General features: G+C 41.5%; 1 protein-coding gene across 1 annotated transcript; it reads left to right on the forward strand.

Annotated features, from left to right (window-relative positions):
- Positions 1-20976: 20976 nt before the first annotated feature.
- Positions 20977-51349, forward strand: LOC148022682 (uncharacterized). Its single transcript, XM_087695626.1, has 9 exons — positions 20977-21281; positions 33803-33872; positions 34066-34203; positions 47762-47937; positions 48244-48328; positions 48410-48466; positions 50111-50239; positions 50387-50457; positions 50533-51349. The coding sequence occupies exons 1-9, from the start codon at positions 21145-21147 to the stop codon at positions 50885-50887; spliced, it is 1218 nt and encodes a 405-aa protein (XP_087551752.1). The 5' UTR covers positions 20977-21144; the 3' UTR covers positions 50888-51349.
- Positions 51350-72089: the final 20740 nt, after the last annotated feature.

Raw genomic sequence — 72089 nt, forward strand, 5'->3', positions numbered from 1 at the left:
CATCACAGATCCATGACCGGGCTAAAATTTAGAGCACATAGTTCAAAATTTGGCTATAAACGGTCCTCCAAATTGCATATGGCATTTACCGTAACGGCCCTGCGGGCCGGGGGGGACTGCCTCCCCCCCCTCCCGGACCCCCGCAGAGGGGGCTTCCCCCTCCGCACCTCCCCCAAGTAGGTTGGGGAGAAAACGCGCGCCATGAGAGGTCCTCCAAAACATACCCTAGTGTAGTAGTGGCTCTACACGAGCATGGATTCTCATTTGCAAAAGAGCAACCAAAATCCCGTACCCGAATAGAGACAAACAGAGACCCTAGAACCTCAATTGGCAATCTAGCCATCCAGGGCAAAAAGGCCACACCACAAGAACACATGTACATTGTGTTCAAACTGCGTCTAGTCGAAGTAGAATGCATCATCATCAAGCTATCAATGCAAGGATGACTAGACATGACACTCTTGACGAGAGATGTACCTTGAGCAACACTGCATAGACGACCCAAGACATTGATGGAGAATCCACATCTGGTCATGCATGTGGAGACTCAAGGGCATCTGTCAGAAGGCTTAAATTTACAAGCCAAGACCCGAAAGATGAAGACATAGTACCACCTGCTTATCTTAGGGTCAAACTCACCGCGAAAAGAGAGCATACTATTGATGCTCTGATTGATGAAGGAGCAAATTTTAACATCTTGACCTATGAATCATGGACCCTACTAGGCCAATCAGAACTCACACTGACTAGTGCAACTCTTAGCCCTTATGGGGGACACCCACAAGCACTCATAGTGAAGTGCAAAATCCTTGCAACAATTGAAACGGAAAGCTTGCCTATCCTATTTCATGTTCCTCCAAATAGTGCTAGCTGCGGGAAAGAAACCCTTCTAGGAAGACCCTTCAAAAGGGCGACCAAGTCTGAGGCCGACTATGTAGCACAGAGGATACACCTGACACTACCGGGTGTGAGGATAGTCACAATCTTTAGCAAGGGTGACCTCATCAAACCTCGAGGGAAAGGTAAGGAAGGTGCTGACGTAACAGTCAAGCCTATTAACGAGGGCAAGGACTTGTGGGAAGAGTTGATACAAGCACAGGTCGAGCAACGAGAACCAGTGAGTGAGGCCATGCTTGAAACAAAAAGGTTAGGAGACAAGGCCAAGGATGGGGTTTGGACTTACAAATATTGTAGAATACCCCAAAAGAAGCCCAAGCCTTATAGATGCAGGCATCGATGGAGGGTCAGCACAACGCCGCGATGGATATCCAAAGCGTTGCTACGTACTCAAGGGTACTACGCAGGTAACCAATGGATTTGGGTACCAAAATTCCCTACTAAACCACCTCTATCAGCTGAAGGCCAGAGTGCATCAAAAGCAACGAAACACAGGAGGAGACCTAAGAGAAACTCTAGGTCTCAAGGCAAGAAACCAAACATGAGTGTTTGAAAGAGAGAGCCTCAACCTAGCATGCTAAATAGATAGATGTCATATGTAGCCATTGAGCATGCACATAAATCGTTAGTGCCCAAAGAGCTTGTGATTTCCCAAGGGGAGAACAAGCATCATAGGCACAACATTGCTCAAGGAAGGGCTGATCGCTCAACAAAGCAAATGGCACAATCATCTAATAGCCTCTAGCAAATCATTCAACCAGTGCCAAGTCCACCTAAGAGTCCTAGATCTCCTACATCCTCTTTTTCCAAATGGATACAGGAAGCACGACAGCGGTTGTAAAGGGAAACTGCTCAATTCCAATCTCTATCTCCATCTAAGCTTCCAAATGTCCAAGAGGTGGGACGTGACGCCATCTGTAGCTCTCGACCCAAGGATATGCATGAGAAACCTAATGTGACTAGATCAACTCATGCTCGATCTACACAGATGAGTGCTCAAAGGGCAACAAAAAACACGGCCACTTCCAATCGCCCTAGGGACTTGGCACTGCAATCCACGAAGGGTAGCCAGCCCACTAAACTAGCTGCTACTACTTCCAATCAAGAATCACAGCAGTCGCAGCCCTTAGCTGTGACAATGCCCCTTGTGGAACGTGTCCTTAGTAGTTTACCTGTGGAGGAGGTGTCACAACCAAATCCCTTGACAACTCTAGCACTTTCAAAGTGCCTAAAGCCTAGGCTGGAGGAGTTAAACACAAGGGAGTTGGCTAAAGAGCTAGACTCTCCGAAAAGGGAGGTAGTTGTGCTCTCACAACCTAGAGAGGCTATTCAGCAGGCCACGGCCATGTCCCATAAGGACACATTAGAGAAGGGAAATGCTAAGGCCCGACCAAGCACATCAACGGTTAATATAGCCCAGGGTCCTAAGGTGTTAGATGCACCTGCGCTAACCAAGAAAAAGAGGAGGAAACAGCTAAGAAAACAACAGTTGCAGGTGGTTGCGGATCCCAAGGACATTGGGACGAAGAGTGCTAGAGAGCTAAGGAATAAAGCATCAAGTCCATCCACCAGTGAGTCCATTGATGTCTCTCCTAATAGCGGTGAAACCTCAGACACATCTGTGTGCTCTGAAAAATCAAAGCAGCTGTTGCCATCAACAGTTGAACACTCAATCCACCGATAATAGAACTCACATCGACCAATCAAGAGTGGATACAACACTGTCACGATGGGATGACGAATTCACACCAGTCACACCCAAGGAGAACCATGATGCAATAACGAAGCCTCAAGAGAAACATGGAAACCCCAAGAGCATGAGCAATCCTAGCATTGACCAATCTTGCTCAATTAGGCCTGAACCCCCAGCTATGCTAAAGCCTAGACAAACTCCTAGAACCTTGCATGAGATGGCAACCGAGCAAGCCCTCGTTGAACATAGAAGTATCGCAAAATGCTTAGCTGAGTTGGATGCTAAGCTCAAGGTGTTCGCACGAGTCTACGTCCTTGCGGACGTGGGCACAATCCCCAAGGAGCAGCTTGGAGATTACTTGCCCTTTCCTCTATCTTGGGAAGAGCAAGAACATCTTAACGAGCACTACGACAGGCTCCTGCATGAACGCATGCGACTCATCTCTGACGAGGAAGCCGACGAACTGCGCTTAACTGTCACGTTCAATGATGTGCTCTGCCAACCAAATCTCTTAGAGATAGAGCCACTAAAGCGACTAACAAAGGGCTGAAGTCAATTTGAACAGCGTTGGTGTGAGAACCACGTTGCAATGGCCGAACTAGGGGCTTAGATCATGACAGTCTCTGAGGAGGATTGGCCAAATGGCGGTCTCAAAGAGACCCAACCTATGTGGCACCAACTTCCCTTCGAGTGCTAACTAACATTCGGGGTACGGACTTAGCTGGAACTAGCCTAGAGAGCCCTTTGATTGATAAGGTCCTCTCACTGAGGAGGAGTTACACGTTGCCAGTAGACTCGGACAAGGTTCCATGCTGCTCAATGTGGCAAAATATCTATTGGTACTGAGTAAGCTGCCACGAGTGCTAGATGTGTGTGCCACACTCCAGTACAATCCTGAGTTCTACAATTGGTTTTTATCTTCGTAAAGCGACATGGACTCATGGATATGTATATAAATAAACAATGACTTTTATGACCCTGTATAAACATCATCAACACACACAAGCAATAAAAACCCAAGTGCAGACAGAAGAATCGGGGCCAACAGGCTACGCTAAGCCGGTCCCCCTTTCACCAGATCATGTTTGCCTCCTAGCAAAGGGCATGCACCTACATTGCCACCATGGAAAACCCTGGCCAACGTCCCTCATGATGTAAGCAGGGCGCAGTCCCTCTCTACACACTTTCCCTTCCCGACCTATCCTTCTAAGGATGAGCCCTCCAAATGTAGGACCTCCAACCGACGTAACTTGGCATGAGTCAAGATCTGCTCATAGTTAGAGGCCAGAGGGACACCATTACAACGAGTACAACATGTTCCGTGCCTTCTCTTCTAGTCATATGTGTTTGACAACCCACACGAAAATCCCTTCTATGCGAACAATCTTATTCCATATCAAGGCCTAACCCTTGGATTGCATCTTGCAGGCTGCTTCCAAACGGAACACATGGAGAACCACAGACATCTGGCATGCAAAGACACTCTTCACAGCGACGGGAGCATGCGGCACGTGCCCCTCCACCGGTACGCTATGTACCCACTCTCAAGAAATATGAAAAGAAGCAAGGGCCTAAGCGACACCGCCCTGGACGAAGGCCGAAGAATCCGCAGGCCAGGGGAGCGGACACTCAGGGAGGCACACAAAATGTGGCAACGCCAGTTGCACAGACCCCCAACGCACGCTCGGGCACCAAGTGCTCACGAAGTGACAAGGCAGCCAGGGATAGGGTAGAATTTAATGAATTGTTTAAAGACATTCTGGAAACGGTAGCGGCCCGGGACTACACTATTCATGTCCCGACCGACATGTTCCCTGCCCAGCCTCACAGGAGCCCCGCACTAGCACCACCCCGGTCGCCTAGCCAACCAGACTTACCCCGCCTCATACCTATCAACTAAATCCCTATGATGTACAAGCAACTTGACAAGTCATCATGCCATAACTTTTTGCATTTTGATGATTAAAGGGGTAGACTTCCCACTTGTACACACTTCCTTTACCTATCATTAATATATGTTGTGTCTCTAACAAGCACTGGAATAGGCATTGCAATTAGCATCATAGCATTCTAAAAAGTTATATCTTGACATGATTGCATTTGTTTGTTGTACTTGACGCATGTGACTTGCATATACTCTCATGAAGTGACAAGTGGATGCAGGATGACACAGGTCTTCGTGCAAACGTGTTCAATGCCCGATCACTGCAAGACCATTGACCCCACAAAGAGCCACGACAAAGCCATGCTGCCAAAAGCAAAAATCACCCTTGCCGACCACCCACATCGCATGGGCCACGCTCTCGTTCTGGGTCAAGCTCTATAGTTGGCTCACGATAGTTGTTACCTCAATTGTACCAACATCGCATCTCGCAAAGAGGTTTGCAATATCTCAAGTGTATCTCCCCATCTCAACAACTGCTTCTCTAACAATGAGGCTAGGGCACAATCATCATTTTAATATCCATTTCTTGAGCCTTTGAAGCTTGACATTTTCCAACCCACTGAAAGGCTGATAGCCTCAACATATTGCAATGGTTGTACTTAGGCAAGTCAAAAAAAAAAAGGAAAGAAAAACAAAAATAAAAAGAAAATAAAAGAACAAAAACAAAGAAAAGAAATGAACGAAAAGAAGCACCCACAATCACAGCACAGCACCTAGGGGTCCTCAAATTAGGTACGTCCAGTGACCTTGATCGACTGGCTCCGTCCCTAGTCCCCTAGCCCTTTAGCATCACCCACAATTGTTCAGGGCACATCAAGGGCAGGACATACCTAGGGAGCTTGTCTCGCCTATGGTTAGACCTGTCACCCTGACCCACTTGCACAATTCCCTCTTGCACTCTGCCTTAATACCATTGCAATCAATTGTGGTACGCACCGCACGATTGGCCATGAAATGTACACCGTCCTCATCAAGCAAGTCCAATAGCTTCTAGCTATCGAAAGTGCGGTGTCCCTGTATTCAATTATGCTACATCGTGCAATCACAATTCAAAGGATGTCTCATATACCTTCACGTGTACTTCTCAACATGGACAACTTTGCTACATCAACACATTGTTACGAGAAACTAGCCCGCGGTCTTCTAACTATGTAATATCTAAGTATGCACGAGCACTCACATAATATCTGCACCGAAGTATATACACAATTTGGGTCCTCAAGTGCAGGATAATACTCTCAGCTTGCTTAGAGTTCGACCTGTCTCCCAAACTAATCAAAATATGTCTTGTGCATGATAAAAAGACTAGCACTACCCCTTAGGGAGAGACCACATGAGAGGTTTTCAATTGTAGGTACTGAAGACTCCAACGAAGGTGTCGTTCGCTCTTCATCAACACTCAACTCTGAATTCCTATCCTTATCACCCTGTAAGCCTACCAAGAATCAACAAACTGCCACTTGTACTCCATTAGTACAACCCCCCAAAGAACAGCCCTACCACCAACTCCCATTGCCCTACCACCTACCACTTAACCCACCAATGTGCCCCCAATGACCTCCCTTCTCACCACTACCAACACTCCGCCATAGCAACCACAGATGTCCTTGCCACCCACGTCTTCGGTGCATGCTAAACGCTTGCTACCTACGACGGTGAGTGCCATGGGACTGGCACTCGTCTAGGAGGGGGGTAATGTTAACCCTCAAACGAACAAAGATGCAGTGTAACACTGTCATAAACTACCTGTGGACTGTTATGAGAGTCCCAAAATAGTGTTAAATCGGTCCAAATGCTATGCCAACATATCAACCATCAAAACCAAGCATCAGAGCATGTTCATATGCCCGAAATGGAGCCTTTCCAAGTGCCAATGGAGGGGGAAAGCTGTTGTTGTGACTGTCAATGCTGAAAACACATATGGGAGGGCTGCGTGATTCCACCAACTGTAAATGCTGGTTTTGGGGTTGCAAAAAATAGTGGCCAAGCTTCAGAGGGGTCCGATTAAAGCCAAGGAAGGCCTCAAACAAGCTCCAGTAGGTCTTGTTCAAAGGCAAGTGAGATATGAAGCAAGGGAGCTTCAATGGTGGCTGCCCCAATCTTGTTTATAGCCTATTGAGACCTGAGAACTGAAGTAAACCCTGAAGAAAATGATCAAATACCTCTGATGTAATGCCCTGAAGGTGTCCAACAATGTCGGGAAGGCGCTCGGGAAGCCGGGGAGTGACAGAAGCTCGAAGGAGTCGAATATGGTTGTCGGGAAGGAGACCCAATGCAAGTAGGGAGTCGATGGGATGCTTAGAATGCCACGAACCAAGGTCAAGAGTCGGAAAGCAAAGATTTGATACCAGTTGAAAGGGAGCGACAGATCGAAGGTTGGACTCAAGAGCTATGGCGGGAGAGTAAGAGCAAGAAAGGGAGAGACTAGAAATGGGAACTCCAACAGTCACAATGTGTGATCGGGCCTTCCTTTATTCAAACTGTCACTAAAAGAATAAAGAATAAAGTGACGGTGACGGGCGCCCGCCACTTGCAGTGTGCAGTGGCGGTGACTGTCAGTGTAGTAATACACGGGCAACTAGACAGAGGCGCCTTTACCCCCAACAAAAAAAGGTTATTTACGTCTATTTTGAGAGGATTTTCATAATTCTACCTACATTGACCAAGTTTTTTCACTTCAATTTAAGTAGCTAAATGACCATATTCAGAGTTCACATGGGAAAGTTATGGCAAAAATAAGTTGCAACCAAGCTTCAAGACAAGACTATTGTCTTAAAGAATATGTGAGATAATTACATGCTCTTCTAGGATGTATCCTATCAAAAAAATCAAGGCAAGGTTTTGTGATATTTTAGAGGGCTAACATTGCTGGTTCTTTGATGTATGTGGGTTATTTTGAAATTGGATTGTTCTATGCTTGTTTGAGGCCTAATTTAAGCTACATGTACATTTTTGTGTGCATATACTCTTGTATAGAAAACAATAAATCTTATGGGTTGATTCAAATTGGATTTCTTCTAAGCCATTGTCTCAAAAATTGGAATTTCATTGAGCCATAATCTCGATAATTGGGTTTTCTCTGAGCCACAGTCTCAAAAATATCATCTGAAAGTGGATGTATATGTTGTACAAAAATTTAGCAAAAGCTTCTTTTAAAAAAACATAAGATGGGTTTCCTCTAATTCTTGGGAATCTAATGGATTTCACCTTCATCTTCTCTTGTTTCTCTGCTGTAAACTCTCCTTGCCCAACCCTAGTGGTTTTAGGCCAGACACAATAAATTTATCGACAGCTTTGACAAATCCAACATGAAAGGCCTACAAAAAAGAGTTTTGCAATACGAGAGATGCTATAAGTCCTTGAATGGTGCTGACTTGTGAGTCTCCTTTCAACATAGTAGAGATGGTATCTAGGTCGACCAAAGTGATCTTCAAAGTGTCCATATCGACTCTTACAGCCTCCGATCTCTTGCCTGAGAATATGAGATTGTTGCCTCAATCATCTATCACTTGTGCATTTCATATCCAAGGTCGACCTAGTAGGACATCATAGTCCACTCCCTTCATGACTATGAAGTTCACTAAGAATTAGACTACTGCTATCTTCAAGGGCCAGTCTTTTAGCACTCCAAATGATCTGACCTTCATTCTGTTAGCCAACATGACATGGAACCTTGTGGTCTCCATAGGTGGGTCACCCCAAGCCTACAAGATTGCATGGCTAAGTACACTGACTACTCATGTGTCTACAATTTTCTTTCTTGTAGCATCTCCTAATGCATTGACAAGCAAGATTGTGTGCATCTCTATGCCTTCCCAAAAAGCATTCATGTGCAAGCTCCAAGCTCACCATGTCATTCTACTCATTGCTTCAACCCTTGCCATATTGTCGAGTTCTACCTAAGCAATTCTCCCAAAGATAGGGTCACAAGGCTGATATCAATGTCATGAGCAAGTTGCGAATTGCGTGCTTTATGTTAGGCTCTACACTCTTTTGCTAATGATCTTGGGTAGTCTACCCACCTCTAGCATGTAGGCTCTGTCTATGCAGTGTTACGTGGTGTGCAAATGCGTCTCTTGATCTGAACTGAGTAGGTGAGACCAACGTACTCATGCTAGAGAGCTCATTGATCTCATCTTCCATTATGGATTCTACATCTTTTAGGTGCACTTGGGCTTCTCTCACCGACTCCTTGACTTTATTAACCACTTCTAATTGGTGCCTCAAATCAGGATATTCTCCAACCTTGGTACTTCCCTTTTCTGTTGTCTTAGGAGCAGTTTTCTTTCCTTCTACATATGTGACTTGCTTCCCATTTGGTAACCTTGTGGCACTATCTGTCTTAAGCGTAATCCTTGTCTCAGCCTGCTTTTTCCTTCTTCTATAGTTTCTCTTCCCTATTGAGGCTACCTTGAGGTTGCTAGGTCCTAGTAATGAAATACCAAGTCGCTTTGCCTGTGCTCAGGTCATGAAGTTCAACAAAATTAGTGTGGCTTTGCCATCAAGTGTTTCAACTCTGAACAGTCCCAATGTTATAGATGGCACGATAGCCACGAACTAGTGGAAGGTTTCTGCCTAGGGCACTCGACGAAGTGTGTGATCCCACACTCAAGGCATCTCAGGTCAGCATTGTCTCAATTCACTTGCTCCCTTTTGGGGCATCAAGATGAGCTGTGTCCTGGGGACCACAAGTCTAGCATATGTGATGGGTTCTTGATTCTAACCCCCTAGACATCTACCTCTTCCCCTACCCAACACCATCACCAGCATTGGTCTAGAATCCATCAAGATGGGATTGCCCTCTTCGTCATATGAGATGCAAGGGTTTACGTATGCTTTGTCCTTGTTCGACTCCTCTACATAATGTATTGGAGCATCACTCGGTGGATGGGTCACGATGGGTCCAGGTGGTCTAGGTATCCCTGTGGGGTTGATATCCATTCTAAGGACAACTGGCTTTGAATCATTGAGTGCTGGGAGAGCCAGTGGAGCTCCCCTTCCGTAATGTAGCAGTCTATTCTCTAGATAGTAAGGCTGATTGTCCGGCTGTGGATATAGCAATTGCATCGGTAATCGGCAATGTATTGCATCATGGCCAAACCTACCACAATTGGCACATGGTCTCAATCTAGGATCCATGCATGCGATCGGAATGTGGTTTCCTCCACAATGCACGCATTGTACGTAGGTTGTGTGGGCCTTCTCATAATCTCTTGAAGCCTAGCCAACTCAAGCTTCACATCCGCCAACTCCTCGACACTCTTTTCCCTTGTCTTGGGTGCTCTGTTGGGATCTTTCACTTATGGTTATAGCTCTTTCTAAGATTCTAGAGGCAATGTTGTCTCGGGTTGTGGGTCTTGAGCTCCTCTCCTTAAGTAGGTCATCCACTCATATGGCTTCTTCGAAGATGCTAGCTAGTACATCCCTTTGTAGGGTTGAGTTGCTCACCAAGGCCTTGTAAAGCTCTTCACTTTGGATCCTACTTATGAACATAGTGGAGACTGCTCGTTTGCTAGGTGACTCTACAACGGTTGGGATTCTCTTAAAGAGACTTTGCACGTGGGTGACATAGTCTCAAATATCCTCCTTGTCCTTTTGACTAACGTTCATCAATCTAATGATGAGGCTATCAGAGTATCCCACCTCGAAGAATCTCTTAATGAGGAGACTCTTATGTTTATGAAAGTCATTGCATTTAGCATTGTCTATACTAGTGTACCATGTCGATCCTTTGTCTCCTAGGCAAAGTCTGAAAGCTTGTGTGTGTTGAGCAAGGTCTGTGAGACCGTTCGCCTCACATACTTGCTCAAATTGCTCCACAAAGCTGTATGGGTCATTGTCAGGCTGATACTTATCAAGTTGCTTAGCAACCACATATATCTTGGTCTAGTTCCTAGAATTCGGGGTGATTCCCAATCCTGCTAGCAATGTAGTCACTAGAGTTGCTCCGCAGCTGTGTTGTCTAAGAGTCGCTTCGTGAGAAGCTCGGTTAGCATAAGATCAGTCTCTAAGGCTCTCTCCCTCTCAGCATTTGGTCCTGTTCCTGGATCTATTGGCAAGAGCTAAGACACATTGGACCTCACGTATTTCTATGTCTTGTCTCATCTTTTGAGCTTATTGCTCTCAGTTGTAGGCAGTCATGCTTTGCAATGCTTTCCTTGCCAACCTTCTCTCCTCCTCTAGATTGGCTAAGATGTCCTCAACTAGTTTCGGCAGGTCAAGCCGTTTAGGGAGCAACAATGACAAGCACTATTAGGGATGTAGTTCTACCCCCAACGACTTGATTAATATAATCGATGCCCTAGTTTCTCAAGAAGTCAGTCATATATCAGGAACCAATGCCAATATGGAAAAGGATATATATATATATATATATATATATATATATATATATATATATATATATATATATATATATATATATATATATATATATATATATATATATATATATATCTCTCTCTCTCACAGAGCATTTGGTCCTATTCTTGGCTCTATTGGCGAGAGCTAAGACACGTTGGACCTCACGTATTTCTATGTCTTGTCTCAGCTTTTGAGCTTATTGCTCTCGGTTGTAGGCGATCATGCTTTGCAACGCTTTCCTTGCCAACCTTCTCTCCTCCTCTAGATCGGCTAAGATGTCCTCAACTAGTTTCGGGTTAAGCTAGCACATCCTTTTCCGGGTTGGTGTTGGTTCCTCTTATATTATTGACTTCTTGAGCAACTAAGGCATCGATTAGATTAATCAAGCTGTTAGGTAGAGCTACATCCCTAATCGTGCTTGTCATTGTTGCTCCCTAAATGGCTTGATAATTCAAGTCTCTCAGTATTCAGTGATTGGGGTCCTTGGCCATTGTTCAATGTCTGGGGGTCTCCTCCTACTAGTGGGTTCATTCAGCTTATCTTATCTTAGATGATTTGAGGATGAATTCCTTGTTATTAAAAACAATTCTCAATGTTACAAGCACTTAGATACTAGTAGTGTGCTTCTCAAAGGGCGCTGTGCAAAATCAAGCTTCTAGCTTTTCTGTGCACATCAAATGTTTAATTGATGCAAGCAAATCCAATGAAAACAATACAGTGCAACATACACTTTTTCTGATTCTTTCGTGTGTTTAATAGCCACTCTAGTTGGTTTGTTCTAGTCTCTACAGCATCCTAGACGTGTGATCTGAGGGGTAGCAGGTTTGATAGATTAGTCCGGGTCTCTATCAAGACATGGGACTGAGGGTTAGTGTCATGATCATTTTCTAGATTTTTGGATCTTGGCTCTCAAGTCAATTGGCTCTATTGCCTCATTCACTCACCAAGGGATCCACTGGGGTGTCCCACATCTAGGGCTTAACCTTTACAAGGTCCAATGAGGTCAGAGTTTGTCAAAATTTGATGTTCGTTTTTCATTTCTAATTTGTAGGTTTTTTTGTTTGATTCCCACAATTAAACATCCCATTCTAGCATGTACAATTCGGGCCTGTCTGATTCGGGTCGTCCAAATTTTGGGGTCGTTTGAGTCTGGATAGTCTGAGTCTGAGTGGCCACCCGGTTTTTGGGGTGTCTGAGTTTGGGATGGTTAGAGTTTGTTCAATCTATGATCCGTTTGCATCCGATTTTGAAAATCAGACGACTTTGAGGCAGTCAAGAGGTCCAATTTTGAGAATAATCAGACTATCCAAACGTGGGGTTGAAAGTTTTCGAATGATGAAAATCTTATCAAAGCTCACATATGCCTAGATCAATCTTCCAACTATGATATTGGAAGTAATTAACCAACAGAAAGACACACTCAAAGCTTACCTATGTGGCTCAAAGGTGTGGTGGTGAAGATTGCCAAGCACGAAATGGTTTCTAGCCCTATAACTCTCTCTCTTTGTCAAGCTCTCTCCCTCAACTCAGAAATGACAAATGAGCTCTCTCTTTGCCCTCTTGGCTTCTTAAACCCTTTCTCTCTTGCCATGTTGCTTCTCCCTTCTTTCTCTTTGCTATCTTAATGCCTTGAAGCTCTCTTTTCCCTGTTTTTTTCCTATTTTAGGCCTACTATTATAACAGACACTCTACTATGTATTTCTTTGTTTTTCTTGATTTTTCCTTTCCTAAATGCATTCAAATCACAAGGAACCATTATATTAATCCAACCTACTTACCTAAATCCAAAAAACTAGAAAAACTTACTTGCAAAGGAGATCATATACCTCTTCAATTCCCTCGCTTCCTACCTATCTCAAGCATCGGTTCAAGGCAAACCCTACTTCAATGCATGATTCAGAGTGTGCGAGCACTCAAAGCTTGAATCCGTTGGTCCCAGCAAATGAAACCAAAATGTGGGAGCTTCTCACTCGACCGCCAAGACCCACAATCCACTTATTGTTTCAAGCCAAGTGCAATTGCTACCTCTCACATAACCATACATGCTCTCACACCTACGAGTGTAGTGAACTTACCTTCATGCTCAATTGATTTGCCTCCTCCCTCAAGCACTTTGGTAGCTCCACAATCCAAGGTGCAAGCTCAAGCAAGCTTGATCCTCAAGCTCCAAGCTCCATGTTCCATTGTCACATGCAAGACAAGAGAAAAGAAGAGAAGAAGAAGAAGAGATGAGAATATGGAAAGCTTCTCCACCATGGTCTCTTACCCTCACACACTCACTCCCTCTCTCAAGAACAAGCTCAAGCAAGCAAAAACAAGAAGAAGAAGAAGAAGAGAATAGGAGAGCTAGTTTTGGCCACACATGCCTATAATACAAAACCCTAACCTTAATCCCCTTTGGGCACCCATCCCTTTTTTACATGCCCGCCGGCCATTTTAGCCTAGGTCCTCTTTTCCTATTCCCTTCCTATTTTCCTATAATACAAAACCCTAACCTTAATCCCCTTTGGGCACCCATCCCTTTTTTACATGCACACGGCCATTTTAGCCTAGGTCCTCTTTTCCTATTCCCTTCCTATTTGCATTGTGCCTTCACCCATGCTTATTTACGAATTGCACAGGAGGGAGCCTGGCGCTCTTTTACAAGGATTTAGAGTGTGCTTTTATATTTAAAATGTGTCTTTCCTCTTTTGCACTTGCCTTGAACTTTTAAGGTTATCCTTACACTTTTGGCCTTTTTTCCTCATATTTCTTTAGCCGGGCTGCCTTTTTCCACTTTGCTCTACATCTTTTAAATTTTCTTTTTGGTTTCTTTGCACTGGGATTAACATTTACCCCAATGATCATCTTAAGATCACCTTTGCTACCAAATGGGGAGTATTCACCTACATTGTCATGTGCTTTGGTTCAACTAATGCACCAAACCACTTTTCAATATCTCATGTGTATTGTTTTCAAAGATATGCTAAGACAATGGTTGGAGGTGTTTATTAACAATCTTTCTGTCCACTCTACTTGGAGTTCATCAACCATCTACAAGCTATTGGTTATTTGGGAATGGATGGGGATGAATGCCAAGCTTCATATGAAACGCTGAAGAAGGCTTTAATGACCGCACTGATTTTACAAACCTCGGATTGGACAATAACCTTTCATGTGCATATTGATGCTTCTAAAATTGCAATTGGAGATGTGTTGTGCCAACCCAACAAGCATAATATGGGCTTCCCTATGAGTTTTACTAGCAGATAACTCACTAAAGTAGAGATGAACTATTCAATGATAGAACAAAAAGGATTAGCAATGGTGTGCACTGAGAAGTTTTGCCACTACTTGTTGGCCGCCGCATTCACATATTTTGTAGACCATCAAGCTCTCCTTTATTTGGTAAATAATCCCAATGCTACAAGAAGCTACATTGCTAGATGGTTTCTACTTCTACCAGAGTTTGACTTTGTTGTGGTCGTATGCAAAGGAAAGCAATACTTTATTGCCAACCATATATCTCATATCACCAATAGTGAGGAAGAAATTGGGGTTGACAATAATATTTCGAATGCCCATTGGTTCCATATTCAACAAGAAGCCCAACTCTTTGCAACAGATCTTGTAGGCCACTATATCATGCACATCTTGGAAAATGACCTACCATAGAGGCCTATTGAAAGGACATGACTCATTCATCTCCTAATCAAGACCCAACCCTATAAGATTATTGCCGGTCAATTATATCAACTAGGGCCAATATGGTTTTCTTCAAAGAAGCATATGTAAGAACAAAATTAAGGGTGTACTAAAAGAAGTAAAAGGAGGATTTGCAAATGGATGCTTCAATACAAACACCATAGTGAGAAAGATCCTACACTCCCAATTGTGATGACCTACTCCTTTCAAAAATGCGGCTTGTTTCATCCAACAATATGATGAGTACAAATGGATCAAACTTCCAATCAAAAATGATAAAAATGGAACTCTCCTCTAAACCATTAACCCTTCCAAAAGTGGGGAATAAACTTCATGGCACCCTTTAGCCCTATTGCGCAATACTCCCAAGCACGTTACATTATCATGGCTACAACCTACATGACTAAGAGGGCCACACAAAAGAATGACACTAGAACCACATCGAATTTTTTATGGGAGAAAGTCATCTCACAATTTGGCTACACCATTGAGATTGTTAGCATGAAGGAATCCATTTCTCAAATGAAATCATCAAATAACTCTTGTCCATGTTCCTAATCTTGCATTGCAATTCTAGTCCTTACTATCCTCAACAAAATGGCTAAGTAGAGACCACAAACAAGATTCTCTTTAATGTTGTCACCAAGACTTGCTTAGCTTCTCGATTGGAATAGGATTATAAGCTTGTGGCTGCATTTTGGGCTTATCGTACAACATATAAGATGGCCATGGACCAAACACCCTTTAGGGTGATTTATGGGACCAATACGATTATGTGAGTCGAGTTTCTTATCCCTAGTCTTTGCATTGTAGTGCAAGGACACTAGGAAGACACTAAAGCTTGGATAGAATATCTTACAAAACTCAAATGCCTTATTAAAACATGAGTACGTGCACTTCATGCCCTAGTACTAAAAAAGCATAACCAAAGGATTGGTTTTGATAAACACATTAAGTAGAGATCCTTCAAGAAAGGTGACTTAGTGCTACTATACTCAATCAAAGGGGCCATAAACAAAAACTTAAACTTTAGGACCTCGAAACCCTATTGCACCTATGTCATTAGCAAGATAGGCAATGTAAAGTTAGAGACCTTGGATGGGCAAAGTATTGGTCACTTTAATCGTAGTCATATCAAGTGCTACTACCCTCTAGGGCATTACTTACATGAGCCACCCCGACATTCTTATTTGAACCATCATGGAATCAAACACACCTCATATGAAAAATGGATTAATGCATCCAATGCGACAATCAACCCTCAACTAGCCGTTTTCACATTAACATTAACATTAGAGTAGTGATTGCTAGTAGCCTCAAATCAAAGGATGGCCTCATAATTCCACCTTCTTACCTCCACATCTATTTGACTACAACTGAGGATGTAATTGTTGATTCACTCATTGATGAAGGTGCTAACTTCAAAACCCTTCCCTAGTATTTTTAGAGAGAATTGGGTCAACCACTACTGCAACCTTTTGACACCAAATTGCATCCCTACAAAGACCAACCATATTCATTGTTGGGAAAATGCACATCACAATTAACAGTGGAGATTGAAACCATTCCAATCTTCTTTTAGGTTTTGCAAAATAGAGAAGGGGTTGGAACTAAAATCCTTTTGGGCTTCCCATTCAAATTCCTCCCAGCTTGCAACATCAACTACATTCACAAATGCATCCACTTGAAATTCACAAGAGTATGGGCTATCTCAACATTCATATCTAGCTTCAAGACCCATGTTGATCACCCCAATAAACCATTCCGACGATCAACATGGCTCTCCTCTCACAACTTCTAGCTACTCAAGCTCAAAACTAACAACCTATGAGTACCAACACCCAACCACCTCAAATCTAGTGGATGCCTAATTCCCAATCCCAAATGGGATACAAATCTACTCGGACTACCCATCCTTGATAGACAATCCATATATGCTAACCTTAATCATCGCATGCCATGTATGATACCTTGATGAGTGCCCAAGGCTCTCCTACACACCCAAAGATACTATCAAGGCTATAAATACATTTGGCTCCCTAAGCAAACCATTCCCTTATAATTGTATCATCAGGAGCCATCGCCTTGTCTTACACATAAACACTCAAAACCAAGAAACACAACATCAATAGCCCTGTGCCACTACTTTATCTAAAGGAAAGTCATAGAAAGACCAACTTGCCTTCCAGCTACAAAGCATATCGCATTAGATGCCACATAAGGCACCCACCACTATTGTTGACCCTCATAAGGACCCTAAACCCATCATGGTCTATCAACCCAAGCACCCCATTGTGAACCCCTTGATTCCTCATGAGGTGCCTACTCCCCTAGAATCTGTGCCCCTACAAGACCACCCAACACTTCAAGTGCACCCTCACACTACACCTTCGACCTCAATTGCTCTACCTCATGAGCAAGATCTTAGTGTGTCTCCCTTCATGGTCAACAACCACAAACCAGGTGATCCCCCATAGAATATTTATATAACTAGATGCATAACACCTATGGTCATCAAATGCTAACACTAACATGTTTTTTTATTGCAACATTCTTGAAAAACATGTCAAAGATTATTGAGAGGAGGGACCAAATTCTTTCAAAATGTTTAGATTCTTTTTACATGCAACAAGGATCTACCATGTGAGCATTTCAAGACTAATCAATATTGGTTTTGATGACCTTGGCTCAATAAGGGATGTGTTGTGCCTATGTGACAATACACAACCAAAAAACTTGGAATGATTTTTGTATTGCATGTTAATTTTAAGACTAAACTAGAGCTTTGCCAAGTAATTAAGTGTTCAGAATGGCATGTAATGTGGCATGGAGGGGCTTACCTAGAGTAGGACATGCATTTACAACTAGCATGTGCACTCACTCCCACTAATTGTTACACTTATCACTATTGCATGTGCGTATGCATGCCTATTGCTCTTAGGGTGGGAAGAAGCAAAGAGTCAAGGACAATGCAGAGGTGACTAAGAAGGGTGAAGGGTTCTTTGTGTAGGCATGCATGGATTACCTACATAGTATAGAACCTCCAAAGCTATACATGTTTGTGATTGAGAAGCAACTCCATGCTCATCATATGTAGTACAATGCTTTGGGAAGGACAATAATTGTTGAGAGTGGAAAAAGAGTTTACAAGGTGTCTAGTACCATCTCATTGGCTTAAGTTAAGCAGTGCTATGTTGACCTTATAAATGTGGGTATGATATTTTATTTCATTGGACCCTAATGGAGGACTTGATCTAATGGTTTGATGCAACTTTTCAAAGCAAGGCAACATTAGTGTAGTTCAAATAACTTGGAAAAGGTTTCTATGTGGTCTTGGTTGGCTTGAGAGCATAGCATTACTATATTATTGTGTCAATAGTGAGACATAGAGATAATCTTGTATATACCCTACTATGGCACTTGTCTTTCTCCCATGGTCATGTAGCATATGCCCTATCTGGATTTTTGTTACAAATTTTCCCATATGGCTAGATGGGGAAGTGGACAAACATACTAAGGCTCTTGGTCAGGTGGTGCATGTGCCTACGATCTTTACTTCACTCCACAACCTCAAGCGAGAATGCAAAGCATGCATGTTATGGGACACTTGAAACAAGCCACCAATGTTCATGGAGATTAAGGACTTGAATGATTTTGACTTTAGGTTCCCTTCTCACCATTTCATATTGTCTTACATCATTACAAGGAAAATGGTCACTTTGCAAGCCCAATCTAAAACCTTAAAAAGGGTTGAGGTAGATAACAAGAAGCAAGAGGAGGTGGATACAAAGGAGATGTAGGAGAATATCAAAGAAGCTAAGGACACCCCATCAAAGAAGGGAAAGTAACAAGAGAATAGTGGCAAGAAAGGAGAGACAAGAGAGGTACATAAAAGGAAACGCTAGTAGAATGCTAAAGCAGCTCTCATCAAAAGTTAGGAAATTCCTACCTTGAAGAGTGGTATGTAGAAAGAAAACGTGGATCCAAAGAGTGGCATGTAGAAGGGGGTGTTGAAGCACCAAGTAAGATGCCTCTCAAAAAATTGTCTAAAACTCCTATTGTGGATTAGAAGATGTGGATGAGTTGTATTGATAGGCATAAAGAATCCCTTAGGATCAACATAGTCTCCCAGAATGTTAAGGGATTTGGCATTAGGATGAGAAAATAAGTATGTTAGGATGATTAGGAGACACAAGCCTGGAATTCTAGCACTAGAAGAGATTGAGTTAGATGATGATTTTGTGCAAGAAATCTCTTTTTATTCATATGTTGTGTTTTTAGATACATGTCATAGGGGGGAGGCAGGCTACTTATTGGTTATCAAGGATGATTATAAGGGGGAGGTAGGCTACTTATTGGTAATCAAGGATGATTATAAGCCTACCTATGCTTGGAAGATGAAGAACGAAATACATGTTGTATCTAATGTAGAATGGAAGGTGAAGACCTCGCTATCATCTCTATCTATCCATCCAACACATTAGTAGAGCTAGAGCTGATCAATGGATCAAGATTATGGGGAGGACCCAAGTGTAAGCTACTATTTTAGCTCCTGATTGGATGTGACATGTGTGGATGGTAGCTACTTGCATGGTGATTGCATGATGGCCAAGAAAAGAACAACGTGTAGTGGTGATTTGCTTTGCACACACGAGCTTTGCAAATTTTCCTTGATGAGACAAGAACATGTTGGAGTTTTCTATGCTTGGGACAACAAGCACACTAGTAATACATGGAAGGCAAGTTGGATTGACATAATATATGTCCATTAGAATGCTTGGTGGTTGAGTGGTGGAGCCAGGATGAGAGGTAGGACCACATCCTATACCTTTGGTCTATACCTTCAAAATGGTTGTCTTAGGTAAGACCATGAATGGCCCATTGGCATTCAAATTAAATGTTTCATTTATAGGATCAGAGGTTGTTTGTGATCTTAAAAAGTCATGGGTCTTGGTAAAAGATCCTGCTAGGAATCTTGACTTTAGGTGGCTTATTTGCACGTTTGCTATTACCAAAGTAGCTATGAGGCATGGAAGGATAAAGTTGTTGCTTGAAGGAGGGACAACAACATGGGCACATGATACAAAGAGGCATTACTTTGAGCCACTACGCCATGTCATAATGACCCTTTTTTGCATAGGCCATTGAAGGAGATTGAATTGCTCTTTAATCATTGAGAAAAGCTTTATATTCAAGCCACCAAAATCCAATTGAGGGGATTGGGAGATGTTCACAGATGGCCCCACAAACTTATCCTTTAGTGCCTTTGAGATCAAGCACAAAAAGAGGCAGTGACCTTGGTTGAAGACAAGAGAGAGAGAATGCCATTAAGGATGATGAAAGGATGGCAGATGTCTTTAAAGAGCCCTCATCCTATGCGCAAAGTCTCTAGCTATTCTTGACTATGATAAGAAGCTCCATAACTTACTTGATGATGATTTTGTACCTACCCCCACCTAAGGAGAGCTTACTACTAGAGAAGCCCTTCTTAGTAGAGGAGATCAAGATGGTGGTTGACTTTAGGAAGCATGGCAAGTCCCCAAGGTTGATGGCATGCCTCTTGAAGTTTTTTAGCAAATTTGGGATGTCTATGCAAAGGACCCGATTGACATTCTTAATTGCATGAAGACATGTAGCTCAGGTTAATTTAACTAATGCCCAAAACAATCAACAAAAGTAAGTCAGCCAATTGGAGGCTATTGACCATGTTGGGATTTTTCTACTAATTGTTGGCCAAGGCAACAGCTCTGAGAATAGAGCATATCATTCAGATATCCTTCCGAGGGTTGTTAATGCTCAACAATGTGGCTTTATTTTTAGCCACAAAATCCACAATGCTATTCTTAACCCAATCTATTTTCTGGATCATGATGTGAGGTTGCAAGTTGACTTTGCCTTGGTCAACACATAGACCCTCTAAGCAATTAGATTTGGACCAAAGGCAATCCCCTTGCGACCCAATACTTTGTAGATGGATGATAGCTGAGCTTTGTGGTGGTAGAAAAAGACTATATTGATGCTAATCTCCAATTGTATGAGGATTTTGTCACTATATTAGATTCCAAAGTTAGTATGACAAAGATAATTCTTTTCGGCTAGGAAGACGCAAACCGATGGGTGTTTGATTATGGGTTTAGGGTGGTTAAGGCCAAGGAGGTCTTTAGGTGCCTCGGCTACCCCTTGGGGGTTGGTATCTCAATGAGGCAGTGAGTGTGAAAGAAAAAAAGTTGAGAGAGAGAGAGAGAGAGAGAGATGGTGTAGCTTAGTCGGTTAAGTTGAACAGGGTGGTGGTCAGAAGGTCTCTAGTTCAACTCTTACATTTTGCATAGGCATTGTTTCTTTGAAGAAGCAACTTCGCACGGTGCACAAGGAATGCTAGCAATCTTAAATTGAAGGTTTAAAAAACCCTTCTCTGCCTGCAATGGATTTAAAATTTAACCTCGGGTTGACAAGGAAGGAAAGAGACGAGTCTTTTTTGAAGTGGACTGTAAGAAGCGGTGCAAACCAAGGTCCTGTTAGAAGAACAGCTCTACTCCAGCAACGAAGCTAGGCACGGACATGGATGCCTGAAACAGGAAAGCGGCGTTTAAATGAGGTCCAGCGCAAGATGACAGAAGAAGCCATGGACCAAACGCAGCTGCTCCTCCTGGCCTCTTTCTTGGCCATGGAGCCTCCACATGTCATCGTGAAGCTCGCCAGGTACTTTTACCAGTTTTTACCCTTGAATTGCGATTGTAATGAATGAATGTGACGAACATATTAAAGCCAAGGAGTTAGTGCGCAGTTAAGGGCCCAATCAAATTTCTAAATTGCAAAAACGTCTTAATTAAGAGGTCATTGTAAAATTCAGGCAAAGACCTAGGGTTCCCTGTTTTACATGAGATGTTAAAGGCAGTCTTGCTGTGGACCTTGGTCTGAAATATACAATGATGCTGTGCTCAAAGTGAACCACCGAAAAGAAGATCGTCCAACTCCATCCAGTTAGCATCAGTGGGTTTAATATATTCATTCATCCCTGATGAGATGGTGTACATATAGCATCTGGACTGCTCTCTCACTGCTACCAGGTGCTGCTCGTGCTGTGGGCAGATCTTCATCATCTCTCTCTTTTGTAATCTCTGTCTTTGGTATCCCTGCACCCTCAGTTGGAATTCAGCCAGTGAGCTGTGACTGCCTTTATCCCTCTACACAGTGCCTGACTAGAGTAATGATGTCCAGATACTTTGGATCTTGAGGAGGTACTGGCCCAAACAGACTGATTTGGGGTGTGGGGAGTTTAAGGAAGGTGCCTCCATTGAATACTATACTGCACCTTGACCTGAATGTGCTGTAGCCTTTGCATCTACATATGTAGTGCTCCTCACCCTCCCCTCGTCCTAGCACAATCAGCAAATCCTCTCAGCTCTAGGGATGTAGGTTGCTATCCTTGTCTTGATCTCTAACTAGTGGGAGGAGCCCTTGAGCCGGCCATTGGCTACTTGCATATCTCATGTGGTATGTATATGTCTAGGTACTGAGGTCTCTCAATGAAACCATCTTCTGTGGTTGTTTTAGTACTACATCTTTGGGGGGAGGGACTGCTGGAGTGAAATCTATGTATGTTATATGTGTAGCTGATAGAGATCTTGTCTCACAACTAGGTTCCGCTTAGCATGAGAGAGGTTTATAGAGGGGGAGTCTAGGTCATTGGCCACCTCAAGGTTTTGAGTTTTTGAAAAGTATTGATTATGATTATTAGAATTATTGATAGTTATATTAAAAAATTACAAGTATCTAGCCTCTAGGTTCTAGATCCTAGACTCTAGGTTCAAGAGTTAGAAGTTCAAAGTTTAGAATATAAATATCCATTTCATTTAGAAATTAGCATTTATGATTTACAAATCACAAATCATAGACTACGGTGTACATACTATCGTCTACATGATTCGTGAATCATTATATATGATAACATATGTATGCTACATTTAACATAATGCAAACTTCAATTTAAAACTGAAAAGAGCAAACTAATGTTAATGACTCATGGTAAGATCAACATACATGATTACATCTTCAAATAGATGACAAATGATAGAAAATAACATAAACATAGAAAATGTGAGAAAAGAGTCAAAGAATCAAGAGATTAAACTTAAAGCTGTTGGTTGGTACAAACTACAACCAAAATCTAGTCACAGTACACATCAATCATGAAGTATAAGTATGTAGCTAGTAACCTCTAACTATCCGTGGCTATTAAAATAGCCATCGCCATCGCCACTAGTAGATGAAATAGAACGATCCATCTTATATGCAGACTCTGGAGATGGTAGCATTTTCTGCTCTATATATGAAGTGTGGCCATGATCACAACCATGTCCATGGCTACAACTACGACCATGGTGAGGAATCTCCTTGCCTTTGTAGGCAGTGGTAGTAGAGGCTGACGTATCATTTGTTACATGAGGAGAGGAGCTTTGTCCAATCTTATGTAAATGTAACTCCTCTCTTATGGTAGCCATGGTATGTGTTTGGACATGAGTCACATGTCAGAAGCACATTTCATCCTCTCTAAGGAAATCATATGCAACGTTCTCATTTGTGTGCCTCTAGATGAAGGCAAGGTTAATTGGCTCTCCTTGTTGTAAGCATGCCTTTAGCTTGGCAATGACCTCGCTATCCACCTCTTTTATCTTCCACTGAAGTACTCTTCCTCCCTCAACATCTTGGCCTTGTAGCTTCTCCAATAAGTGCAAATTGGCATTCACATAGACCAACTTCTCCGATTCGCTTATGCTCAAACTATAAGAGAGAGGTTTTGTGAGAAATTAGTATCTACAAGCACAATACATTTAAATGCACATATAAGTGTTAGCTTGCCATTTTATTCTGTCAGTTTGTCATCTCCTGGTTGTGAGCTCCATTAGAGATTGACCGGGACATTGGATCTTTGATTGTGTTTTCCATTCAGTTTTATGTGTATTTCTTTTCCCAATTAGTATCAGGTGTGCTCACACACTTTGTAGCCATTTCACATGCTCTGCTAGAGGTTGTGTAGCTTGTTTGTTAGCTATTTGCTCCAGATGGCTGCGATCAGCCCTAGACATGCCACATCAGCATTTTGCATAGTTTTTCTGTTAGCTTGTCACTTTTAGTGTTGTAAGTTTGTCATCTCTTGGTTGTGAGCTCTTGTCAAAGTCTAATGGAGACATGGGAGCTCTGGCATTGAGTGCAAATTTTTTTCTTTCTTCATTTTCCTTTTGTTTTCTTTCTTTGTGTTTAAGTTTCTTCTTCCGTTGCATACTCTCACATGGTATCATTGCCTAACAAAGGACACAATGCAATCTATCTACTGTGAAGACCACCTAGTCCCCAAAACACAGGCGCATCAGCCCTTGTGTTTATTGCAAACACATTTTTTGTTGCATGAGTTGACTACTATTGGATTGAAGTGATAACATATTCTTGCTTGGTGGTTGCTGGTGATAGTTTGTTGGCTGCAAACGCAGATTGGCAGCAACCTTCTCCAGTTCATGATACCTTTTGTAGTAGGCAACATCATATTTCCCTCAGGCGGCACATTTACACTCTTCTGTAGCTAATTTCCTTTTGTTCCCGTGCTGTTGCCAGCCAAACATAGATTTTTTTGGGTGATTGCAGGTTCTCGAAGATGTCTCAACACCAATATTTTGGCTTTACTAACTGAGAAGATGAGGTCTCTCATCATTCTTTTGAGTGATGACGAGATTATTGGAGATCTAAGTCCCTTGTGTGGACTCCCCGTTCGGAGCACCCCTCTCCTCCTGTCACGAGGACGTGAAAATTTGATGCTTTGCTTATGTTTAATTGACATTTGATTAAAGGATTAATCAAATGTGCAATTAAAAGTTGCACATGTGTTGCACATGTGAGGTGCAAGCTACTTTTTCACAGTTGAAGGCCGAAGGACCCTGTGAAAAAGATGGGTGTCAAAGGCAAAAGTTGTAACAAGTTACACTTGTTAGATTCTAGGTGAATTTTGGTGTCAGTTTGCCCTTAGGACTATTAATTGGCCATTAAGTGTCAGTGGTGACACTAGGGACTAGGCATTAATGCTTGTCCAAGGGTCAATTAATGCATGGGACCACTTTGGGTTGCAAATGGCCTAGCCAATTCTGAAAATTAATTAAATGACTGAAAATTGCTGAAAATGGATTAAGAAAGCTGCCACTTGGCAAAACTTTCCCATGCAAGTGGGGGAAAGGCTAAAAAGGGCTGAAGGGAGAGGGAAATCTCGTTTTTTCATTTTGGAGCTGTTGGAAAGAGGTGTTGGATTGTTGCTGCCAGCTTTTGGGGCCAATTTCCAGCCATTGGAGACCATTTTGGTGATGGATTGCATATTCCTGACCTTGGGAAACTGGCAATTGTTGCTGATGCACTCTCTTGAAGATCACAGTCTCTGATGCTCCTATTGTTATTGGTGCATCTGTTTGGGGCTGGTACAGCAGGGTAGCAACAGATTTTGATCAGTTCTTCGCGACAAATCTCAAAATTTTCTCTCTCTTCAGCATTCTCTCATCTCCTTCAGCCTATGCTCAGCCATTCTCAGCAATTCTCAGCCATTCGGAGGAGATCTCAGCCATTTTTAGTGGGCTGATCTGTAATTTCTGCAGTAAACCCTAATTCACAGCAGAAATTAGGGTTTAGTAGCCACCTTGGGATCCGTGCCAGAGATTGAAGGCTCAAGGGACTGAAATCAATAGCTGATAATTGAAGATTATCAAGGGATTTCAGGAGCCGGCCCATCCCAAATTGATTTGGGGCAGCATTTTGCCAGCCAAGGGTCAAATTGGAGAAGAAGTCCTAGGTGAATCAAGGGGCAAATGACCCAAAAGGCTTGCTGGTCATTTATGACAGCAAGAGCACTTGGTTAGCAGGAGGAGATTGAAGAATCTTGAGTTGTACTCCTTCCAATTGAATGAAAGCTAAGGAAATACCGCAAGGGGCGCCAATTTTGGGGCCAATAGGGTGTCTATTGTCCAAGAATGTTATGGTAAAGTGTGTATTTCATTTTATGTGCATATATTTATTGCTGTAATTAACTCTTAAATTAGGTTATCACCACCCATTCCAAGAAGGAAGGTTGGTTTCACCTCCTCCCTCCCTTCACGTTTCTTATAAGGTGCAGTCTATCAGCTTGAAGGTGCCTTACATGGCACCTGTTGTACAGGTGCTCGTGCTTTTTTCTTTGCCCAAAGAAGACAAGTTGAATGGTTCCAACTATTCTATATGGTTGTGTAAGGTGGAGTGTATTCTCGATACCTTCAACCTTTGGGAGTTTATTTCTCTCCTTGTTCCTCGGCCCGTGGAAGACCTTGCACATGGGTCATTGATGGATCGTGTAGCTCTATGGGATCGGCTCAACTCTTGAGTGTGATCCTTCCTCTTTATGAGTTTACAAGATTCTGTCTTGGTTCATGTTCACAGATTGAAGATTGCGGCGGCAGAGGTGTGCTAGAAACTTGCATCTCTTTACTATCAGAAGATGTTTGCCCATAGGATCTCCTTGGAGAAGCTTCGAATGCTCGGTGTTGATGACTCTCCTTTCATAAAGGATTACATCAACAAACTGGATAATATGCGGGATGAGCTTGTGTCCCTTAGGAGTACCATCTCCTAAGTATGATGTCTTCTATACCAGCCTTTTGCCTTGGAGGACCCGAGATATTCTTCTTTGGGAGGAGCTTTCACCGCTTGACTTAAAGCATGATGAGCGTCTCAGAGAGGTGGGGACTAGTGGATTCGGCACCATGAAGGCTTTTATGGTAGGTATTGGGTGTGGGAAGAAGGGGAAGCCACAGGCTAAGAAACAAGAGGACAAGAAGGATGATGCCAAGGATGAGAAGAAGAAGAAGCCCAAGTGCTCCCACTGTGGGAAGGGCACTCATCTTGAGGAGTGTTTGTAGAAGTATCCTTATTTGAAGCATAAGGAGGGGTCCAAGGATTAGAAGGCTATACCCGCTTCGATTGAGTCCGTCTTCGTCCACTTGTTTGAGGTGGAGAATATGGCTCTTGCTTTTTCTTTTGAGGAGAAGCCTTGGCTCGTGGATAGTGGGGCCTCTTCCCACATGACTCACCAACGGGATTGGCTTTAGGATATGCAATCCAGAGGGGGATCCATCACCATTGGTGACAACTCTTCAGTTAGTGTTCGTGGAGTGGGGACCATTTCCACGACTATTTGCATAATAGAATGTGAAGTGCAAAGTATAAAATACAAAGTACAACCCAAACTTTAGGGTTGTGAAAGTGACTTAAAAGTGCGTTCACACACAAATGTGTGTATTGTGCGGTAAGTGACCAAAATGTGTAACGTAAATACCTCTCTTACGAAGAGTTAAAAGTGACTAGGGGAAAAACCTCTCTTACGGAGAGTTAAAAGTGCTCCAGTGTCCTATGTTTGGATCACTAACACTCTTGTGTGAGTGTAGGCATGAGTAAAACCCAACAAATCCCTTGGAGTAATAGGTTTAATATACAAGGGTCACCTGCCAAAGGAGATCAAATTTAAAGCATTGCGAAATGCTTCAAATTTGCGTGAAAAAGAGCTTTGGTGAAGATGTCTGCCACATTCTTGTTGGTAGGACAATAGACACGATTGATATCCCTTGCATGCGGCATCTCTTTGACAAAGTGATATTGCATCTTAATGTGTTTCGTGCGTGCATGAAACATTGGGTTTCTTGCCATTGCAATGGCACCGTGAAAGCTGCCTTGTACTCAACTTCACAAGATGATATGGCAACAATGGATTGTTTCTTGCTAAGCCAAGAAATGCAAGAAGAGCCAAGAAAGAAACAATTGCCACTGGTAGAGTAACGAGAATCAAAATCACTAGCCCAATCTGAATCACTGTAAGCATGTAATTGCAGCAGCCTCCCCTTTGCATGAAGCAATCCAAGAGTCCTGGTGCCTTGTAAATTACGGAAAACATGCTTTATAGCTTGCCAATGTGACATTTGTGGGTTGTGCATATATTTGCTCAAGGCTGAAACTGCAAACTGAATATCAAGCCTTGTGTTGCATAAATAAATGAGGTAGCCAACTGTTAGAGCATATGTATAGATGTCAAACATATCACTGTCATCATGCAAAGAGAGCTTAAGTCTAGTCTCCATCGGTGTGCTTACTGGCTTGTAATCTTGGAAGCCAAATCTCTCAAGAAGTTTATCAATATATCTGGACTATGACAATCCAATGCCTCTAGCATCATGAATAAACTGAATCCCCAAATAGTAATGCAAAAGATCGTCCACATAAAGACAGATGATCAACAAGGATCCCCCCTCTTTGCATACATAAAGAGTGGACTCTAACAGGCTGTTTATGAACCCTTGGGTGAGTAAAAATGCATTAATTTTTGTGTACCAAGCTCGTGGAGCTTGTTTCAAACCAAACAAGGCCTTTTTCAACTTGCATGTCAAGTGTTCAGATCCTTTAGCTGCAAAACCAATGGGCTGTTGTACATACACTTCTTCCTAAAGTTCACCATATAAAAATGTAGTTTTAATGTCAAATTGGTACACAATCCAACCATAATGGGCGGCCAATGCAACCATACACCTAATAGTGGTCATATGGGATGTAGGAGCAAATGTCTCCTCATAATCAATGCCTTTCTTTTGTGCTTAGCCTTTTGCCACAAAGCGTGGCTTTGTACTTATCAATGGATCCATCTGTTTTTTGTTTCAGCTTATAAACCCATTTAGTATCAACTTCTTTCTTCCCAAGAGACTATGTAACTAAATCCTATATTCGATTCTTCATGATAGAATCATATTCAGCTTGCATCGCTACCATCCAATGCACACTCTGTTGTGCATCCTTAAAAGAATCAGGCTCATCATCATCATGTGTGCTTGCTGCCATAACAAACTCCATAGCATTGGCATAATCATGTAGACGGGTTTGTCTTCGAAGTACGACCAACAAGAGGAGCATAGTCTGCATAGTCTGCAAATACCATCTAGGTATGTGCGCAGCTTTCTAATTATGTACATGCTCTTGTTGAACTTGTTGTTCAACATCTTGCTGAATATTCTAATCAGCCATAGGCTGAATTTCTGCATTATTTAATGGAGCAACTGGCCGAACAATTTTGTTAATTTAATGGAGCTCCAGTTGTATCATCAAAAGAAATGGGTAGCGGCCCTTCAAACACATCTTTTGTTGTGTGATGTGTGTCATAACCAACAAGAGATAATTTTGATTTTTCATAAAAAATTGAAGGGAGTGAGCGTGGAGTGGAAGCAAGAGCTATGGTTGAAGGAACAAGAGCAAGAGCAAGAGAGGGACACAAGATGTGGGAACTCTAACAGTCACAATGTGTGATCGGCCTTTTCTTTATTCAAATGCCATTGAAAGAATAAAGAATGAAGTGACAGTGATGGGCGCTCGCCACCTACAATGTACAGGTGTGCGGGTATTGTCAATGCAGTAATACACGGGTGACTAGGCGCAAGCGCCTTTATCCCCAACCACCTTCCACTTAAAGGCGAATGTGTCCCTAGTGAGGAGAGAACAAGAAAAATGTGACAAAATACAAATGTACATAAGTACAACATGATGAGGAAAGACATCATCTCATCTAATGTCCAACTTCCGAAGGAAGGAAAATGCTCCGCTAATAGACTTTTCGTGAGCAAACTTGTAGGATTTTGGTCACTTGAGATCTTGATAATGTCAAAAGATGGTGTACTAGCGAGACATTAGGGTTTGCGGGGAGGAACACGGAGTGAACTCGGTAAACATGGAGAAGAGAAAAGAAGAGAGACGAAACTCAGATGAATGGAATGATGAAGTTCCAAATCATGGAGTGAATGTGATACAAGGGAACAAGGGTGCCGTAGCACAAGGAAGATGATGAAGACAGCCACGAAGTTACGAACCACGAACCGCAATGTCCTCCTGAAGGGGTGTGAGAGTAGTGGAGAGACTGGAGAGAAGAGGTGACGGACTGAATGAATCAACCGTGAGGAATGAATGAGAGAGTGGCCTATAAATAGGTATAGTCTGTCTAGGATGGCGCTCCTTTTTGGGGTTGCAAACCCTAAACTCAAAACGCAGAAACACAAAAATGCAAACTGCGTGTGAAGGGTCTCTCAACACCCCCTCTCAAGCCCAAAAAGGAAAACAAGAGAAGAGTGAGGTGGAGATGCAATGCTACATGCGGAAGAATGCTCATGCAACAGGTGCCACTTGGACAGTGTCCCTCATGGGAAAATTGTTCGCTTGCCTAAGTGCCCTAGTACAAAGATGATGAAAACATGCAATGCATAGGAGGTGTGTTGGACTTTGTGTGGTGCCGAGAACCATAAGAATATGCCCGTACTTGATCTTAGGAGGTGGCTCCATGCTAACCAAGTGACCAAGGCAAGAAGAGAAGAGGAGAAAGAAGATGTAGAGGATCCCTAAGATTCAAGATTTCCACCTGAAAGGGAACCGGCAGTAAAAAATAGTAGACAAAGTGAACTGGAGAACCTGAAACTCAACCTCGGGAGAGAAGCCACTAGCTCTGTGCATCCATGCTGGAAGGAATACGAAGGCCTCGTCACATACCAAGTCGTGGCTGAACCTCCGAGGTCCCGATCTAGGTGGTACTTGAAGATCCTGGGTATTAGTAGAAGAGATGACTGGTCGAAGACAGCCACCCCAAGAAAGTAGAGGATGGGTGAAGAGCTTCATGTGGAGTAGGTTCCCCCTCTGAGGTACGAGGTGGAGGGCCCCCCGCTGAAGGCGAAGAAGGAGTAGATTCCCCCTCTGAGGGTAAAGAAATAACATCCCCCTTTGGATCCCCCTCTGAAGTAGATAGGGAATCCAAAAACTCATGGATCATAGACTCTGAAATGTCTAATGACGAAGGAAGTGCCGTCGGTCGTGTTGAAGAAGGTATCTGGGTGTCGAAGAGCTCCCAGAGGTAGCCTCTCGAACCTGAGTAGTTGAGGGTGGGGCTTATAATGAGCAAGAGGTGGGCAATAGTCGTTGTCTCTTAGTGGAGTAGATTGGGTAGCCGAAGAAGAGGAAGGAGTCGAGCAGCCACTGTCTCTCGAAGGAGCAAACTGACGAGACGACGGTATCAAACAATCACTGTCTCTTGGTGGAGCGGACTGTAGAGCCGTAGGTCATGGAAGCCACTGTACCAGAAAATAAGTGGAAGAAGACTGCCGCTGGCATTGCAACGATCTCCAGGAGGTCGTAGCGCCAATCGAGTCTCAATGTGCTCGAAAGGACTTAGTGTGCATTGGATGCGTCTTATTGCCTTGAGCATAGTACTTTGATAGCCGATGCAGAACGAACTCTGTGGCCCAGAAAGAAGAGGTGACACTAGGAGTGCTTGGTGGAAGACGCATATACTTCAGAGGGGTGGGGAGCAAAGGTCAAAGTCGGCAAGCATTGGTGGTGTGTCCGGTGATGCCACAGTAGGAGCACCCAGTAGTTTGGTCATCTATTGGTAAAGAAGCCATGGATACCAGTATGCATTGCTGAAGAAGGAAGAGGTCAGTCACCATGAACCACGAACCGCAATGTCCGCCTCAAGGGGTGGGAGGGTAGTGGAAGGGCTGGAAGTAAGCTGCCTGTGGGAGGAGGATGCAACCAGCAATAAGAGGTTGCAATCAGTAGAAAAACGCAGGTGAGGAGAGAGAAAGACTAAAAACGTAGGCAACAAGTGAAAGAAAGACTAAAAACGCAGGTAGAAGGAGACAGAAAGACTAAAACGCAGGCAGGATAGCCTTCAGGAGAGAAAGACTGAAAACGCAGGCAGCAGGACTGTGATGATGTGGCAGGCTGTACGGCAGTAGGTTTGCACAGGAACAGTAGTCGCCTGGTTGGAATCAGCTCCAAACTGTGTGAAGAGGGCTGGAAATTAGGCGCTAACTGATGGAGACAACAATGAACAGCTTCGACTGAGATGTCCTCCGTGAACGGGGTGTGGGCAGCAAGCTGAAACACCTGAAATCTGCAAAAATGAGATTTTGATGTAGCGGAAGAAGAAGAGAAGTGGATGCCGAACGCGCCATCGGTCTTTGCCCTCACTGGAGTGGAGGATCTTCGCTGCTAGGTGAGCAGATCCAGCTCTGATACCATGTCAAAAGATGATGTACCAACGAGACAATAGGTTTTGCGGGGAGGAACACGGAGTGAACTCGGCAAACATGGAGAAGAGAAGAGAAGAGAGACGAAACTCTGATGAATGGAATGATGAAGTTCCGGATCATGGAGTGAATGCGATACAAGGGAACAAGGGTGCCATAGCACAAGGAAGATGATGAAGACAGACATGAAGTTACGAACCACGAACTGCAATGTCCTCTTGAAGGGGTGTGAGGGTAGTGGAGAGGTTGGAGAGAAGAGGTGACGGACTGAATGAATCAGCTGGGAGGAATGAATGAGAGTGGACTATAAATAGGCATAGTCAGTCTAGGATGGCGCCCCTTTTTGGGACTGCAAACCCTAAACGCAAAACGCAGAAACGCAAAAAACGCAAGCTGCGGGTGAAGGGTTTCTCAACAGACAAGGTCAATAGGCCTGTCCTCAACGATCTCTCTGATGAAGTGGTAACGTACCTCAATGTGTTTCGTCTTCACATGGAAGATCGGATTCTTGGCTAATTGGATAGCACTCATACAATCCGAATGCAGTGTAGGGACCACATCAGTAATACCAAGGTCTGTCACTAGACGTCTTAACTAGAGAGCCTCCTTGCAAGCCTCAATTGCTGCAACATACTCGGTCTCGGTTGTAGAGAGGGCCGTGCATTTTGGCATCCTGGACATTCAAGAAACATTACCTTGAGCAAAGGTGAAGACATAGCTAGAGGTAGACTTTCTACTGTTTGCATGTCTTGCATAATTGGAGTTAGTGTACTCTACAACTGCTGTATCCTGGCTACCATAACATATACACATAGCTGCTTTGCCCTTTAGGTACCTCATGATACCCTTGACGGCATCCCAATGCCGTCTGTCAAGTGTAGCCATATAGCGTACCACAACTCCCACTGCAAATGCTATTACGACGAGTGGCTATTCTAGCATACATTAAAGTGCCCACGGTGGAGACATAAGAAATATTGGCCATCTCAGCCTTTTGCTCATGAGACTGTAGACAATCGGCTTGACTAACCTTTACATGAGAAGGTAGAGGATAGCCAATTGGCTTACCATCTTGCATATGAAACTGCTCAAGGGCTTTCTAGATATTTTTCTTCTATGATAGATAAAGGAGCCTCTTAGAGTGATTGCGTGTGATGCGCACCCTAAGAATATGCAAGGCTTGTTCTGTATCCTTCATCTCAAAGCTCTTCTTAGGTTGAGTTTTCAAGGCATCCATCTCATCATGAGCTCTCCCAGCAATAAGCATATCATCCACATAGAGTACCAAAATCATAAGGCTATCATCACGAGCCTTTTTCGTGTATAAACACGGATTTGTAGCACTACGACTATATCCCTATGAGTGCATAAAAGCATCAAACTTGTCGAGGAAGGCATGTGGGTTTACCTTGAAGTCCCAAAAGACTCTGATTTAATGACTACCAGCAAGCGCTATAAATTATCTTCGAGGTATTGTGCTCCTTTCTTGATTACCAAGAAGATAAGTAGCGTGTAGAGGAAACCTTCACATGAATCAGAACATCATCAATAAGTTCAATTTGCTAAGGTGTTGATCCAGTCCCACAATGCTGCCCCAAGGTGAGACTAACTATTAGGGCACGTAATAGGGTTGGTGTTGAACTCCTAGAAGTTAGAGGCATCAAGGCTTCAGCCTTCAGCTCCAAAGAGAACAATTCCACTGATAGGATAATGGGTGGTAACAAACAAAATTGGAGTGTGGAAAAGCACTAAAATCTAAGCAGATGAAAGTGGTCTGCTGCTTTATGTAATTCTTGATGGTCTTGTTTTAATATGCAATTCCAAAAAGTTTAGCTTTTTAGGAGTTTTCAAAATTTAAAACGGGCTTGGCACAAATTATAATAATTACACCTTGTAACTTCTCTATAAGCCAGTATGATTTTTTTTGATGTTTTCTTGGAGTTTTAAGGTGTATATGTTAACTATCCTCTAATGAATGAATATATTTGCATTCTGTTCTTTTCATCATATTGATTTTTATCAATTTTATTCTGCGAAAGTCACAATTTGGTTAAGTTGTTTGTAAAGAGAATTCCTCCAGTTTTAAGGAGTAGAATTCAAATCCTGCAGAGAAGTTGGGGATGGGGTTTTATCGGACAGTGTGCAATCATTCTTTTATGGATCATGCATCAGCAACTCGGTAAATAAGGTTCCTGCTTTTCATGTTAAAAACAGACTAAAATCTTGACTTCAAAGTATTAATTTTCAGGGTCTTGGTTGAAGGACATAAAACTTCTCGTCTTTACAAAGGGAATGTTTTCTGTGAGCAGTTGATTTCTTAATTCAGCTTTATGGTTGAGGGTTGTGTGTTTGACTTATTTATCCACGTGAAGATTGCAAAGAGATTTCCTTCGAGTCGGTGGTACTTGGGCACTGTATTAAAGCAGTTCATTTTAGCTGCTGAGGCTGATGGGCAAGAGGTCTTGGATGATCTTTATGAGCAGCATATCACATACTTGAATGCTTTCAAGGTAATATTCTGTGTGTTTTGTTGTCTTTATTTATCAGCTGGTCTTACAATTGAAAAGCTTGGGTAGAAATAATTAGCATTGGTTTTCCAAGCCTGACCGACTTGCTATGTGTCTTACTTTTAAACCTGTTATTTAAGATCTTCCTTCAACATGGAGGCCTACCATTCAAATCTATTACACACACATCAATTGGTAAGTTACTATGTGTTAGAGGTCATGTCATCTTCTATCTTTTTCTATCTCTTGGTTGTGAGCCTCCCCTAGAGGTTGGCAAGGACATTTGGAGCTTTGGCACTCTTTGTGCTCATCATTCCTGAGTCTGTGTCAATAGGGTTCACCTCAGGCATATCAGACGGAGATTGGGGTTTCTCACATCTCGGCCCCCTTGCTTGTGTGATCTGCCCACTAGTTGGTCCTTCCCAATGGGGAGGAGACAAACGACACCAAAAGACAAGGTTCTTGGCAGCCCAGAGCTGAAGTGTTGAGGAACCAAGTCATTCAGTACATTTCCCCTACTTTATTCCTATTTTGGTTTCCAATGTTTCTTCCGTCTCTGGTTTGCTTTCACAGCACTCATATTTTGACATAAAGATCTCCCAAAAGGCCTGCATCAGGGTATCCTTCACCCCCTCTCAAAAGGTGAAAAAGGATGCCTCGAGAGCCCAGCCTCTCTTGGACACTTCTGCCCATCTTGTGATTGGAAGGAAGGAGTGAGCATCCGAACTTCTCTGTTACCAGAGACGAGATACAATCCCCACCTGCTCCTTGCAATGGAGCACACGACCTAAAACTATCTCTTGTTGAAAATGTTGGCTGTAGAAGTCAGTGTCTAGCTGCATCGCCTCCTCATGGCAAGACCTAATGCTCTTGTATTGATCACTGTAGGTTCCGGATTTGGTCCTTGAAGTGCTAGGTTGATGCAATTAGAGAAGAATTCTCAGCACATTGCATCGCCTTTTCATGCCCAAAATGTAGGTGAGATGCAGAAAGAGTATACTACCCTTATATCCGCCAGGGTCGTTAAGGCTGTTGGCACTTGCAACTCTTGGGTCCGAAGGGTACGGTGTCACGAGGATGTGAGATTTTGTTTTCTTTAATTAACATTTGGATTAATTTTAAGTATGTGTTGCACATGTGAAATGCAATTGAGATTATTTCATATTTACAAGCCAAGAACCCGAGGAAATTAGTGGATGTCAAAGGCAAAGTTGGCCCAAGTAATGTTGCATAGATATTAGGTGGTATCTTGTGCTAGAAATTGGCTTTAGACATTTTATTAGCCATAAGTGTTTGTTTGGTGACACTAGGGATTTAGCATTTAATGGTACTTAATGCCAATCCAAGGGACTAAAGAAGACTCAGGAATACTTGGGAGATGAATTGGTATAGCCAATTTAATTGTTGGCTGGTCAAACTAAATTTTTGGGCACTAAAATAAGTATTAAATTAATTTTCAGAATGTTAAAGCTGAAAATCAATTTAATAATGCAGATAATGTTGGAAAATGGGATTAGAAGGCTGCCACTTGGCAAAACTTCCCATGCAAGTGGAAAAGATGTTTTTGAGGTTGAGGTTGAGAGAGAGAGAGAGAGAAAGAGAGAGTCATTCCAGCCTTGTGCAAGTTGAGAGAGACTGAGAGAAGGGTGCCATAGCTGCTACAATGGTTGACATACCATTTCTAGCTACCAAGAGACCCTTTGAGAGTTGGTGATACCCTGAAGAGACTATAGTAGTAGGTGACAGCAGTTTGAGGGCAATCGCAGCCAAGCAAACATCATATTTAGTGTGTTCCATCGGTGGAGACAGCTTTCATGGCTGTTTAGACAGGGAAGCAGCTGATTTCTTCTATTTTCTCACGATGGATGTCTGAATTTTGTCTCTATTTATTATTCTCTCTCATTCTCCAACCATTTTCCAGCCTTGCTTTGAAGATCTCAGCATTCTAATCCTTGGAGGCTGAGAAATTGTATTTTTCTCTACCTGTAAACCCTAATTTACAGTAGAAACTAGGGTGTGATAGCAACCTCGGGAAGCATGCTAGGAGATTGAAGCTTCAAGACTTGAATTTTCAAGGTTGAGAATTAATTCTCAGCAAAATTCAATTGAGGGACCAAACAACATTCAAATTTGGGGCAAATTTCATTTCCCAAGGAGTCCGTGAAGGCCAATTGCCTGAGCAAATAAAGAAGCAAATCAATTTGAAAACTTGCTTGTCATTATTGATAGCAAAGGGGCTTTTGGATTGCAAAAGGGATTGGAGGAATCCCATTGTATTCGAATTCAATTGCAATTAAAGGTACAACAATACCAAAAGGGGCGCTAGTTTTGGGGCCAATAGGGTATCACTTTTCAAATGTCCAAGATTGATTGGTAAATGTTTGTATTTGAGCATTTCATTTCATTTATTACTGCTTGCTGTAATTCAGTTATAATTAGGTTATTACCACCCCTGCACGGAAGGAAGGTTGGTTTCACGGTTCCATTGCCGGAATACCATTAAATCCTTTGAATTGATGGGCTTGAGGCGCTTGATTGCAAGTCAAAAGCTTTGTGTTATTGCTGAAATTGTGCTCAGCTATTGATTACGGCAAATATGTCTTCACATGGTGATACGAGATCAAGTGGTGATGATGCATCTTAGTTTGGTCATTCACGTTGTCGGAGTGTTTGGGGTTGAAAGTCTACCACGGGGGTAAGAGACAGTAGGGTGAAGGGAGATTCAAGAAGGGGAGTAGACAGAAGAGAAGGGGTTCAAAGGAATAGAAGATGTAGAAGAATACTCATAGAGGTGAAGTCTGTTAATTTATTTTTGTGTTATGAGAAGATAAATCTCTTGTAGACAAAAACATGCATAAAACAATAACTTTCTCTATGCTACTCAGACTGCCAATCTGATGCCTTCATTGGCTCCGAAAGGGGGGTAAAATACTAGGACGACTGGCCAGAAAACTCCCAGATCACTCCTTCTTCTTCTCCTAGTTCGGAGTGCTATTCATTGTGTTTGAAAACTGTGATCGCGCGTTGTGAGATTTTGCTAATCCTTCTTTTTACATAAAATCCTTCCAAAATGGTTGAAAGCTACATGCTTTCTTTTACATGTCATCCTATTCTAGAAGTTTTCTACAATTTTTGGATTTTTACAAGAGACAATATCTAAAATATCAAAAATTGGCTAAACTTATTCAAAAATATAGTATTTTTGAACCATCCACACTATGAACATTGACATTAATGACCAATATGGCATTTGCTCTCTAGATCAATAAGAAAGTTGCACTCTAGAGTTTTTCACACTGTGACCGTGTAGCGGCATGACATCCACCCCCTCCTAACTTGCACATCCTTCGGCATGTGCCAAAGTCTTACGGATTTGCAGTGTTAGAAGAAGTATCCTCTGCCATGTCAATGTCTTCATCTTCTACCTCTTCTCCCATATTTTCATGTTTAGGATCGGTATCTAACTCCTAAATGACTTCATACATCTGTAAAGTGTCAACATAAATAATCTCTTTTTTTTGCCCTGTTTTCAGTATTAATTGCTGCAAAAATTTCAGCAACTGTATCAACATCAACCAACCTTGAAAACAGCCTTGAAATACCTTCATTTGTAGCCATCAAACTATATGTCTTCAGCTCTTTTTCAGCCCATCTTACATATTTCTTTTCAGCCTTGTACATGGCTGAAATATTCTTAAAATTGCCAAGACTACATGTTGTCCATTCCTACAATCGAGAACACAAACACAATTTTCCCATTTCTTGGAGGCATAATTATCTTCCTAGAGGCACTGCCACAACCTCCACTTATAGCATAGCTGTCTAAAAACCCTTAAACTCTTGTGCATTAAGTGGCATGGGATTATCCTGCAACCTATTCCGATTGCGAGGATGATTCACACAAACAGTGAGAAATTGTACCGCCTTTGTACTGTCTTTACTCCGAACTCGAGCATATGAAGAACCATCATCCAAGGCTTTTGTTTCTAGCCTTGATTCTGAAATATAGGGCTGCCCCTAAATCACCAGATAACTACATGAATCTTGCACAAAAAAATGATATTCATCCCTAACATCTCCAATAGTCACGGGTACATTCGGACAAGCCACATAAAGATCCCCTGATGAATTATTTGCTGCTCACATGCGCCATCCTTGATCTACATCAATCGACCAACCTCCGTTATCATATAAGCTGCATGCCATAACATTGATTTCGGAACCATGATCCAAGAGAGCTATGCAAGACGTCTCTCTTTCTCCCACTTTAATAATTGTTTGTCGTAGCACAAGCCCAATGCGTTCGTGAATAATGACTGCTTGGAATAAAATGAGTATCTTCTTCTTCACGTGCTTGTTGATGGACATCTCCATTATACATAGTCTTCTCTCTATGCTCACTGCTGCCCATAAGACCAATTTTAGCCATAAGCTTGATGTCTATACTTCCATTTAATCCATTTTCAACATCAGCTTGCTCCAAATCAGCATCACATGCATAATCATATTCCCTCTGAACATGTTTCTCTATGTCTTTGTCGACTTGCATCAATGCTTGCAAAACTTCACCGTCAAACTGTCTTTTTCGTTTCAGCATATCAACGATTGCATCATGAAATTTACGCTTCGCGATTCCAAGAACTTCGCGAAGTGTGAATTCCACTCTACTACCAAGTATGCGGTCTTCCAAGATCTTTTTAAGGTTTGTGGCAGTCTCAAGATCTAACCTGTAATTGGGCTGCTTGCTCCTTTTCTTTCCTTCTTGTTTCTTCTCTTGAGATGCATCCTCCATAACATGCTCAGGTATGGCTTTTTCAACCTCTTTCTGCTGCTCCATTTTACTTCGTGTTATGCGTTTAGATGGGCCTGAAGAGGAAGGACCAGCAGTGTCCTCATCTCTTATTCTTTTTTTTTCCATAAGAGCTCCTTGATTATGAACCTTAGCCAAATAAGCATAGGCTGAAAATAAATCCACTGGTGTACTCCATCCCGTTTTCCCTCGTAAACATTGACTTGCATCAACCAATTTAGACTTTGCTGTTTTGCCTTTTTCCATGCAATCTAATGCTTTCATCCAAACGTAAGATTTTGCTTCAGTCATGCCTCCTTTTCGAGTTTCATTAGTCCTTTCAATTCTCAACCCATATGTGGTTGCATCTATAGCAATAAACGCTATCCTTGCAGCCATCCCTTCTAACCTCTTTTGCATGCCACCATTTCCAAAATTTGGCTCTATTGGAAAACCAGTTTCTGTTGCATGTATTTTGCAATCTTTTCAAAAGACTAATCTTTTCACTTTCGCTTCACGGTAGGCTGTACAGTCTCGCTTTTCATGCTATAAACTGTCACACCAAATGCATCTTCTATTGTATCCTTCTTTGTACGGTCTTTGGGATGTTGCCTGAGTCTTCTCTTCTACCTTAACATCCAACTTTTCCACCTTTGCATAGGTTTTTGTCAAATTCAATCTCAAATTACGCATGCCTTTGATTAATTCATCAACAGCATCACCTTTAAGAGACGGACCAACAGGTATAGCCGGTTGTTCTGCCATAGCTATAGGTGCCTTGGTTGCAATTTCAGCCCCCTTCTGAGCATTGGTAGGTGTTGCTTGTACTTCATTTTAATTTCATCTGGTCTCTCTTTACCAATATATGTATTGTCTCAGTTACATTAGCCCAATTTGATTATAGTCCCATTTCAGAAGATGCATATTCTAAACGATCAGTCAGCTTCTCTTGCAAGACAGGATCTGCAGCATTCAGAAACAAATCAATTTTTTGACTCTCCAATGATTGCTGCTCATCGGCATTCAACTGCGCATACTGACTTTCAAATTTACGGAGCAAAGTTGTAGTAGCCAACCTTTTATTGGGCTTTTCAATCCAATCTGTAAATGTCTTTTTAGTTACCAATCTTGCATCTTTCAAGAAAAACTCTTTTTTTAAAGCTTTCTTAAAAGTTGCCCAATCAACATCTCTTCTATGTAACTCATCAATTTGATCATGGAATGCATGGATGGCCAAATGGGAGAAATACTGACTCCATGTATACTGCGGTATCCTATGAAATAACATTTTTACTTCATACAACCGGATGAAGGCCGAAACATTTTGACCTTTAAACTGCTTCAATTCTTGCCCCACTACTTGCAATGCATTCACAGCTAAGGAATCAATTCTTTTTGCTTTGTGCCAAGTTTGCATCTGTTGTTGTAACAACAATTGCTGCTGCTGTTGTTGCTGCAATAAAGCAATCATCTGTTGTAAAGCATCACCACCACTTGAATCTGCAGAATCCCCGGTCTTTACACACCTGTTGTGCCGACTTTCACGTCGGGTTTACCATTGTCGGAGCGTTTGGGGTTGAAAGTCTAGTGCAGGGGTTAGAGACAGTAGGGTAAAGGGAGATTTAGGAAGAGGAGTAGATGGAAGAGAAGGGGTTCAAAGGAATAGAAGATATAGAAGAATACTCATAGAGGTGAAGCCTGTCAATTTATTTCTGCATTATGAGAAGATAAATCTCTTGTAGACAAAAATGTGCATATGACAATAACTTCCTCTATGCTTCTTAGATCGCCAATCTAATGCCTCCATTGGTTCCGAAAGGGGGGTAAATATCAGGATGACCGGCTAGAATACTCCCAGATCATTCCTTTTTCTCCTAGTTTGGAGTGTTGTTCACTGCTTGAAAATTGCGATCACGCGTCACCCGATTTTGCCAATCCTTCTTTTTATATAAAATCCTTCCAAAATGGTTGAAAGCTACATGCTTTTTTTTACATGCCATTCTACTCTAGAAGTTTTCTACAGTTTTTGGATTTTTACAAGAGATAATATCTAAAATATCAAAAATTGGCTAAACTTGTCCAAAAATCTAGTATTTTTGAACCATCCACACTACGAACATTGACATTAATGACTAATATGGCATTTGCTCTCTAGATCAATTAGAAAGCCGCACTCTAGAGTTTTTCACACTTTGACCGCGTAGCGGCATGACAATGTGGTGAAGGGGGAAATGCAATGCATGATCTTGGACAAGGTTCTCAGCATGAACAGTAAGCTGAAAATGTGGGAAACGACCCAAATGTAGGGACTTCCATGCCTCAAGATGCTGATGATCAGCAAGAGGGTGAAGAATTTGATGATAGGTTCAAAGATTGGATAATCTCTTTGCTAAATTGGCAAAGGATCCTCAATTTACTTGATTCTTGAATGCTTGGCAGGGGACGCAGGCTTGGAACACAAGGATCTCATCTTGAAATGTAGGATTCGTCCCCAATGTGTCTCGAAAAGGGTGTATTTCCATACAATGGTCCATCACAAGGGGACGCTTCTTGGGATGTGGGGGTGCGACTTAGGGGATGCCACATGTCATAAGATTTGTACTATTTGCATTGTTTCTTGTAGTTTTTTGTCTGAGGGCTCATTATTTGGTGGTAACTGTTGGACTTTAGTCTTCATGTCATGTGCTTTGTTTACGATTCCTTAGTTTTAACTTTTACTATATTTATTAGTTTGTACCGTTTCTTGTTCAGTGTTTACTGTTGGACTTTAGTCTTTAAGTCACACAACATTTCTTAGTCGCCATTTGGCATTTGTATGGGATATTTTTGAAAGGTTATTGAGTTACGCTATTGTTTTTGTTTAGTTTCTTTATAGATATTTCAATTATGCCTAGAAAGCATGCATTTTTAGGTCCCCATCCCCATCCCCATCCCTGTCCCGGTCCTTGTCCCTCGTCCCCCGTCCCCTATTTTCCTCCGTCCGTGTCCTTGTCCCCGGTCCCCCATCCCTTGTTCTTGGTGATTGCTCCTAGAGCTTCGGGATAGCCAAAAGAAAAGAAAGAAATGCCTAAGCCTCCAATGGAAGAGCCCAAATTTTCTCATGAGTACAAACAATTATTACCCGTGGGACAAGAAGTGCGAATGCATGGCCAACTTGGTAGTGCCAATCCACGGGAATATGGACAGCATGGTATGCATGCAAATGCAAACATAAGACAGCAAGGATACTTTGGTGGTGGCACCATTTTTCATGCAATGGTTGGTTAAGGACCGTATATGGGAATGTGTGGTACAAATCCCTATGCAGCAGTCAATGCGTGGTTCTCAACACTCAATATATTCGAGTATGTGAGGTGGAATGTGCAGTTCCATGTATGGCAGCATAAGCATGATGCTTGGGGCATAAAGTGGGCCATATGAAATTCTATTTGCACCTGCTGGGGTTGTTGGAGCACAAGGATTTAGTGTTGGTCTTGTAAATGCATTTGATAGTGTTGGCTATCATGGAAATGTAGCAAGTGCAACCCTTTTTGCAGCAGCCTATTTATGACAATTTGACTCCCATAGGTTCGGCAAAGGACTATGACGAGGGTGACAAATGTGTGAAGTTTGAACCTTTCAGTGGTGCATAAGACATGCTGAAAGCTCTCACTTTCATACAACAATTTGATGCAACCTATATGGGAGGCTACTTCATAGAGGCATCTAAAATTCGTAAGGCAGCCACATTTTTGAAGGGAAATGTATTACAGTGGTGGACTACACTTCTTATACAGGGAAGAGTACCTACCACTTGGGTTAAGTTCAAGCAAATGTTTGCTTCAAATTGGTTGACAAGCACATTTGAAGTGGACATGATGACAACATGGAATTAGTTAGATGCAAAAGATTGCAAGAACTTGGATCAATACAATAAGAAGTTCTGGGATGCTTTGCTCCTTGTTACTTCTTATCGGTCAGTTTCCCTTCATGAGGAAGTGGAGAAGTATGTTTGTGGTTTGCCAAAGGGAATTCGGGATTTTTGCATTAAATCCAATGTTTCTAGCATGTTACAACTTATAGAAATTGCTCCTACAATTGATACATTGTTGCATGGAAAGGATGCAGGATTCCAAGATAGTGAGATCAAGTCAAAATGTCAAAGTGGTAAAGGCTAAGAAAAAGGGCAGATCTGAAAATAAAGCTGAAAATTGGGGCAGATCTGAAAATAGGGCTGGAAAGAGGAGTTGATGGCAAAGAAAGTCTAGAAAAAATGATGCACGTCACAAGGAACTCATGGCTGCAAATAAGTGCTTTATTTTTGAGCAAGAGAGGCATATGGGAAGGAGCTATCCTAATAATAAATAAGTTGATAAGGTCCAAGGATGATAGCAAGGGAAAGGAGGGGAAAACCTCTGTTGGTTTATTGTCTAATGTAGTGGTAGATCAGCCCAATGATGATAGCACTGAGCTTTGCGGAGCATGGGGCAAAATTAGAGATCAGCATGCCCTCATTTTCCTTCATCTAGGAGCACGATCAAACTTTCTCTCTATTGACATGGCTACCCATTTAGGCATTAGAGAGAATGAGATGGGGCCCATGGATGAGATTGGTATGGGTTGCAAGGGGCATGCAGAGCCGGTCACTCCTATCATAGAAAAGCTTCATTTGCACATTCAGAGTTATGTGGATAGTGAAGAGTTATTTATTGCACCTTTAGAAGGATGTGATGTTTTGCTTGGGATGCCTTGCTGCATCGTGTGCATGTAGTTGTTGATACTCATGATAAAATTGTGACCCTTTATCATAGAGGCAATGTTCATACTTTGGATGTAAAATTGAAAGTGGAATTTGTCTCTTATATTTTCTTTTGCCATTTCCAAAGTAACGAAAAATCATCTTTTAGCTTAGTTGGTTTTCACTAAAGATAAAAGTGATAATGAAAAGTTGAGAATGTGTCTTACTTGGTTATAGATCACATGTCATTTCTGAAAATGTAAGTTGATTGCTTTTCTTAGTTGCTTTCGGGGCAACTACCCTTCGAAAGACCCGAGGATCATTGCACAGACTTGATTCCCAACAGTAGCCCTCCTAACAAACCACCTTATAGAGTTAGTGTAGCCCAACAAGAGAAGATTATGAGTCAAGTGAATGAGCTATTAGAAAAAGGGTTGATTCGGCTCATCTCACTTCATTTTGTTCACCAATGCTTTAGTATTGAAAAAGGATGGGTCATGGTGTATGTGCATTGATTACTACAAATCACTACAAATAACAGATCTTCGATTCCTAGGATCGATGACATCTTGGATAGATTGCTTGGGACCTAAACTTGCCTCCGCATTAGTGGATACATAATGCCTTTCATGTGAGGCCTTTTCATGGTGATATGCCAGAGAATATATTTGCTAAAATTTAGCCCAAGGTTGAGGAGTTGGATGAGGTATTGGTACCTAAGTAGATATTGACACACAGAACGAAAGATCATGGGTAAGGTTTCTGGATGGTATTTGGTGAAGTTTCAAAACTATTCACCAATGGATGCCAAATGGATGGAGGAGGATGACTTGACAGACCATTCTTAGTTATTGATGCTTTTTGGTTAGAGCTGACTTTGGATTGGACTCTCAGTCAGGTTCAGTAGAGTAGGGGTATAGATTAAATTACTTGATGCTTATGAGGGAGCTAGCACCTTCGCTCCTTAGTGATGGATAGCACTAGATGTAGTGGATCTTGGATGTATTCGACATAAATTTAGGGTACTGTAGTTGATAGTATGTTTGCCATGGGATCACCATTTAGTGTACTAGTCACTATGTTTGGTATGCATATGGTATGGTTTATTATCTATAGCTCTGGAGCTATATATTTGCATCACTTTATGCTCGGTGTAGCATCAATTATGATCAGCATTGGATCATTGCTTTTTGCTCATCATAGTCTATTTATCTTATATTGATTTGCGGTAAATGGTTCATTAGTTTTCAGTGATATTCAGCTGATTGTATGGATAGTAGCGTGTATTATGATTCCATTGATGTTTCAGCCATGGTTTATACTTGGTTTATCCTATACTATGGTTTCGTTTTGCTAGATAAGTTGAGCTCATGAGTAATGAATGCACTCCATGATATTTTGGCAATGCTTTTGAGATTCTCGGTGAGTCTTATGGTATGTTATGCTTGTTGGTAATTTTGAGCATGTGTTTGGCAATAGTGGTCAATGTTGTCTTTATTATGATGCCTTGTGGAAATTCCAATGTAGTACTTTGCTTTTGATGCATCTGACAATGCAATCAGGGATGATTGCAAGGATTTCAAGGGGGAGAGTTGTCACAAGGACGTGAAATTTGTTTGCTTTACTTAACATTTGGATTAGTTTTTAATCAATGTTTAAGTATGTGTTGCACATGTGAAATGCAATTGAGATTATTTCATATTTACAAGCCAAGGACCTGGGGAAATCAGTGGATGTCAAAGACAAAAGTTATCTTAAGTAATGTTGCACATATACTAGTTGGTATATGGTGCCAAAAATTGGCCTAAGACACTTTATTAGCTATAAGTATCAATTGGTGATACTAGGGGTTTAGCATTTAATGGTATTTAATGCCAATCCGAGGGCTAAAGAAGACTTAGGAGCACTTAAGAGATAAATTGGCGTGCCAATCCGAGGGCTAAAGAAGACTTAGGAGCACTTAAGAGATAAATTGGCCTAGCCAATTTAATTGTTGGTTGGTCAAACTAAATTTTGGGGCACTAACATGCTTATTAAATTAAAATTTCAGAATTTTAAAGCAGAAAATTAATCTAATAATGTAGATAATGCTGGAAAATGGGATTAGAAGGTTGCAACTTAGCAAAACTTGCCCATGCAAGTGGGAAATACGTTTTTGAGGCGGGGGGGGAGTGAGGGAGGGCCATTCTAGACAGAGAGAAAGCTGCTAGTTGCTACAACAGTTGACATACCATTTCCAGCCAGCAAGAGACCCTCTAGGAGCTGGTGACATGCCTCGGAGAGACTACAACAGTAGGTGACAGTAGTTTGCGGGATGTTTCAGCAAAACAAACATCATATTCGGTGTGTTCCATCAATGGAGACAGCTTTCATGGCTGTCTAGACAGGGCAGCAGCTGATTTCTTCAATTTTATTGCAATGCAAGTTTGAATTTTCTCTCTATTGAGCATTCCCTCTCATTCTTCAGCCATTTCCCAGCTTTGCTCCGAAGTTCTCAGCATTCTAATTCTTGGAGGTTGGGAAATTGTATATTTCTTTGCTGTAAACTAGGTTTGATAGAAATCTTGGGAAGTGTGCCAGGAGATTGAAGCCTTGAGAAGCATTCTAGTAGATTGATTGGTAAATGTTTGTGTTTGAGTGTTTCATTAATTATTGCTTGCTGTAATTAAGTTATAGTCTGGTTATTACCACCCCTCCATAGAAGGAAGGCTGGTTTCATATGGTCTTCGAGAGTCGCATTGCAAAGCCCTTTCTTCCTACCAACACTGCTCGTACCTCACACAAAGAGCCTCTTGGAAATCTTGCTCGACTCTTTAAGTGCCTGTGCCATCTCCACATCCCTTCGTGCCTAGTCTCTGACTCAAAGCCGCCTAATTTGTCTCTGCACATCTTGGCACTCATAGGTTGAGTTTCAAATACAACATGGGCATGGGTTGAGGGTCAATGCAGGTGTATCCAGAGAAGAGGATAGGGGTGTGATCTGATAGTGTGGCCCTTGCCAGCCTCTCAACTACTCCCTTGGGGAGCTTCTCAATCATCTACATAGACGATAGAATATGTCCCACTCCAAAGGGATGCTTCCCAATTGCCTATAACTCCAAGAGAACATAGAGCTTGTGGCAACTGAATACCAAAATCCAGACAGGAGAGACCATATGCGCTAAGCAACTGTGCAAGCTAGAACCTGTGATGGGAGGTCTCTTCAGTTGTAGTACAAAAAAGGAGCCATTTGAAATGGTGCATCTTGAGAGGGTTGCTGCAAGCGGGAGACCACCTCCATTCTCCCTCTCTCTCTGTCTCTCTCCCTCTGTCTGTCTGTCTGTCTCTCTCTCACAGTGCAGGCGTATGTATTGGCGGTCTTCCACTTTCTATACTTTTTGGGGATGTTGGCATAGTTGGCCTATCCGCAATGCTTTCATTTTTGATTCCTGTTCTGCTATGCACAGCCATATTGGTTGTATATGAGGTCTCCTTCAGTGGCAGTTGAGCACCATTGAGTATGCTGGTCTTCTTACCAGGGATGATCTGGCTCCCTGGCATGCTGCCATCTCTTTAGTCTCCTTGTCTAATATTATTCGTAATTAATGCAATTACCCTTCTCTCTCTCTCTCACACACACACACACACACACACACACACACACACACATCTTGCTCTTTCTAAGTTTCCTCTAAAGTTGCTGTGCTTTCACTCAAAGTATGAGCTTTTGATGTGGCTGTTTACGGGATCCACAGCACAAGACATAAGGAACTCAAAAGTCTCTTGTTTTACTTAGTAATCCTTTCTAGGTTCATAAGAAGAGTTTGAAATGCTTCCGAGACAAGTGCGAGTTTCATATAATTTGAGAGTTATAGTAATGATCAAGTTAAATAAATGAGTTTGCCAAAAACTTCACAAATAAATAAATTTTTATTGTTTCTATTTATTGATATTACAAAATTTTTACCTTAATAAAGTATAAGAGAGAGATTAAGAATTAAGATATTGAAAAATGCAATAAAGTCATAGTTCTCTTAGCTCTGTTTACTTGTCTAACATAAAATTTTCCACTGCAGGAAACAGGGGGCTCTGAGGATGCAGCACAAAGATGCTATAAATCATACCTATATTCATTTCCTGATGATGTTATGTCCAAAATTATTGATGCTGTAGGAAAAATTCGTGCATCCAGAATAAAAGAGTTGGTAATAACAATCAGGGTCTCCTCAAACATGCTGGAAGGAAGCACTGGGTTAGTTGATTCCTTTTTACGTTCCTCTGTATAAAACAGAGTTTTATCTCATAGTGAATATGTTGTGTCAGTAAGTTGCTTTTGATAGGAGTTAATTGAAGCTGTCTGATTGGAAGTTGAACCTTTAAATGTGTCGATGCATTTTTTTTCAAGCAGGTAGGTGCTCTTTAAGCGATTGATGAACATCAGCACTAACAAATAGGATTCTTTATGCGTATTTTGCTTTTTGCTGTAATGCTATTGCAATGTTCACAGAGAGTAACTCTACAGGAGTTTGAAGTATAGTTTTTCGTATTGCTTTGCTAGATGTTATGCTTGGCCAGCTGGTCTCTTTCTCTCTGAGTTCTTGCTTACTTATCCTGCCATGTTTTCTGGGCGCTGCTGTTTGGAGGTATCTCCTTATTATGGTTATTTGTATTTCAATGTTTTTGTAAGATGCATGTTAAATAGAAATCTATCTTATAATTTGCAGATTGGTGCTGGTGCGGGGGTAAGCAGTATCTGCCTGGCTTACTTGAATGCTTCAAAGGTCTGTGGCAGAAGATGCATCTTTTATTGACTTGGAGTTTTCAATTTTACTACTCTTTATGTGTCGCTTATAATATATGCCAAGTTCTTTGAAGTTCGAACATATCTTTGTGAATTGCAGTTGTGAGATGCTTTAGGAGACAAGTTAATGAGGTATGTGCAACATGTTGTAGAAGTGACATATGTATCAGCTCTTAACAGACTGATATAAATTGGTTACGAGTGAATGTGTGAGTTGTGAGACCCTCTATATACTCAACCTATTCCGAGTCTGACACCTATAAGAAAAGACATTGCAAGGAGCATAATAAGCTGGAAAAGTAGTTGTAATACCATAGCAATGGGTTCTAACCTACTGAATGACACAAGCGGAGGATGTTTTACACATTACATGGGTGCAATGTCACCATTCGAATGTCTATCCTGAGATGATGGGACTGCTCCAATGTTGAATGGGATACTTATCCCAGATTTTCTTTCTAGATTGGTATTCAAATGACAAAGAAGCATTCATATCACTTATGTGTCAGCCTTTAAAGTTTCAGAAACCAACATTAATTAGGTCCATCTCTGAGGTTCTCTCTCTTTATTTTCAGAATGGAGCTCCACCTAAACCCCCTTATTCAATCACTATTTTGAGATTTTTGCTCCTCTTTAGTCATATACTGCATCTGACTCTTTTTCTAGGGAAACTCTATGATTGAGGGGACTTTGGGTGCTTATATACTGCTACAAAATGATGGGCGGTTCCCTGTTAGAATATGCTCAGTGAAAACGGTGGCCTGCTAGAGGGACGTGCTATATAAATGACTAGGCTAATGCTTGTCCCTATGATGTTAAAAGTGCATGTAAATGTTAGTTCCTTTAAAAGCTCTCATTGTGCAGAAAAAGTCAGAGATTGGATGGATGAATGATGGTAATTTCGTTGATCCTTAATCACCAATGATTGGGAATTTAAATGAATAGAACATATAGATCATTACTGATAGTGCACTTCGTTCTAACGTACTTGGTGCTTAAATCTCACCAACATTTTTCTACCACCCTCCATCTGGTGACAAAATAACAAAATGACTAGTCTTATGAGGTACTCCTCTCACAAATTTGATGCATCTTTCTACAATCGGCATCATAGGTCAATGCATTATAACATGTGTGTGCTAACAATACGGTCTGCCTGAATGCAAAAATTCACTTGCTTGTTGAGATGCACGTTGTATAATGAAACACAGAGAATTACCAAACTTTTTAGTTGGATGCTGTGATGTGCGAGTATATCACTTCTGCTGAAATTTTGGATAACAGGCAGGTGATAGACCCCTTTTTTTAATCTATGACTTAATACCTATTACCAATTGTCATATTACACCCTTTGTAACTTGCTTTTCTGATAATCATTTTAAGTGTCACGAAAGGGCTTCCTGCCATCATGCTGATTAAATCATATTTTTAGCATTTCAAGGTGACTAAAGTTGCTTCAGCTGTAAATCCTGCTGGTGTCAGTGATCTTTGCAGTGTGAAGTATCCTCTTCTGAGATGATATGAAAAATGTTTGCATTATGAATAGATGATTTTTACTCGTGTGCTAGAAGAGAGATCTTATCCAGATAAATTTAGGAGTCAATAAAAAGGAAGCATGTCACAGGTGATTTCAACAGATGGAGATGGTTCCACGCTTGCCAATTTGAAGCACAATCTCTCTATCAACAGGGTGCTGTTGCAGAATTGTGCAATGAAACTTGATGAACAGAATGAGTTAGATATCATGATGCCTGTAAGATCATAAGCAATAACATTTAGCTGTTTGAATTGAGGATAACCCTCTCTTTATATTCTTTAACGTAGCTGAGATGATTTAAAAAAGTAAGCTGCAGTACTACTTTTTTCCATCCGTGTATCTTTATACAATGGTGTTTTTCAGGTGGAATGCTTACAGCTTTCTTGGGACTCAACAACCTATGAGGAGATTGCAAACTTCGGTGCAGAGATAATGTAATGTCAGGTGAATAATAGAGGTAGTGCTTTAAGTTGTCTCTGACTAACTTAAATCACTTTTTTCATCCACAGGCTTGGTGCTGATGTCATATATGATCCTGTTTATATTCCACATCTTGTGCGATTATTTACATGGTTTCTTTCAACGAAAAGTGTAAAAGCTTCCATGGGTGGAAGTGACCATGGTGATGATCACGGAGGTGTGCATCAGGGAAAATGCGATGGCACTAATTTACACGTACAACCGGTTGTGTTTCTGGCCACAGTTGTCCGAAACATTGATACTTTGAACATGTTTATTACATCAGCCAGACAAGCGGGTCTCTTGGTTGAGGACATAACTCATGTCAAGAGTCCATCTATATGCTTGCCTCATGTCACTAGCATTGATAGATCTAAAATCTATCTTCATAAGATCATCAGTTAGCTGAGAACATGATTGGTCAACCGTTACGCAACACAAGGTTCTGGGGTCTATTGTGTCCTAGTCCAAGGTTCACTCTTGCAGATTTTCATAGTACTCGAGCTCCTCTTGGTTCCTCTAATCTCTTGGAAAGCTGTCCCATCATAGATGACTTGTCCTGTAACTCGTAGTGTCATGATACCAGCATTTGTTTTTCAAGGCAAGGCAAGTGGTGTCACACTACCAGGTGGCTATTTTCAAACATTGTCTCTGAGTAGTCTTGTAAACTGGATGCTTAGCCTCTTCAGGTCTTGTGTATTGAGTTTCTCCTGTGTACTTGAAACATCTCTACTTATTTGAAAAAGGCCAGATTCTGTACTTTCAACAGTGAAGAGAGATAATCTTTACATGCAATTGATTGTGAAAGCTTATTGACCATGCATCTTATGAAAGACCAATCATATTCAAATTTAAAAAAAAAAGAGATCTGATTAGTGCTGATCCAACTTGACCTATACTCATCAATGTGCAGAAACCAATTCTTATGATGATGATTCTCTAGTCTTTCTCTGTATGCTGGATGCAAAAGGAAACCATAAATTCTAAGCATTTGAAGACAATCTCTCAAAGCTGTGAAAGCTAATTCAAAGTTTCCATCCAGTAGGAGTTCAACTTGAACTATACTGCTCTCTTAGTGCTTATCAACCAACTCTTCTGATTTGTTGTCTAGTTTTTCCTTAGGTTATTTGATGCTAAGAAGAAAATCACACATTCTGTATGTTTGAAAAGCATCCTTCATTCTCTGAATCAGAAGGTCAAGTCAAGGTTTCAATTTACTTGGAATCTATTTGCATGTGGAGCTTAATTGCAGCAATAGTAAGTCTATGAATGACAAGGTTAATTCAAGATTTCAATTTCATAAGAGAGTCTATTTGCATATGAGCTTGATGAAGCTAATAGCCTTGCTGGTTTTGGTTAGTGCAAGGTAGCATTAGTAATCAGTAAAATAGAATATACAATTAGGGGGAACACCCCTAGTAAGTTGCCAGAAACCTGTAGCACTGTAGTACGTTCAACAATGACAAAGAATGCAACATGGATATATCAGCTATTTCCAATAGTAAGATGTATGGTGCAAAGTTAGGGCTTAAGAAAGTCCAGCCAATCTAACAGGATAGAATGTTTTATATGAAGGTAGGAGGGATGAAATGCCTACGTTGGAGTACAATCACTATTGAACTTATTCGTCCACCTTTGTTGCATTCTCAAGGAGTGCAGTTGCTCAGTATTGGTAAGCTCACATAGCATTGTAGTTTTAGATCAGCGCAATAGGCTATTCAGTGGGTTAAGTGGTGTTTTTTTTTTTTTGGGGGGGGGGGGGGGGGGGGGGTTTAAGAGATTTAGGCGAGGTCTTGTGTCATCTATGGTTCTAGTAGCTCGTAAGGCTTGTCACTAGTATGGTTCATACCAAATTTTGATGTGCTGTTCCATATTGGTGCCAGGAAGCATACGCATGCATGCATACATGATTCTCATATATCATCTCTTGTGTTAGGAGGGTACGGGTGAACTATGTGGAGGGGAGCATTGTGATCAAGAATATAGCTTAGGGCATACCACCAATGAGCATGAGCACAACAATGTCTATGACCTCACCTTGGTACATTCATTGAAGCTCTACTTTGTGTTCTCCATGACTCTTGTAAAGATCAATTGCGTTCGTTTGTGCCAATCCCATCTAATGAAAATGGGGACCAATGCATGAGTGTCATCCGTGAATGCCAACAAAAGGTATTAGAGCATTATAGTCTGTTTGTCTTAAGCTACATAAATCCATACTGTAAAGTAGACCTCATGATAGGACATGGCAATTGGATGATACTTTATGCTAATGTCTAGTTGGTGTGCATAAGTAACACTTGGCAAAATCTTCGTTAGTAATGTGAACACCTTTCGCGCCAATCTCTAGTTGGCATACATAAGCAAAACTTGACAAATTCTTCATTAGTGATGTGAACCTTTGTGGATGCGCACTCATAGCCAACATAGAGCATGGTGTCTAACAGCTCATCCCACCAATTGCTTTAGGGAAATAGAAGAGATTCTTCTTTGAGTAGTGAATTGTTAATTGCCATATATTGCTCATACCAACTTGCGTGAGTATAACATGTGTTGTGATTTAGGCCAAGTATGCAAGCATAGAGAATATAAAAGAGAGAGGGAGACATGTGATAGGACCAATGAACAATAGGCACATAGGGTGCTATATGATGCCAGAATCAAGAGTGGTTGAATGCCCAAAATGGGTGCCCAGCCAATTAGCCCAAATTACATTTTAAATAAGAATAAGTCAATGCATGCACGTGACTTAGGCTCATTTGGGCGCACAAGTAGTGGATGCTTGAACTTTTGATGATGCCAACAAATCTTATGTAGCTCAACTAGTACTACAATAAGAGAGGAGAATACTACTAATGCTTAGAAAGCTTGTGCCTTATAGAAAAGAAAATTAGGATTGTAAGGTGAGATCTCCAATCAATGAGTATCAAAGCAAGATTGAAAGCTTGACATGGGCTACAAAAGGCAGTCCAAACCCCAAAGTTGCTCCTCAAAAAACTAATGGAGTCTTGGACAATGACCAATTACTCCTGCTTAAGGGGCTAGGAATTCATATGATAACTACCCTCACTCCCCATAACCTCTTCCTATCTCATCTAATGTAAAAAATAACTTGGTCAAGCATTTTTGCATGTTCAGGGGAGATTGAGAGAACAATTGGAAGCCTTTACGGAAGACTATGGAAGATCCAATAGCAAAGCCATCACAAAAGCATCCAAGAGAGAGGTTACAATTGGGGCCACTTTTGTATCAAGATGAGTGTGATTTGAACCAACAAACTTAGATGGTGTTGACATTCAAACAAGTCGCATCAATCACTCATTCACTCTCTCACTGCTCGCTCACTCATTCTTTGTATTTGTCTGTGAGTATGCGGCACATGACCAAATGAAATCCCCAAGGTGAAGGCAACCAGACAGAGGGTGTTGCCAGGTGGCACCTATGCAAAGGGATGAGCGCCTTAAATGGTTATCCTTTGTGTGTACGTTGGCGGGATGAGCGCCTTAAATGGTACCACCCATGTTCACACTTGCATCGACGCCCGAAAAGGATAGGCATCCCCATCGACCTTCCACCTAAGACAATTCTTAGGAACGTGCCACGCAGGTGGCACCTATGCAAAGGGATGAGCGCCTTAAATGGTTCTCCGTCAATGCGGGGCACGTTCCTAAGAATTGTCTTACGTGGAAGGTCGATGGGGACGCCTATCCTTTCCGGGCGTTGATGCAAGTGTGAACGTGGGTGGTACCATTTTATCCACACGAGTATTAACGTCTTCATGAACTAATTATTGTATGGAATTCCAAATTAATTGATTTATGTGGCTAACTACAATTATTCAGTTGGTTATTACTCATGATTTTCTGAATTTTTGGCAGCTGATATGTAGAGCAAGGAGAATTGGAAAAGCGCGCCACGCGCAAGCATTCTAAAGATTATTTCTTTAAGAATGTATTGGATTATTGTATTAGACGCACCACTATTTCTTATAAAGCGTGTGCATAGTCTCTATATAAATATTTATTAGCAAAATAGATTTTTAGAAGATATGTCCAATAAAATATTAATGGTTCTAGAGAGTTATGGGATACACAACTGCTAGCATCCATTAATTCACATTTCTCTATCTCTTTTTCAATTCACTCAAACTCTTTATGCAAAGAGTGATTGTAAAGGGACATAAATCTTGGGCAAAGAAGATTTCATAATATTATTACAAATACGCCATGAATGGAGCTGCCCACTTCATGTCAAGGGGAGATTGAACCCAATCTTGAGTCGTTCATCTTACTTTGCCTTCTCTTTTAGTCTATTTTTCAATTTCTCATGAGTCATATGCAATTTTATGAGTAAAATAGAGAAAGAGGGAGCTTCTTCCATTCACTACGCGCAAACCACACACCCGTTGTTCGCAACAGAGGGCATCAATCTGCGCCCTCTCCCTACACTACTGCCGCTCTTGCCAGCTCTGATGGAATAAGTCATATGGACCTGCGCGTGGCCCCATACCTAAAGAAGCTAGATTAGAGTCTGTCCCCTTTACAATTAAAAAAACATTCGAAAACGAGGAAATAACCATCCTAAAGAAGAAGTTGGAAGAGATGCAAACCAATCCCATATTGAAAGAGGAAGAAATATAGCTGAATGTGGTCGATGAGCTCCCAAAGGATCAAGGAAGAGGGGTATCGTTTTACGAGGAAAAGGAGGAAATAACTACAAAAAGACTACTTCTTGGATAGAGGTGCTCAAGAAGACACAAAAACATATTAAAGTAGAGCAATGGATATATGTAGTGAAGAAGGATAAACGTAACCTTTCAAACCTTATCCCCATCATTATCATCGTTAGCAATACGTTGGAAGTGCAAGTGTTTGGGGTAAAAGTACATGAAAATGTGGAGGATATCAAGGATCTATTAGGGGAAGATGGGTATCAAGGATACCTTATATTAGCATAGAGATTGGGTAAGGATAAAATAAGCATAGTGCGATGTGAGAGAGCTACTTTTATATTGCATTTTTCCACAATGGAGGCTAAGAGAGAATTTTTAGCACAATACAAGGCACTCAAGGAAACAATTGTGCTCCTAGGAGATGACATTGTACTTACTTGGTTCACATGAGAAAATGTATGCCAAGAATTAAGGCAGCTATAGAAGAGAGTAAATAGGCTTTTCACTGTTTTGCACAACATATAGATGACCACAAACCCTCCTCTCTTGCCAAGATACACCCAATACTTACCTTGATGCTGAAACCCTCTTTCCCTTTACTTTCTCTTTATTATGCATGCCAAGATCCTTCCAAAAATAGGCCATGACCAAAGTAGCCCACCTTCAAGTAAAAATGCACTTGTTTTCTCCATGTTTATTACCCTAAAACACTCCACTTACTCTACTTTTCCCCCCTTTTCCAAGGTTCCACAAGTTGCCCCCTTCTAAGTCCTACATCATGTCACTTGTAGCTTTGACTTACCAAGTCTTTTTCCAGACTTATCCTCATAGATGACTTCCAAATATTTAAAACTTTATATGAACTAAGTCAATGCACTACATAAATTCTCCCATAACCGTGTCTCCTCATGTCATGTAGGGAGAGTATAAAACTCTATAAGGTAAAGGTGGAAGAATTGTGAGTTCGGAGAGACATGCCAAACAATGATGGAGACCTATGGAATAAACTTGAAACTAGTAGTATGGGATTGTAATGACTCATTATAACTTAATGTTCGTGCATTTGAGGAGACATTCAGAGGTCGATAAATTTTACTTTATTGGAAGATGCATCATGGTCCACATAGCAACTTCCATGAGTGACTGTATAGAAATAGGGATCAATACACAAGATGGAGACATGATGAAGGTACTACCACATAGCACACTCCTATGAGTGATTGGATAGAAATAGGAGTCAATACACACGATGGATATACATATCACATACGGTACCTATGGTTCTAGTGGTATGGTAGTCTTGCTTAGAGAGAAAATGTGCTCAATGATCTAGATAGTCCATTGAGATGAGTAGGCTAGGTACATGTGGGTGACATGCAAATCGATGAATGCACCTTGTACAGTACCTAATACTACTTTTTCTCTATGCCATATCACTATGCCCCTCTAAAGGGAAATCATCATGTATTGTTCTATGTCAAGAATCTCATGGTGGGGGGACTTGCTTGAGTTGCTACGCCAAACACACACCATACACACAAGAGGAAGCTCACTCAAGAACATAAGAAGAGAGATGGAGGCCAAAATGTTTTCTTGTTGGTTTTTTCTTCTTCTTCCATACACAATATAATATACACAAAGTATAGATAAGATACAATTTAAAGGAAAGTGGCCTACTCAGTCAAATAGTGCATAATTGACTATACTAATCGACTGGTGCTATAACTATTCTAGTTCTAGGTAGGTGCAACAAACTAAATATAATAAGTGATAAGTTAGTGGCTATGTGAGGATCATAATGGCCGCCGGTGTGCTAAGTGTAGATATGCAAACCCATCTAGCCAAGCAGTCCATCATCAATGTCCTTACGTGTTGAGCTTGCCATCTCAACACTCCCCCTCAAGGTCAACTATATCTCTGCAACTCGAAGTAAGCTTCGAAACTTTTGAAGCTTCTCTGCACCCAATGCCTTTGTGAAAATGTCAACTATCTGATCCTGTGTGCTGACATATACCAAGTCAATCTCTCATGCAAGTATCTTCTCTCAAGTGATAATGCACCTCAATGTGTTTTGTCCTAGCATGGAACACTCGGTTTCTAGCTAGCTATATGCTGCTCATGTTGTCACAATATGTTGTCATAGTGAGTGACAACTAGATCGTCTCCTTGCACATCCAAATCAGCTAATAACTTTTGTAGCCATACTACCTCACATACTGCCATAGCAGCACCTCTATACTCAGCCTCGATACTCAATAAAGCAACTGTAGGTTGCTTTTTGATGCTCCATGTAACTGTTGCACTACAAAGGGAAAACGTGATGGTGCGCCAATGGGATGTTGTATGCGTGCGTAGTGAGCGTCGAAAGGTCCCCAAGAACAAAGGACTCTACGTAGACTTCATAAAAGCAAGAAGAGAGTTTGCATGACAAGAGACAAGAAGACCAATTGGGTACAATCTCCCCCCATGCCTTGTGTGAGTGCCTCACAAGGCATGTATTTATAAATTTATTAATATCTAAGCTAAAAAATAGCCCAATTTACAATTAGCATGCTTTTGGCTTTTGTGTTTGCTTTTGCCCAAATAAAGAATAAAGCGGTTGGGCACCCCAAAAGTTGGGATGTGCCCAAATACAATGTCCAATAATGAAATATTAAACCCGAGCGCGTATGCGCATACAAAACAATAAATGTTTTTCAAACACTTTAATAAATAAGCGTGTCTAAATAAATATTAGCACCATACCTTTAATGATAAGATGCGTGCCCATAAAAAATAATAATTCTTCTAGGTAATTTGAATACACACGATAATCTAAATGCACGCCATCACCCGGTGCTTCCCAACGCCACCCTGTCTGCTCTGCACATCAACTAAAGCATTCACAATTGTTAAAAAATAATAAAATTAAACCGATAAAAGTGAATACCTAGCAGTCTTCAGCTACAAATCAACTTCTCGCACAAGGAATCCACATTGTGTACGAGCCTTGGAAAATAAATATAGTTTTACGAAATCCACCGTGGAATAAAAACCTCATGGAATCTACTGTGGTCTCACGGAATCCACCGTGGAATATGCCTCCTGGCATCACGTGAATCCGCTAGTAGATCTTCTGTCACATATGCTACTAGCCCAATCTGCATCTGTGTATCCGAATACCTGTATATCCTTACCTCTCTCATAAAAAAATCCATAATGCAAAGTGGACTTCACATACCTCAATATACATCTAATTGCATCCAAATGAGGCTTTCTAGGCATTTGCATAAACTGACTGACAAGGCCAACAACATAACTCAAGTCTATTTGGCCTTATGATCATCATGTAAATTAGATTGCCTATTATCCTCCTAAACATATTAGGGTCTTCTATCTCATCCCCAATATCAGCACTCAACTTCACATTTTTCTCCAATGGTATCGAAAGAGACTTACATGTTGTCATACCATACTTGGACAACATATCCAAGCCATATTGCCTTTGAGATAGCCATATACTATCATCACATATGATCACCTCAATACCAAGAAAGTACCTCAACTCACCCAAATTCTTTATCTCAAACTTATTCTTCAGAAAGTCCTTAACTTGAGCAATCCTACTATCACTGTCACCTATAGTAATCAAGTCATCCACCAAGCCTACATCTCCCTTTCTCACATAAAGTGAGTGATTAGCATCACAAACATAAAAGCCTATGTTGACAAGATACTCTCCGATCTTGTCACACCATGCTCTAGGTACTTGCTTCAACCCATAGAGTTCTTTCTTTATCATGCACATATGTGGGATGCTTTAAATCCTCATAACCAACTAGCTACTCCATATCCACCTCTTATTGCAATTCACCATGCAAGAAGGCATTCTTGACATCCATTTGCTGCAAACTCCAACCTTTGGCTGCTGCAAAAACAATCACACATCTAATAGTTGCTATTTTAGCAACTAGACTGAATGTCTTTTCATAATCTATGCCATATGTTTGAGCATAGCCTTTTGCAACCAACCTAGCCTTATACCTACTAATAGAACGATCTACATTATATTTGATTTTGTAAACCTACTTACAACTAATAGGTTTCTTGCCCTTAGGCAATGGTACTAGATCCCGATGCTTATTGGCTTCTAATGCAGCCATCGCCTCATCCATTGTTGCATCCTAATGAGCATGACCAATAACATCCTCAAAACAAGTGGGCTCAACATTCTCAACCACCTTTACCATATAAGCATAATGGTGAGCTGCATAATCTTCAAAACCAAATCTTTTAATAGGGTATCTGACCTTGCTAGACTTGCATACCACTGGATCACTCAGTGGAGTCTTACATTACCATGTGCTCTTTGTATACCTGGTATCCTGACTGAGGGAATACCAAGCTCATTATCCAAACTCTCTGAACCACTTTAATCTCCATCAAATCCCAACTGACTTAGTAGATGCATCATTACCATCTGACACTTTCTTCTTCCCTTTGTCTTTACTTGCAACACTTATAGATGCACCTAAAGATGTGGGACTACTCTTGACCAAGGACTATACACTAAGAACTAACTGTAGATGTAGTACCAAATGGTGTTTTTGGTCTACTAAGGCTTCACGATTCTTGCTTTTCTTTCTACACATAACTATTATGATAATGATCATCCTCCCATGCATCACCACTATATGTATACCAACTCCATGCATCACCACTATATGTATACCAACTACTTATCTCATAAAAAATAACATCCCTCCTCACTCTAAACTCACTTGTGATAGGGTTATAACAACGATACCCTTTCTGCTCTAAAGAATATCCAATAAAAATATTTGATCGCAACTCATTTGATACATGAACATATGCAATATAACCAAACACTTTCAAGTGCGACACATTGGGCTTCTTGCCTATAAAGCATTTTCTTTTAGGCTTTTGAAATTGACAAAGGGCTCTTAAAAATATTGAGAGTCTCAAACGAGAAGGAGGTGGTTCTAATAAAAGAATCCAAGCAACAAGGTACATTTTTAAACTTTAAAAATATTAAATATGACTTTATTTATAATTAATTGTATTGATTTGTGATGTTAATTTTGTTTAGGTCTCTTTTTCAACCAAATGCAAGTGAAAGAGATTCTTTAAAAGCATCTCAGTTTTATTATCATAATCTTTCTTTAGTAGTTTCCAAAGATAGGAGAATAAATTTTAAAAGGCAAAGAAACAATGCTTGGAGTTATTTGTAAAGAATCATTCTTTGGATATTAAGTTAGTACAAAAGATAGTAGATAGTATTGGTATCAGTCAAGATGCTTATATACAAAATTTTCAGCTTTTATAATCAAATATGAATCAAGGACAAGTACGCAATTGTATACTTCCAAGGCCATTTGTGTTTAGAACTATAAGATAGAGAGTGAATAACAAAGTGATGGAGATACTAGGTGAGCTCATTATCTGACTCACATAAGGTTTTTTTAAATTAAATTTATTTATTTATTAACTATGTAGCATATTTTATATAACCATGCTCCATATATAAAATACTTTGAACACACAAGACATGGAGGTGGAGTATACAAAGCAAACAGTGTATTAGAGGTCTTCCAATGGTTCTATAGATAAATTTGACACAAATTCAAGCTCAAAGACACAACCACATCATGTAATACATCATCTTTGACAAGGACTATACAAATTGTCACCCAAAGAAAAAAAGAGAGATATTTAAACTCTTGTCCACAATAAATATTTTCATACAACGGTTACAAACTAGACAAAGAGATGGAAAAAGATGGATTTCAAGAAACCCTTGACATCTTTTAGTCCGAACCTGTTTTGCAAAAGAGTCTCTAGTTTCAAGCAACTCACTAGGGCCTCTAAAGGAATCTTTTATTTCATCCCACTCAATAAGACCTCTACATTTCAAGAATTCTTGTTTTCTATAGTTTGGAAGGAGCTTCAAATTCTTAGCATCTCCTACATGGGAAAGAAAATAAGAGCCAAGAACTCCAAAGTATCCTACCCTAGATCCACTATATCCAGGAATGAAGCCAAAAAATCTTATAGCTTCTTCCTTCTCTACCAAAAATATATTATCTGATCCTCTATTGAAAAAATGGGATCCAATCACCTTGGATATAGTTTTTAAAGCCATCATTGGGAGGCTTGGAGAGCTTAACAACTTGCTATGATAAATTGCAACTGTTTGATTATTTAAGCTTCCAATATAATAACCAAGGCCTTGACTTTTGCCAAGCTTCAATGGCCTTGTTGAGCCCTTGGCTCTTCCAAGAAAGTTGTCTAGATCTTCAATTTCTATGTGCAGAATAAACCACAATAGTGTAAGATCTCAATAGATAAATATCCAATAATATTTGTTTATAATGCATAACAAACTCTAATATAAACCACAATAGATATCTTAAAATGATCTTCCATACCTTAGGGTTTTTATCTTCTTCAAGAAAACTATCATCATAAATATTTATTGAACTTTTTGGTTTCTCCTCTAATGGAGACTTCAGTTTCTCTTCATACCCCATGTCATCAATACCAAGTCTCTATTGAATTTGTGAAAACTCTTCCTTTGTAGGTAGCCCCTCCTTTTCATATTATACGATCTAATTAATACACAAATGCAAGGCTACAGAGTTGACTTGAAAATTCTCTCTCAAGATTTGCTAGCGATTCGTGTTCATAACCTATAAAATTCTTATAATTTTGGCCCCATCTTGCAAGGATTGCTAAGCGGTAATCTTCTATGAGATCAAAATGGTGCTAAATATCATTTAGCAATAAATATCTCTTTTTGTTGATGAGGTAAGTGGAAAATGTTGAGACACAATCAAGAGAACCTTCTTCAATCTCTGTACTCAACTTTATCTCCTTTTCTTTCACTTTTATAATGTTCTTACTTTTAAACAAAGCAACATCAAATTCCTGCACTAATTGGTTCTTAACATCCTCTTGAAACATCTCCCCCTTCTCTTCAATCTCTCTATCTTTACTTACAATATCCTCTGTCATCTTCTCTTGTATTGTATCTAAAGAACAACTGTCCATATACTGAAGATATACAAGAAATCAAACATCCTCATAGACAAGAAGACATTGATGCTGATTTTGATGAAAAGGGCAATTTGCTTCCCACTTCTTGAATTCCTTACCAATGAGGCTAAACCTTGTTTGCAAAGTTGTTCTAGTAGCATTGGTAGCTTCCGCTACATTACTGTAATGGACAAATCCCTCAATCTCTAGACCCTACACATGTCTATCATAACACTTCCTATAATCCTTTAGTTTGTTGTCTTCAAGATCCTTCAAGAGCTCTTGCAAATCAAAGGGAACATTGAGCATATCTCTAATGTAAATAAATTTGGATGAATTTCTAGTTGCATGGAGAAAATCAAAGAGCTTCTCATCACACATATCCTCCAGATCCTCTTCCTCCATTTCCTCTAGAAAAATCTTCCTTTTAGTCATCCTGATTACTCACAGAACCAAATTTTGAAACAACAAGATTAGAACTACATCATTTTACATATGTACGAGATCAAAACAAGATTGTTAGAAAAATCCCATCAATCCCTTCATGCCAATTTTTGGCTTTCAAACATTTTGTAAGACACTCACTCTTGGCTTTGAAATTCACCCTTTTGATGTGAAGCATGCTCATCAAGGGAACTTGAGCAAAGCTTCAATGTCCTCTTCCTTCTTTTGGACCACCAAACACGAAACTATCGGCCAAAATGACACTTTATTCTACTCATTTCTTGTGTCTAAATCCATATATTATACTTCAATTTTGCAAATGTTTACATAACATATCATATATGTTTAAAAATAAATTAGTTTTAACTTGTGATCGGATAACCTTAGCTATGCTAAGGGTGAAATCAAAAGAGGATTGCCTTATGAAACAAGAGTCAAGTCTTTAGGCAGCAAACTAGGCATCACATTTTGTGTTTCATTGAGCAATGAACTAGATAGTGAATCAAGCAGTTAACCAAACTTATGAAACACGATATTGGAGGTCGAAGGGGATTTGCGGATCGTCTTTATCATGTTTCATTCAAAAAAATTGATTGATTGAATCATTTCACAAGAAAAATAAGTAATTTAATCATTCTCAACTCCCTGAAATATCTCATTCAATCATTTTTCAACACCTAGACAAAAAATGTGATAGATAGAAGTTTATTAATTGAGCAATGTATTGCTTTCTGAGAATGAATGGGTTTTGTTAGGAGCACACGTACTCTTGGCTTGTGATGCACAAAGGATGTGGTTGTGGGAGAGATAAAAAAATGCATAGAAGGAAAGTTTATGCAAACACCAGCTTGAGTTCGTGTATTTATTTATCAATGGTCGCCATGCACTAATTCAAAAAGGTACCACACACTAACTCAAAATGCTATATTTAAACTAAGAAAAAGGGCTAGAAATTTCTCTTTCATCCAAAAAATAATGCCATAAAAGTGCCATAATGTCTGGAAATGTCAGTAACACATGGCACAAGTTTTGAGGCGACCGGCATACCCGCCACATGTGTGAAGTAAATTGTGCATTATACTTTGAGAAAATGCCATTTAAAAATAAATTTTTGAACCATAAAAGCAAATTTTTTAACACTAAGCTCTTTTCCTACTCCGATTCACTAGCACAAGGTAATTTCACTATAGCTCAAATTTTTTTAGCACAAGGCAACTTCACTACATCTCATGAATTCATCACATAGATGCTAAAGTCTTGGGCCTCTCATTTCCTTTGAAATTTTTGAGCACCTAGCATACAAGGTAAGCTTTTATCACATAGATGCTCAATAGTGATGTAATTTTTGAAATTGTTAATGATTTTCTTCGAATATGTCAGAATCTATCCACATTTTCTCCCAAAAGCTTTGATGTATGAAACATGGAAACAACATAGCTCTCTCTCATGCACAGCCAATTCGTGTTTCATATGTTGGGTATATGTTTCCATCCCAGTGGTAGCCCAAATTTTTTATCCTGATAGATTAGAAAGGCATTAAGCATCTTAGTAATCAAATTATGTTTGGGATCTTACAAACAACTGAGAATCTCCTTAGACTACAAAACAAATTTCAAAGCTTTGTAATGGATTATCAATCATATGTGTGATTTATTATCCAAACACATGCAATCTTACTTCATGGGTTTATCATTCAAAATCAATATTGTTTGACTATCAACCGTCAATCAACTATTGAAGTATTTTTTTATTTTGGGGTAAAATCTTGTGAAGATAAAAAATTTTAGGCTTTCTCTTGACTACATTTTTATTTATGGGAGGCTTGCTCCAGTAAACATAATGTGACAAATGTGCAAGTAATCTTTCATGCACTTTGAAGTAAACACCAGTGTCATTCAAGTACCTCATGATGTGTAGCAACTATGGCATACATCAAGCTAACAACTATAGATGCATAACATCCTTGACTATGTCAATCTTTTGCTTGTTTGACTTGGGGCTGTCATATTTTTGCGTTTTTTTTGTTTCATCTGGAGATTTAAAATGGCTAGAACTAAGGCTACTGTAAGAAATTAGAAAGTTGATCCTAGATGCCTTTGCTTCAAAGATCCATTAGTCCTCTAAATCTTTCAAACATGCAAGAAAATCAAAGGCAAGGAGAAAGTTTTCATAGTATGTTAGATGCCTAAAGTAGATCAGAAGTGCAATGAAGGCTTTGGATAATGCAATTCCAAAGTTGCCCTTTCAAAGGCTTGTCAGAGAAATTTGTGATAAGCATAGTCTTGATAGTTTTAGATGGACCAGGAAAACTCTCAATTGCATCTAGGAGGTTGCAAATGATTTTTTGATTGAGTTTTTTCAAGATTCCTATATTTGTGCTACTCATGCACATAGGCTTACACTTATGGACAAAGACATGATAATTCTTAGGAGGTTGAGATACAGAATTTCAAACATGCTTGAGCCACTCCCACTTATTGATGTGAAGAGTTTCAATATTTTAAATGTGCCTCCATATAGAAAAAAGAAGGGTGATCCATGTCCTAAGGTTGAAGATTTCACCTATGAAAGGACACAAGACTACATGAGAAAGAGAAAAAGGCCACAGAAGAGCAAGCAGATTAATGGAGGGAGTATAGAAGGAAGAAGGAAAAAGAAAAGGAAGTAGAGCATCTACCATCTTTTGAAGAAAAGCTATCTACCATTCTTGAAAGGGATGATCCTAAGGGCTTTGATGCCTATTGTTGCTTTTTACCTTGGTGATATTAACAAAAGATTTGATATGATATTTTTTGACTTTGAATGTGTTCAAATCCTCAAGAATAAAATTAGAGAAGTAAATGGCTCTATTCTTCTTGTTGCCTGCAGGATGAGGTATAATATACCCAAATTTGTTTTTACTCACTATATTTTTCTAGCAATAGGATTTCATGTTTGATATACAACAAAAAATCAAGGTTCTTGATCCATCTATCTCATAATATATGAGAAGTAAGCTTGATGCAGGTGCATTTGATCATTGGTTCAATCCAATTGAATTTGAAACTTTGAAGGTTTTTCTAATTCCATACAATGAAAAGTAAGTAATTTGATATTCTATTAGATTTTATGAGATTATGTGTTGCTAAATTATTAAAGTATGATTGTTCTTAGTTCTCATTGGAGCCTATTTGCAATAGACTGTGTGAAGAGGCAATGTTTCTCATCAATTCTATGAAAGAAAGCCACGGAAATGCTAAGTTGTAGTCAGATTGACTTGGTCGGGTGATGCCTCTTGTGACAGTGGTGTGGCTAATGCTTGGGCCGATAGGCTTGTGTGACTCTCTTGGGCCGGAGTCAGATGGTTGGGGCTCTGGAGAGCACTGCAGCCTATGGGTTGGCTGTGTTGAGGGACGTGGGCTGATCAAGCTTGAGGGTGGCGTATGACTAGTGCCTTTGGCCATGGGGGCCTTAAGGATCCATAGTGAGGTATTTCCCTCATAGTAGCCTTGCGCATGCAAGAGGGCTTTAGGGACCCATCTTTGCTTAATCATGCGGCTCTTCCTATGATTGCATCTTGGCCTCCTAGGTTTAGAGTGCTGGGTCATATGAGGATAGATGCATCTAGTCCTAGGCGGTTGTCGCGGCTGTTTAGGCACCCATTGGAGGTGAGGCTGTTGGGCCCTTGCTTTGGTCGCTGCGGGCTGCGGTTTATGGAAGTCGGGGAGCGGCAGTCGTGCACTACCCCCCTCCTTAGTTTTGCCTACGGATGTTTCTACCAGTGGCTTTGCGGATAGTGACGGTGTCGTGCAGCCCTTGCTGAAAGCTATGACAATGCGCACGTTGCCTATTACTAGGTGGATGCGCTGCGACTCATAATCAACATTGCAGTGAGTCTGCTTTTTGAAGGTTCACCCCAGTAGTGACTTTGGGCCTGCGTCTGGAGCACTTAGCAACACGTAAAAAAGCATTGGAATAGTCTCAGACTCGATAGAAGGGACGACTCTGCACTTGCCGAGAAGCGCGTATGGTTGAGCCCCATATGGGTTTAATTTGGCAGTTGTGGGTTGAAGTAGTGGTTTGCCAAGTTGGATCCAATGATTGTGGGTTAAGACATTGAAGTCTGCTCCCTCGTCGATCAAGGCATTGAAAGCGCATGTTTGCTTGGCAGTGGCAGTGGCATGGAGGTAAGCGGGTTCTACGGCTTCCTCATCATCTTCGTTGATTTCAGCGATTGTAGCTACTTGTACTTTGACCGGCGGCTCTAACAAGGGTGGCTCATGCAAAGGATGCATGGGAGGGAAGTAGTTCTTGACACGACTGCCATTGAAGAAGCCTATTCCCTCACCGTCTAGTGTCTCAAGCTCGACATTGCCAGTTCGGCTGATTGCACGAACCTTGAAGGGTCCGAGACCTCTGAATTTCATTTTTTGCTTATGCCCTTTAACTGAGTAGAGGAGCACTAAGTCACTCTGTTCAAACTTGCGCTGCTTGACATGCTTGTCAAACCGGCTCTTGCATCGGGCTTTTTCACAGATAAGCGCGTCGATGGCTAGAGGACGAGTTTTTGATAGGCGTTCTAGCTCGACCAGGCGTTGCGTCCATGCCTCCTTCCCTTCCCATCATTCTTGGAGTGCTATTCTCAGGCTAGGAACGAAGAATTCTAACGGTAGAATTGCCTCAGTTCCATAGGTTAGCCTAAAGGGGGTTTGGTCGATAGCCATTTTATAAGTTGTGCGGTAGGCCCACAAGGCTGCCATCAACTTGTTGTCCCAGTTGCTTCATAAGGCTGAGACTACTTTAGTCAGGACGTTGATAAGAATCTTGTTAGTTGATTCTGCCTGGCCATTAGCCTGAGGGTAGTATGGTGAGGATTTGCGATGGATGATGAGAAAGGTGGATAGGAGATGTGCTATCACTTTGTTGATGAAGTGTGTGCCTTGGTCGCTATAACTAGTTTGATGGGGCAATCAAAGCGCGAGATCACTTGCTCCCATAAGAACTTGGTAGTCATCCTAGTGTCATTTTTTCGTGTGGCTCTTGCCTCTGCCCATTTCGTGAGGTAATCCGTGGGCTAGACGATGTACTTGGCTTGTGAGTACTGCGTCGCAGGACTGATGGGTCCTATGAAGTCAATTCTCCATTTTTCGAAGGGTTGGCGAGCAATAATTGGGGTCAACTCCATTTGATCTTTACGAATCGGGACTTTTGTCCGTTGGCATTCGTCACAATGCTTGACGAATCGCGTGGCGTCGCGGAAAAGTGTGGGTCACCATAGTTGAGACTGCAGCACCTTTCGTGCTGTCGTGTCTCCACTAAAGTGTCCTCCCGCAATGCCGCTGTGCGCCTCCGAGAGCACATCGTGCATCTCATGCTCACACACGCACCTACGCAACAATCCGTCTTGCCCCAGCCTATAGAGTTGGCATGCAATCAGCTGGTAGGGCTGGATCTTCAGGATCAAGCGCCTAAGTCGGGCCTTTTCTATTGGTCGCTCAGGTAGTCCGTGCTCGAGCACTTGGACTATGTCGTCTGCCCAATATGGCGTTAGATCAGCCTTAAACAAATCTCTCTCGCTGGACAGGTGGAATAAGTGGGCATCAGGTAACTCGTCAACGATGCCTTGTCCAACGGCTTCTCCTGTGGGGATGCGTGACATGTGATCAGCTATGTAATGCTATTTTCCCTTTCGTACTACCACAGAGAAATCGAACTGTAGGAGCAAGAGGAGCCATCGAGCTATGCGCCCTGTAGCACAAGGTTTGTTTACTAAATAGAGCAGGGCTTGATGGTCAACAAAGAAGATGAAGGGTGTGGCCAATAGATAATGCCATAATTTCTTCACAGCGAACACCATGGCTAGTCCCTCTCTTTCCATTGTCAAGTAGTTCATCTCCATCTCAGTGAGTTGTCTACTAGCAAAGCTCACTAGATAATCTAAGTTGTGCTCACCAGGTTGGCACAACACTGCCCCCACGACAAACTTAGAAGTATCGATGTGCAAGTGGAAGGTAATGGTCCAATCAGGGGCTCGTAGAATTGGTGCTGTTGTTAGAGACTTTTTCAATTCTTCGTATGCCCGTTGGCATGCCTCGGTCCACTCGAAGACAATCAACAGCTTGTACAATGGTCTGGCGATCAATGCGTAGTTTAGTACAAACCGTTGATAGTATCCTGTATGGCCTAAGAAGCATTGAACTCCCTTGTAATTAATTGGGGGTGGAAGGTCAACAATAACCCTGACCTTCGAGAAGTCAGTGGCAATGCCGTTCTTCGACACCACGTGTCCTAAGATGCATCCATGTTTTACCCAAAACTGACACTTCATGGGGTTCAAGGAGAGACGATATAAGCGGCATCGTTCAAAGATTGTGTGGAGTTTGTCTAAGTGTTCGATCCAGGTCGACTGGACACATAGGTCGTCGACAAAGACCTCTAACTCCTTGAGAAGCATGTCCTTAAAGATGGTGCACATGAGGCATTGGAAAGTGGCGGGGGCATTGGTCAACCCGAAGGGCACGACTATGTATGCAAAGACGCCCCACTCAGTGGCAAAGGCGGTGCCTGTTGGCAGGATGCACTTGCACCTGTTTGTACCCTGAGAAGCCATCCAGAAAACTGTAGGCTTCCTTGCCTGCCACCCTCTCAAGCATGTGCTTGGTGTACGGCAATGGATAGTTGTCTCTCTTTGTAGCAGCGTTCACCTTCTTGTAATTGATGCACACTCGGATTTTTCCGTTCTTCTTCATCACAATGACTATGGGTGATACCCAGTTTGTGTGCTCAATTTCGTAAATGAATCCAGCTCTCATCAGCTTGTTTCCCCCCAACTGCCCACCCCTTCCCCCCACCTGCCCACCCCATGGCCCCCCCATGGGCCCCCCCACCCCTTCCCCCCAACTGCCCACCCCTTCCCCCCAACCGCCCTTCTCCCTCTCTTTCTCTCTCCCTTTCTTTCTCTCTCTCCTCCTGCGTGCGCTGCCCCCTCCTTCTCCACCTCCTCCTCCCGCCAGCGCCCAGCGCTCCCTCTCCCCTTCCCCGCCTTCCTCATCTTCGCCATCTTCACCCCTCGCCATCTCTGCCCCCCTTCCTCATCTTCGCCATCTTCACCCCCCGCCATTTCTGCCTATCCCCCGCCATCTCTACCCCCCCGCCTTCCTCATCTTCGCCATCTTCACCCCCCGCCATTTCTGCCTACCCCCCGCCATCTCTGCCCCCCCGCCATTCCGCTCCTCCCCGCCTTCCTCCTCTCTCGCCTTCTCCTCCCTGCGCCCCCCGATCTCCTCCCTGTGCCCCCCCTGATCTCCTTCCTGCCCCCCCGCCATTCCGCTCCTCCCCGCCTTCCTCCTCTCTCGCCTTCTCCTCCCTGCGCCCCCTGATCTCCTCCCTGTGCCCCCCGATCTCCTTCCTGCCCCCCCACCATTCCACTCCTCCCCGCCTTCCTCCTCTCTCGCCTTCTCCTCCCTGCGCCCCCCGATCTCCTCCCTGTGCCCCCCGATCTCCTCCCTGCGCCCCCACAGCGACCTCCTCCGCTCCTCCCCGCCTTCCTCCTCTCTCGCCTTCTCCTCCCTGTACCCCCCGATCTCCTCCCTGCGCCCCCGCAGCGACCTCCTCCTCTCCCCACAGCGACCTCCTCCCTCGCCTTTTCCTCCCTCCCCCCAGCCCAACGTGCTTCTCCTTCCCTTCCCCCAGCCCGCCGTGCTTCTCCAACGCCCCCCCGCCCTTCTGCCGCCCTCCTCTCCGCCTCTGCCGCCGCGCCCTGTTGCAGTCGCCGCCGCCGCCGCGGCGCCGTGGAGCAGTCGCCGCCACCACGCCGTGGAGCCGCCGCCGCATCTGCCGCCACCACCACCTCCTCTCCCCACCACTACCACTACCCTTAACTGCCTCCACTAACCCTATTCTGGTTAGTACACTAACCCTAGTTAGTTTAAACCTAACTAACCTAACTAAGAACACTAACCCTAGTTAGTTTAAACCTAACTAACCTAACTAAGTACCCTAACCCTAGTTAGTTCAAACCTAACTAACCTAACCTAACTTAGTTGACTAACCCCAACCTAGTTAACTTACCTTAGTTGACTAACCTAACTTAGTTAGCTAACCTAGCCTAGTTGACTCACCTAAGCAACCTAGCCTAACCTGACTTGACTTAGATAGACTAACATGACTTACCCCACTAACCAGACTTAACTGACTTATGCCTAACTGACTTATCTGATTAATGTGATTTAGGTACTCTAATTAATCACTACATTAATTTTTCCCTTTAAAAATTTCAAAAAAATTTCTAAAAATTTCTTTTGCATTTTGCCAATTTGTGGGAATTTGTCCGTTGCAAATTGCCTACCCTATAATTTCTGAAAATTAAATATTTCCTCATTTAACCTCCAAATTGCCCATAAATGTAGAAAATTCATTTAAAAATAGTAAAAATTTCTAAAAAAATTCTAAAAAATTCCCCTCACCTCCCTTGCTCATTTTCCATTTATTCCACCATAAATAATCACAACTTAACACAAAAAAATAAAAAAATAAAAAAATAAAAAATAAAAATCAAGATAAACAACCAACACAAACCCAATCCACACATCCGCTAAGGTGTTGTTTGTTGTTTCGTCAGTGGTCTTTACTTTTCCTTTACTGGATTCACTTCTTTTGGTGGACTCTTCCGTGCGCATTCCTGCATTACATACACACCCCTTCCAGGTATTTATTTTATGTGCTTTATTTATTTTCATTTTCCCCTTAATCATAAATTAATTGTTAAAATGAACTCTTTAATTCCCCCACATTTCCACTCGCATTCGCGCTATACACACACATACTTTTTGATTAAAATAAACCCGCCGTTCACTTAGCACGCGCTACGTGCGCTACAGAGGCACTTTAAAATTTTAATTAAAATCAACCAGCCGTCACATGAGCACGCGCTAGCAAAAAAGCGCTCCACATCACCTTAAATTGTAATTAATGAATTGCATTTAGAGACCCAGTCGGGAATCGAAGTCCGAGAATCGAATAACTGCACCGTTTTAACCTAATAATTGGTAATTAAATAACTAATAAGGAACCGCCGTTTTCTTGCTAAGGTTTATCACCTAATAAAAATTCACCCATTTTTAATAATTGATTAAAATCAACCCTTCATTAAATTAATTCCCCCTCACTGCACTTACTTCCCCTTTTTAATGAACTGTTTCGTGGGATGGGTTTGCGCAGTCATTAGAGTTATTTCCATGGTCCAGTCTTGGTTTATCACAGATGTAGTATTGATATGTGTCGGATGTGGTATTATTTTGGTTTCCTATTTTAGTTACGGTTACGGGTACGGTATGCAGTTTTTTCTTTTATTGCCTGATACGGGGTTCAGGGTGTTTGTCTGATGCATCGCATGAAGCTTTCGGTCGCATTTGTCTCAAGGTCATGTCAATTTTTTTCTAGGATGTGGTTTGCTTGGGGTTAGTTGGTCGTGTCACG

The sequence above is a fragment of the Lygodium microphyllum genome, chromosome 16 (genome assembly GCF_053477565.2).
Source record: "Lygodium microphyllum isolate KBCC chromosome 16, Lygodium_microphyllum_v1.1.10, whole genome shotgun sequence".
Classification (NCBI taxonomy): domain Eukaryota; kingdom Viridiplantae; phylum Streptophyta; class Polypodiopsida; order Schizaeales; family Lygodiaceae; genus Lygodium; species Lygodium microphyllum.

Coding starts and splice junctions, on each gene's coding strand:
- LOC148022682 (XM_087695626.1), top strand. CDS start 21,145: ATGCCTGAAACAGGAAAGCGGCGTTTAAATGAGGTCCAGCGCAAGATG. Junction 21,282..33,802: donor GTCATCGTGAAGCTCGCCAG/GTACTTTTACCA, acceptor CAAATCCTGCAG/AGAAGTTGGGGATGGGGTTT. Junction 50,240..50,386: donor AGTTAGATATCATGATGCCT/GTAAGATCATAA, acceptor GGTGTTTTTCAG/GTGGAATGCTTACAGCTTTC.